This window comes from Semicossyphus pulcher, unplaced genomic scaffold (assembly GCF_022749685.1).
Source record: "Semicossyphus pulcher isolate SPU_LCO1_2020_fin unplaced genomic scaffold, fSemPul1.0.p SCAF_4, whole genome shotgun sequence".
Classification (NCBI taxonomy): domain Eukaryota; kingdom Metazoa; phylum Chordata; class Actinopteri; order Labriformes; family Labridae; genus Semicossyphus; species Semicossyphus pulcher.
The window spans coordinates 31348464-31419326 of NW_027211715.1; the positions used below are offsets into that span (position 1 = coordinate 31348464).

At 41.0% G+C, this 70863-nt stretch overlaps 5 protein-coding genes across 9 annotated transcripts in view; 3 read left to right on the forward strand and 2 right to left on the reverse strand.

Annotated features, from left to right (window-relative positions):
• The window catches only part of LOC138607284 (regulator of G-protein signaling 21), a 3621-nt gene extending 1056 nt beyond the window's left edge, over nt 1-2565 (forward strand). The window contains exon 5 of the mRNA XM_069679863.1: nt 1300-2565. Within this exon, the coding sequence (XP_069535964.1) occupies nt 1300-1485 (186 nt within the window). The 3' untranslated portion in view covers nt 1486-2565. The remainder of the gene's footprint in view (nt 1-1299) is intronic.
• A 5694-nt stretch (nt 2566-8259) lies between these two features.
• On the forward strand, nt 8260-11314 carry LOC138607371 (regulator of G-protein signaling 21-like). 2 transcript variants are annotated; one of them, XM_069679959.1, is made up of 5 exons: nt 8260-8486; nt 8834-8893; nt 9194-9255; nt 9412-9578; nt 9784-11314. In XM_069679959.1, the coding sequence occupies exons 1-5, from the start codon at nt 8407-8409 to the stop codon at nt 9970-9972; spliced, it is 558 nt and encodes a 185-aa protein (XP_069536060.1). In that variant the 5' UTR covers nt 8260-8406; the 3' UTR covers nt 9973-11314. The 2 variants fall into 2 exon arrangements, with proteins under 2 accessions (XP_069536060.1, XP_069536059.1); XM_069679958.1 differs by having other exon boundaries at nt 8262-8486; nt 9191-9255.
• Nucleotides 11315-19439: 8125 nt separating this feature from the next.
• Nucleotides 19440-21655, forward strand: LOC138607110 (regulator of G-protein signaling 21-like). The gene is made up of 5 exons (XM_069679667.1): nt 19440-19540; nt 19653-19742; nt 20170-20231; nt 20442-20608; nt 20760-21655. Exons 1-5 carry the CDS (start codon nt 19443-19445, stop codon nt 20952-20954), a joined length of 612 nt encoding a protein of 203 aa, XP_069535768.1. The 5' UTR covers nt 19440-19442; the 3' UTR covers nt 20955-21655.
• A 7598-nt stretch (nt 21656-29253) lies between these two features.
• On the reverse strand, nt 29254-38539 carry uchl5 (ubiquitin carboxyl-terminal hydrolase L5). The gene is made up of 11 exons (XM_069679744.1): nt 38376-38539; nt 37841-37904; nt 37650-37755; nt 35900-36025; nt 35169-35230; nt 34617-34747; nt 34334-34397; nt 32789-32891; nt 31043-31156; nt 30661-30759; nt 29254-29429 (listed from the first exon to the last, which is right to left on the reverse strand). The coding sequence occupies exons 1-11, from the start codon at nt 38449-38451 to the stop codon at nt 29385-29387; spliced, it is 990 nt and encodes a 329-aa protein (XP_069535845.1). The 5' UTR covers nt 38452-38539; the 3' UTR covers nt 29254-29384.
• A 725-nt stretch (nt 38540-39264) lies between these two features.
• Nucleotides 39265-43442, reverse strand: glrx2 (glutaredoxin 2). 4 transcript variants are annotated; one of them, XM_069680227.1, is made up of 4 exons: nt 43418-43442; nt 42123-42183; nt 41308-41484; nt 39265-40164 (listed from the first exon to the last, which is right to left on the reverse strand). In XM_069680227.1, the coding sequence occupies exons 2-4, from the start codon at nt 42180-42182 to the stop codon at nt 40000-40002; spliced, it is 402 nt and encodes a 133-aa protein (XP_069536328.1). In that variant the 5' UTR covers nt 42183; nt 43418-43442; the 3' UTR covers nt 39265-39999. The 4 variants fall into 4 exon arrangements, with proteins under 4 accessions (XP_069536328.1, XP_069536326.1, XP_069536325.1 ...); XM_069680225.1 differs by having other exon boundaries at nt 43348-43425; XM_069680224.1 differs by lacking the exon at nt 43418-43442 and adding an exon at nt 43199-43380.
• Nucleotides 43443-70863: the final 27421 nt, after the last annotated feature.

Here is a 70863-nt window from a genome sequence, read left to right on the forward strand (position 1 = left end):
AGTCTCACATGGATGAAGAAACTTAAAAACCACATGTCTCAACTTCCACTGCCTTGGGTGGAAATACATCCTGTGGGGTGTGGTTCAACAGCATCAACTCATCTACCCAGAATAATGACCACATTAATGTAACCTAGTTCAAATGTATTTTCTGAACTCAGAGCTTGATCCAAAGAGGAACTGGCTAACGGAAATCAACTGTATGGGCCATATTACAGCAGAAGCACAGTGTTATGCTCAACTGTTATGCTAGTTTCCGACTGACACAGTTGTCATTTTCACGCCTGGAGCCCACGTTGTCTAGCAACCAAATGTGTTTGCGCTAATCTCTGAGCCCATAGTCCTGTTGGTTCTTAGAATGAAGTATTGCAATACCGAGCAATATTGAGCAAGCAGAAAGTAACTGACCAACAAAGAACTGGTCAAAAGTATTTTATTGCCATTTAAAGGGAACATCAAAGATGTAAGCTGTGTCCCAATCCAGGGGCTGCAGCCTTTGAAAGCCATATTTGTGTCACAGCGGCGCGTCAAACGCAGTCCCAATTTAAAGGCTCCTTCAGATTCAGCCGACAAATGCATCCTCCTCCTACCGGGCCACGAAAGATCCATCAGGTGCATCCTTTGCTGCCCAACATATGAGATGGCGGACTCTTACGCGGCCGAAAGAATAAACTTTAAGATGTAAAAGTTTAAACTCAATCGAGTAGCCTTGTTGCACATGTTTACAAAAACGAAAGGGCCCTTAAAACAAATTATCCTTAAAATAAGAAGTTAAGCTACGACGTTACTTATGCTAGCTAGCTCGCTAGCGGTGTTTGGTGACGCTAGGGTTAGCGGCGGGAACAGCTGGTGACGCAAACAGGAAATGCTCCGTAGACCAGACCGTCTCATTTCAGTTCGGCTTTAGCGGTCTACGCAGGGTGTGAATGGAGCATCCTCCAGGGGCCGCCTCCTTCGCAGGCTGCAGCCTGTGGATCGCACAGCTATAGTGAGATACTCTGCTTGCAAACACACAGGAAGCCTCTCCTTTGAGATAGTGTGTGAACGGTCTTTTTACAATTTAAGAAAAGGATTAGCTTTAAAAAGAGTTATCAGATGTTAGAATCCGCTCCTCACAGCCATGAATGTATGAGGGTCATTACTTCTAGTTACATTCATTAATCTCTGAGAGTAGCCGCACTTTCAAGCATCTTATTTTTTGGCACAAAAATAACCAAGCAAACATTGCGATTATTCAAATATTGTATTTGCTGCAAGTGTTACTGAATTTGACATGTTTTCTTTTGGTTTCCTCTCTAGATCAACGTCGACCACCATATTAGAGAGAAGATCAAGCAGTCTTTGGAGAAGCCGAGCCTTTCATGCTTCGATGAGGCCCAGAGACATGTGTATCTGCTGATGGAAAGAGACTCTTGCCCCAGATTCTTGCACTCAGATGCCTACACGAGTCTGAAGCACAAATCAAGGACTCTTTGGTACATTTAACTGAGAAACAAGGCCATCCAAACACTGTATCAGCCTTAGACTGTATATAAGAAGTGGACATTGCCATATTGACATCACCCATTGGTTTGTGGACTACCCTTTTGAAACCCCAAGTTTGCCATTTTGGCCATTACCATCTTGTTTTTTGGAGCCTGAAGGGGCCTTATTTGGACAAAAGAGTGCAGCTGGTGAGAAGCAAAGGGTTAGGAAATTGCTAATATAACTAGCGCTAGCTTGGAAACTAAGGTGGAGTTGTTCACAGTAACTGATATTGATTGGGATGCTAATTTTGGCTAGCAAAAAACGGAAAATGTACTCAGCCAACTCCAGAGTGTAATTAGGTACAACCATATGCTGACCAAGGCATTTTTCTGGGTTCCTTGGTACGCCGTCAATCAAAGGTAGCCATGCATGGTTATTGTCTATTTTTACATTGAATTGAACATCACACTGTATTAAGGAAGACTTGAATACAGCAATTGAGAGATAAACTCAAAAGAAGAATGTTTACTGGGGTAATAAATCATTCAAAAATAGGGTCATTTTCTCATAGAATTCATAGAATCTGGCTTATTTTTGTAACCAGTGGAGTCGCCCCCTGCTGGCCACTTAAAAAACAACCTTGTCAGGCCCCAAGGCTGTGTCCACTTCTAATATACATTCTATGGTATAAAATGGTGCTTTTCCAATCCCCTCTTTTGCTTTTTTTTCTATCTGGCTGAAATGAAAAGTTATTTCACACTCTAAGAGAGGTGAGAGATGGTGTATCTATGAAATGTTGTGGGGAATAATAAAGCAAGTCACACAAGATAAGAGAAAAGTCATGCAAGTGAGAAAAAGGTATTAGTACGTAGAAGAGAAGGAACTGAGATGCTATGGACGAGTGCAGTTGGTGCAGTTGGTGCAGTTGTTTGGAGTTGTTTGAAACACAGTATGTGCTACCTGAAAGTCTTTGTAAGTTAAGGCGGAGTTTACTGGAAGAAAGATGATAAAGAATGATGAATAAATATGTTCTGGCATGTAGAACGAAAGGAGCAACTTTTCACAAATGGCAATAAATTCTGTTTTTCAAAATGATGACTTCTTGTCCAACTTTGGGTACATTTTACACATGGTTGTGTTACTTCCCACTTATCTCTTTTTAACCACTCATCTCACTCTGACTGTTTCCATCTCGTCAGAAGTTTTGAGACAAAGACTTATATTTATCTGACTGACTGTCTGACTGGAGGCGTGAGATGGGCATGAGTCAAAAGAAAAAAGAGAAGAGTTTCCACAGCTCACCCAGCAAGGAGATTCTGTCTCTGGTCACATGTTTGATATATCCTCTAATTAGGTGCAGAGATGACTCCAACCACCAGCAATAGGGTTTACCAAACTGGAAAGAAGTAACCCTGCAGTAACCCTTGATCCCACCCGGCTCTGTAAATGGCCTTATTCTGAAGGATTGTGCCTTAAAAAGGAGTACTGAGGCAGCTAATAATAACTCGGGGGCTTAAACGACAACACTGGAGTCATCAGACAACCTGAGGCGTAACAGATCAGCCTGAATGTGCTGCCTTGTTAGGGGAATAATCTCATCATCTACAGACAATGATGGCAGAGATACACAAATGCTGTACGTGGGGAAATAACCTGGACACAGTGTACACTAGGAAAACATAATGTGATTTATAAAAAGTATTACAAGGGGAGAGTTTGCTAAATATACTATATAACTTTAAGAGTTTTATAATATATAGATATAGCCGTGTCTTGTTGAACCTTTAAAGGCTTATTTTGTTTCTTCCAAGTCAGAAGTCAAAGATAAAAAAAAATCGACATGATGTAAAAAGGAGATATGAAAGTTAACGTCTATTGTAGTCCAGTCTATACATGCTCTTTTGTGCCCACCAAACACTTGAAGCACCACTAGTTTGAGCATAAACACTTCATACTGCTTCTGAAAGGTTTTTTTAATGTGATTTGGTGGAGACACAAAAGCCAATGGTTGTGAAAGCAAGTTTCTGTTACATTTAATGGATAAAAACAGTTACTGCTCTAAAATCAAGCTTTTCTTCATACTCTTTTATCGTTCCTGTTAACCTTAAATTAGAGCCTCAAGCACATGTTACTGTATCTTACATTCATTGAAAACATTATGACCACTGACAGGTGAAGTAAATAACATTGATTATGTCGTTACAATGGCACCTGTCAGTGGGTGGGATATGTTAGGCAGCAAATTAACATTTTGTCCTCGAAGTTGATGTGTTGGAAGCAGGAAAAAATGCAGAAGGATGTGAGCGACTTTGACAAGGACCAAACTGTGATGGCTAGACGACTGGGTCAGAGCATCTCCAAAACTTGTTGGGTGTTCCCGGCCTGCAGCGGTCAGTAGCTACCAAAAGTGGTCCAAAGAAGGAAAATTGTTGAATCGGCGACAGGGTTAAGGCGACCAAGGCTCATTGATGCGTGTGGGGAACGAAGGCAGGCCTGTGTGGTCAGATCCGACAGAAGAGCTACTGAAGCTCAAATTGCTGAAAACGTTAAAGCTGGTTCTGATAGAAAGGTGTGGTATGGGGCTGTGTAGCTGCAAACCGGTCAGGGTGCCCATGCTGACCTTTGTCCCCCACAGAAAGGGCCTCCAATGCCTCCAGGATGCACTATGGGAAGAAGACAAGCCAGCAGAGGCAGTGTGATGCTTTGGGCAATGTTCTGCTGGGAAACCTTGGGTTCTACCATTCATGTGAATGTTACTTTGACACGTACCACCTACCTAAACATTGTTGCAGACCAAGTACACCCCTTCATTTAAAAGGTATTCTCTAATGGCAGTGGTCTCTTTCAGGAGGATAATGCGCCCTGCCACACTGCAGAAATGGTTCAGGAGTGAGGACAAGGAGTTCAAGGTGTCGACTTGGCCTCCAAATTCCCCAGATATCAATCCAATCGAGCATCTGTGGGATGTGGTGGAAAAACAAGTCTGATCCATGGCCCCACCTCGCAACTCACAGGACTTAAAGGATCTGCTGCTAACGTCTTGGTGCCAGAAACCTCAGCACACCCTCAAAAGTCTAGTGGAGTCCAAGCCTCGACAGGTCAGCAAAAGGGGGACCTACACAATATTAGGCGGGTGGTCGTAATGTTATGGCTAATCGGTGTATGTAAATCTAGGGTGGTTAGTGCTGTTGCCTCACAGCTCGAAAGTTGCTGGTTTGAATCCCGGTTCAGACATTGGGAACCTTCCTGTGTGAAGTTTGCATGTTCTCCCTGTGCATGCGTGGGTTCCCTCTGGATTCCTCCCACAGTCCAAAGATATGCTTGTTAGGTTCATTGGTGACTCTAAATTGCCCGTATGTGTGAGTGTAAAAGGTTGTCTGTCTCTATGTGTCAGCTGTATAATTGACGAGCGATCTGTCCAGGGTGTACATCGCCTCTCGCCCGATGACAGCTGGGATAGGCCATCCGCGACCCTGAACAGGAGTTTAATTTAAGAAAGAATATAGTTGTCGTTGCTCTGAGTCTCTTGGGGCTACACGCTCTGAGCTTTTATTAGGCACAGCACTTCAGTTCTTCCAATGTCAAACGTCAGTAACTGTGAGTACACTGTGGTGTCAGGGGTTGTTCCTGATAAATGACAGAGGTCTCACATCTCCTGCATCACATGTCGCGCTATCCTTCACACACAATCTGTCGCTGTTTTCTCACAGCCCCGTACAGTCACCATGGCAGCGAAAAAGGAAGTGAGTACTGTCGATGGCACAGTGTTAGTGAAGACCGACACACTTGGGGAACTTCACAGATCTGGATGCAACAGGCTGATGGTAATGAAAGGGTGCTTTCTATGCCGCTGTGTTCCTCCATAAAGTAACTGTAGAGACACATTAGCATATAAAAGGGACAGCTTTCAGTTCTCAGTGTTTGGTGTCTCTTCGTAACGCCTCAGCACTTATAACCGTGTTTGGGCAAAAGAGGGAGAGCAGCATCAGTGAAGCCAAGCCAAAGGGCAGATAGTAAGAGGAAGGCCCGGGGCATCAGATGTGAGCAGGAAAGACCTGCTCAAGGCTAAAAAAAACTACATTTAATCAGGTTTCTGATAACACAGAAGTCCTCGGAGGTATTTCTAATTACCTTCTAAACCCTTGTTCTTTATGATTCCTTCAGGTTTTCTTCTTCTGTAAACCTAGTATAGGGAAATCACATGTAAAAGAGAACAGGCTGGTAGCATTTATAAAGTCTATTAAAGCAGGTCTTTACGTGTATAAAGGAGGTTTAAATCACTAATTTATTCTTTACTGAACAAGAAGCATTTTTATAAAAAAAAAAATATCTTACTGGATTTCTAGCATTGGTCCACATTGATCTGTGACGCCAACACTTAGCGTTACATTTGAATTACAACCACTCTGACAGCCAGTGTTTAGACTAACCCACAGTAGCAGGAAGCAGGAAAATCTCGTCTTGTTTTTGGCTCTTTGTTATTTCCTTGAAGGCTAAACGTGATGTTGTTGACTTTGATCTGTGGGGGAAAAAATGAATACTTTTTTAAAGCAATCAAGAATAACCAGACTAATGGGAAGTCAGAGGCCGATGGTGTGACCTTTTCCTGTTTACGTGCAAAGTTTAAAGTGCATCCTGGAGAAGTGGCTTCATTTGCAGGTATTAGAAGTCTTTACTTCTAAACCTACCATTGCAGCTTTAAACTTGATTTTTACACCAAGTGACAGTACCTCTATTGGAGTAGTTTGTTGTGGTACTCCTAAGGAGAAGGAAACAAAAAGCCAAATGCATGGCAATGGATTCTCAAGTCAATACAAACCCTCTACTTAATCAGGCCAACCCTGATTAGATCTAAACAAGAATAACAAAAACGGTTGGGTGTTTTGCAACCACGGATTTGGACTTATTTGGACTTAGATGGCCTCTTCATTCGGCACCATTTAAGCTCAGGTTTTTTCAGCGTCATTGTTGCCGTCAGAAGACCCATTGGTTCAAGCTTCAGCCCTGGCCTCTTTCCGTTGTCAGTTGTGTTACTACACTTGTTAGGATCTTCGCCTCCTATACTCAACACCTAACCCTAATCAGCCAGATCATTAGCCCAACCTCATTTAGCACAACAGTTTCGTGGAGGACCGTCCAAAACACAGCGCAAATACAATAATTTTTCAGATGTATTGTATTTCTTGCATAAGGAATTAGTACTTTTTAGATAACTAAACATCTGAAACTTCTCCCCCACAACTTTTAAACCCTTTACAAGAATTCTTTAACTTTCTAAAACTGACAACTTGACGTTCACACCAGTTGAAGCAGTGATTGAGTTGTGAAAGTTGACTAGACTCTCAAGCTTTTCTCAAATTCTTCATATACCATCACCTTATACGTCTGAAACCAAGGGCAACACTGTGAATGTTCTTAAAGGAGAGACTGTCTGAAAGAGTGTGACATCAAAACTTGAACATCCCCTCCTTATAATCTTGGCCAGTAAGAACTGCTATAAATTACTTCGGTCTGAGGCTGCCCCAGCCTTCAAGATAAGACAGAAGTTCAGGATGGGATGTTGAAGCCTTTAAATTCCAACAGCTCGTTCTTGAGCAGCCTCTGCGATGCCAGACAAAATATATCGCAGACCAGCACTGATTTGAAGGACACACACAATGTCAAAGGTCAGTGCTACTAAAGCTAATTTCAGCTGAGGCTAGCCACTCGCCAAGAAACTGTCCAGTTCGCTACAAGTTCTCACACCAAGACTCGAATCCAGGCCAAGTCTGGTTATTTCTCTTCACCCCTGTCTTCTCTCAGAGCCTTACACAACTAACAGCCTCAAACGTAAAAGACTGTGGTGCATCAAATGTGCTGACACTGGCAGTGGGATCCATGTTCTTTATTGTAGCCTCTGACCTTGCTTCCTTTTTGTAAGTTGATGTCACACTTTCTTCAATTGGCCTTACAGAAAATAACCTAAAAGTCAATGTAAGTCTGTATTCATATAATCTAAAGGACATTTTCTAACATAATAACTTCCTAATGTTGCCAATCTTTAAACCTTACCCTTGAAGGATTTGAGGGTTGGCAAAATGTCCTACTTTCTAAAGCCTTTCTACACTTATTTGAAGGCCAAATATACTGAAAACACACACACATGTATTTTATACCACCATATAAGGATTTTAGTCAGCAGTTTGAACACAGAAAAGTTTCGACAATAAAGCAATAACTCTGTGGCTGAAACAAGAGCGGTCATGATGTGACGTTCAGACAATTATTCTGACTTCCTGTCGCTTTGCTGCGTTTCTCTGTTGCAATCAATTTGCTGTTTCCTCTTTCTCAGATATGCCGGTGGCCTCGCGTTGCATGATTTTTACCGCATTTTTGAATTTCCCTTTGTAGGACCAATAAATGTTGAAGTGGATGTTTTCTCTCTAAGACAGATATCCAGGGACTCACAAGACAGAAAAGCATAGTCCTTCCATTTCCAAAACCACACAGCGTTTGAAGGTCACCATTTGCCTATCACAGTCACTGTTACTGTAATTTGCATCTGTTCTGCCAGACTAAAAATAATATGAACACTGCATGCTCAGTGTTTGTCTCATCCAGTTAGGAGGAGGGAAGGATCTGCAGCAGCAGAAGGAGAGGAAAGGACGCAGAAGGACTTAATAGGGAGTAAGGCATCAAGAGGAGGGAGGACTACATGCAGTACAGTGTGCGTATGTGTTGTTTCTGACAGTGAGGTGGGAGGAGAGGAGGAACAGGAGAAGGAGGAGGAAGGGGTGCTTCCTCTTCAGTCTGGGGCTGAGCTGCTGATGTATCTCAGTAGTCCGTAGCAACAGGAAACCTTGGTATAAAAAGCGGCGGCGCAGGGGGAACCCTCCTAAGAGTCTCTCAGCCGCAGCATGACCAGGACCGAGAGCCTGAGAGTGTGGACTTAACAAGACAATGCCCAGCTTAATCGTCGAACCACTCAACACAGAACAGTTCATCATGGACAGAGATGACAGGAAGAGAAACAAGAACATGTGAGTGGAACTTTTGCTTCAGCGCTGAGCTGAGCAGTTTATTTGATTTAGCTGAGGTATCTGTGCAATTTGGAGAGCGGTGTTCTGCTTCTCTCTGTTCTAACGACGGAGCCTTCAGGAGCAGGAGCACCATTAGAGACGTTACGGATGCTTCATGTTGCATCTCCCAGAAATAGTTGAAGTTAATAATGTCATCTAACTTTACTTCACCACATGCTCTCTTTTTCTAATTACTAACATGCCAAACATGCTTTGAAAGATTCACTTGAGGCTAATATAACAACAGTTAATCCTACAGGGATATATATATATATATATGTATTCATGTATTTCTTATCTCTACACAGTGGAAAGAACTTTATGTGCCGACTCCAGTGCATGTTCTCACACTCATCAAGCTCTGAGAGGTAAGCGGACTTATGGAGTGTTTTGCATACATTTCAGTTTTAAAATAGCCAGCCTGCTCCTGTCATTTCCATCTATGGCCTCATGCAAGGATTCAAATGAACTAGAGACACCATGTTTGCTTTGGCAGGGCACACAAGCACGCCAACAGATCCCATGGTTGGACATTTTTGTACGAATTTGAGCACATCTGCTATTCTTTCATGATTAGGCTGCTTCTGTGCCCTTGCAGCTCACCCCAGCTTTATTTTACCCAAATTTGATTCTGGTTGAATCATCTAACTTGCATTCTCTCCCAGCAGGCTAACTTTAGAAGACACCCAACAATGGTCACAGTCACTGGAACGGCTTCTGGAGTCTAAATGTAGGTTGATTTTCCCCTCGAGGACAAGAATGCAGCCAGAACAGTAAATAATGTTTGTGGGGAGGACATTTATAAGAGGATGATTGATCTGGCAGAAATTCTGAGAGGGAATTTTTCAGTTCCTCATGGTTTGTGTGTTTTCTGCGCTTTCCTCAGATGGTCTCGCTACTTTTCGCAACTTTCTCAAATCTGAATACAGCGATGAGAATATTGAGTTCTGGCTCACCTGCGAGGACTACAAGAAGATCAAGTCTTCTTTCAGGATGTCTTCAAGGGCCAAGAAGATTTATGAGCAGTTCATCAAAGCAGAATCTCCCAAAGAGGTAACTAAGAACGCATTCGCATTCACACAGATGCTTTGACTATCTTGCATAAATCTTTAAATCCTGTTACGCCAGATTAACAGAAGTAAGATAACAATGTAGAACTCACAGACTATTAAGGGCAAGTGCCTGCTCAAATGCTGAATCCCTGATCTCTTGCTCTTGGCTCAAATCCCCTCATTCCAATCCATCCGTCTCATTCCAGATCAACATCGACTATCACACCCGAGAGCAGATCAAAAGAAACATCAAGAGTCCCACCGTGCACTGCTTTGACGACGCTCAGAAGATCGTTTACGGGCTGATGGAAAGAGACTCGTACCCGCGGTTCCTCCGCTCGGACATTTATAGAATTCTCCTGGAAAACCTCGCTGCCGACGCTGCAAAGGGTTGAGAAACTCGGTCCTGGTGGGAAAGAGAGAGAACGGACTTAAAACCCATAACTGGAATGTTTGAGCTCCTTCAGGAGGAAGGACTGAACACAAAGAAGGAAGGAAGGTCGAGCTGCACGCCCCATGGACACATACAGAGGCCCCGCAACAAGGGGCGGTCACTAGATCCGGAAGCAAACTGTGGAGGATCCCAACATTGACTTACTTCTTACCCGAGGACTGAGGAACAGGAAGAAGCGTAATAAAAAGACCAGCCTTAACGATGACGGCCCTATAGTGTGTGTTTGCACTGGATAAATCTGTGTGAACAGGCTGTTTGACCACTTTTGACCATGAATAAACCCAGCGGGGTGACTGATGCCCGCTCTGACAGCGGAGCTGCGAAAGCAGACCAGGCAGCGGACCTCCTTTGGCCTTCTTTGCAGAGGTGTTTCCTGTGCAGATAAAGATAGAGGATGTAAGATGCAATGGTCACACTCGATTAGTGTGTGTGTTTGTGTGTGTGTTTGAGAGAGAGAGAGAGAGAAAGTATTTAGTTGTAGCTTTTAAGTGCTACTGACACAGACTAAGCTGCCGCAAAAAGAGTTGGCCTATTATCTAATGACAGCACTTAGAGTGCCAACAAATCCATAACGGACAGAGGACTCAATAGTGATATGTCATCCTTAGTGAAGGGTTGCAGAAGGCCACTTAGTTCTGCAAGAGGCATTCTGGGACTCTTTGAAAGGAGATTTTTCTTTTTTATATAATTGGACTGATGTGGGGTTTTAAGAACTGCTGTTTTTATGTTAGATTTAAGCTGCCTATGAGTGATATTCTTGCCATTGTTTGATCTCTTTAACGTGTAGCACTTCAAACGTAAAGTCAAAGCAGTTTTTATTTAAATAAAAATACAGGATGAATATATTTTTTGTAAGGAAGTGGAACCAAACTGCACTACAGCAACTGAGAAGTTCCCGTTTTATGGCCGCTGACGTCTAATTTAATTCCCCAGCACACTGAAGACTGCTGGCTGTTGTCTTAGTCTAAGCCAAATTCTTACAGCACTGAAGTGTCAAGAGTTGTGATTTTATTTAATAAACTATTTGAGTGGAATTATTATAGAAATAGAATGTTTCACCTTGCATGATAGGCTGTTAAATCCTTATATACCCTGAGAATATGCCTTGTTATTGCTTCCCAAAGCACGTTGTTTGAATGTTGACGTTAATAGTTAAAGTAACTTAAAAGTTAAACAATGTATTATTTATTGTTTATTGTCACCATCTGAGTACAACGTTTGTTGCAGTGTTGAAGTGCTTGTTAAAATGTTAGTGATTTGAAAGACATTAAATTATTTGAAAAGGTGAAGTTTCTGAGCCGCTCTCACACCGACTCTCAGTTTCACTTCTAGTGAAGTAGATGTTAAAACACGGCGTTAGAAAATGAATGCTATGTTTGCATAATGGTTGTCTGTTATATGTTTCAAGTGATACTACACTGTATACGCATGGAAACTTGAAAGCTGTGCCAAGTTCTGTTGGGCCGAAGAATCATTTTCACTGCAGTTCAGCTGCTGGCAAGAGCGAACACTCCATCCAGCTTAGTGTATATACAGTGTATTCATCACAGACAGTGCTCTCATATTCCTACATTTACTGCCCTTATATTTAGAAACCTATGATGCCGTCATCGGGACATTCAGAATTAGAATATTCATCATAAAAACATAACAGAAAACCCAGCATTAGCTTGGTGGCTTTGGATCTCTGTTTTCAAACTTTATGGGATGTAAATGTTAATATTGCAATATTAACGAAGGATATTGGGTGTTTGGAGTTTCCTGTTTCTGTTTCTTATATCACTGAAAAGCATCAGTTGGCTTGAAATGGAGTGTATACGTGATATGCTCTGTTTTAGAAACAGGAAGATCCCAGACTGCTCTCTTATGAAATCAGTCATTGTGAGAAATGAGAAACGAGATTCTGTCTGCAATGTAACCGCTCGGTGTCATGAACAACACTGTAAAGTAACTATAAGATTAACTTTCATTTCATCTGAAGCTCCCTGTGCTTTGATTGCAAAATATTTAGCATGTGTGCAACTGCCCTTGCTACTTATGGAGCTCAATAAGGTGAGTAAGAAAACATCAACCTGCGTTCACCTCCTCAACGTTCTCTGTTGAGATTTAAAAACCTTTTAAGTTTAATATCCGTCACAGTTTCTATATTTTACTTCAAATTACGGCACCAAGTACAAACTATAACTTGTGTGAAGTCAAGTGAACAATTACAGTCTTCTAGTCGGATCACATCAAGTTTCATATCTGTATTGATTCCGTTATAAACTGACAAACAGCTAGCAAGATAACTCCCAATGATAGTAAGGTTGGGTGTTTGTCCAACACAAACAGTAATGCATTGATAAGCCAAAATGCAATATGCTGTAACAACATTAGCATATGTGGCTAACAGCTTTGTACATCATTGGCCAGTTATACGTATATATTTGATGCTAACGCCACAAAATGATGGACACATTTTTATCATCAGCTCAAGAACTCAGCATTTAAAAGACCACCGTCAGACCAGTAGGCGGTGTGCACTGTGGGATGATGAGGTCACCTGGGAGGAGAGGTCCTAACGTTGTGTTATAGTCAGTTGGATGCGAATCGGGTTCAATTGTGTTACTGCTGGCCCCGGGTCTGTTTTTCACTTCACAAATCTTACACAGTTCATGAAAGGTTACTGGTTCCTTCTTTTCTTTCTAAGCACCTTGACAAGTGTTAGAACACTTTGGTACAGCTTATGTGTTCACTTTTATTGCAAACAGTGAGGTCTTAAGGTCGCTCCATGTTTATAAGCTCCCTTTAAGTAGCTAGAGCTCTGCGACGGTTAGCTTAGCCTTGCTTAGCGTGAAGGGAACAGATGAAACAGTTAGCTTGGCTCTGTCCAAAGTTTGAAAAAAGACCCATTTAGCATTAGGGTCGGATTTAAGGTACCCTTTAGGGTCTGTTTTCTTCCTTTCTAACATATGGTTAGGGTTAGGGTTAGTTAAGCTGTTTGGTTATGTTAAAGCTGAAACACTTCTTGGTTAAGTTTAGGAAAAACAACATGGTGTGGGGTAAAATATTAACTTACCATTGACTCTTTGATTCAGAAAAGACTCCAACTCACACACTGTACACCCATACATAAGTAATGGCACACTTGACTTTCCACTGGAAGCTGGACAGAGCAGTTTCTCTGACTGCCAATTTGCCAAGAATGGATCCAAATTGGTTCACAGCTGAATTATACTGCACTACCTTTTGTTGGTATAAGTGCAAACAGTGCAGAACAACCTGGCCTTGTGCTCAACAGACAGATTGACAGCAGAATTAATGTCTTGTTTTACACTCTGGTGAGTGGAATCCCCAAAATGAACGGCTATTCCTTTGACAGCATTACAATTAATTATAAGAATGAAGTTGGCTGCAGAGGACAGTAAGTCTTTTTGCTGACAGGGGTTTTCACCTTGTATCTCATTGGATATTGACTGTTTAGGCCTTGTTTCTGTATTAAAGAGTAGTTGGGTTTTTATATAAATCTGGACTGGCTATGTGCTGACTTTTAGTGTGTTAACTTAGGAAATGTTTCTGTGTTTATTGGTATTTTATTGGTGTCACAGTGAAGTTTTACTGGCTTTGGCTGGCCCCAGAGCTATAAAATATCCTCTTGTATTCGCTTTTCTGTATGTTTTTTATGGCTGTGATCTGGCCTCAATGTTTCGCTGGCCAAACGCTCCCCCGTGGATCAATGAATTTCATGCTTCGCCACTCTTAGCGTCCAACTTTGACTTTTATCAGCGCAAGATGTATGAGGATGAAAAATGACTGATGGAATAAACAAATCAAGAAATCACAATGTGTACAATGGTCATGTATTGTTAGCTAAAGCTGGACAGCTCACCAGTGCAGAGCTTGTTATTGTATAGTACAGGAAAGTGGGTCACAGTGAAGTCGAGAACAACAACCTTTCACCGCTGCTGGTGTCAGTGTACATGTACACAAGAGGAAACCAGAAGGAAATATCACTTCGGTAATCCAGGTATCAACCTACGCATGACCACCCTCACAAACTAGTAAGAAGGTGACAAAGTCCACCAGTGATGCTAATGAGGATGCAGCTGCTGGCAGAATGCTCTTCTGATCCTTTAGTACAGTCTACACTTTTTGCTGTCTTGTCCCAATTACAAAAAAGGTGCTTTACAGAATATTTAAAGTCATTTTCAGTTTACTGCAACTTCAGCTACTGAACAAGAAAGAGTTCATTTTAACATTTTTTGCAAACAGGAAATGGTGCAACACGTGTGCAGACATCGATCTAGCGCTGCCCTTTTGAGCAATGAAGCGTAAAATAGAAACCAACTCCAAAGACAGAACTTTCTTTGTGTTTTGTGGTTTCCTGGAGCTGTCTCTCCAACTATTATAAGTATTTAGTTAAATTTCCCATTGCATTGTGGGACAACAACAAAGTCAATCAAAAGCACACAATGAGAGAAGTATTCTCACATTTGTTGCTTCACACTTAATCCCTGTCTACAACTGGGCTTTAGTGTTGGACTGCGGTTGCAAGAGTATGAGGTTTTTTGTGGTGAATAACCTTCCTGATAAATATGACTTAATTACACAATTACTTTAATTATCTTCATTGCAATGACCCTTATAATTACAGACAATACAGTCCAACTATTTTTTCTTTAACAACAACACTAATATTGTGCACGTCAGTGCCGTAGATAAGCAAATTCACATGGTATGATAACCCTCAATTTTCTTACAAATTTGTTTCGCAAAATGAACCTTGGCTGTCACATGTCTGTCTGAATCCATGTGATTGCAGTATTAGAATAGATCATTAAGGTTTCACAAGGCGTTTGGCAGCTAATCCACTGCTCTGACCTGATTCCACGTGAGAATATGAGGTTAGCGGAAGGCACGTGCAGAGATCAGATACAGCTGTGCTGTCTGGGTTTTTCCCACGATTATAAGTTGGAATTTTATCTTCTACCATTTATCACTAACCATTGCTTTCCTTTGACCCTGTAGAATTTAAAAACGTTGCTGCAGTGCACCAAGAACCCTCACTTAAATGATCTCTTTTCAACTTAATCCAAACAAACAGCTCTTTCTATCAATGTAAATATGGAGCTTTTTACACAGCTTGAGTCAAAATGTTAAAATAAAGACAGAACAAATACAACTTAAACCATTGTAAAAAAGTTTTGTTGTGATGTGGTTTTGAGCAAAATTGTCTCAGAAGATTTTGAATGGTGCATTGCGGGAAGGGATCTCACTCACAACGCAATCTTACAGCTTCCATAAGTAAAGGAAGACGGGAAAGCTTAGCTGGCGAAGCAGAAGAAACCATGTGATATAAAAAACACATTTCTCAATGTACGATGTTTATTTCTGGTACCGTTCATTGATGACGGCTTAAATATAAAGCTAAGACATTATTATCAGTGTTTTGATACACTTTAAAGATGACGAGCACTGTCGTAAAATGTAGAACAGCTGCTCTGGGGTGCTATTATTTTGCGCTGAATGCACGTGCAGCAGCCAAAGTTGTTCCTATGGGTGTTTTTACAGTCTGAATTATTAAAACATAGAAGTGGTGGCCTCCCTTGACGTCTGTTATGTTGTGCACATCTTTCTTTAAACACTCTTCAGGCACGTGATTTTGGTGCTAAGTGACCAACAAAAGGCCACAGACGGGTTTTATTGAATTCCACATGTTCCAAACACAAAGAGGACAAACTCTGCGAGCGGCTGCTGGGAATCACCTCCTGCGTAAGGCCCTCTGTACAGACCTCGTGCCAGTGGAAACTTGGCTCTGCTCTTCATCCACTTCTAAACAGACGGCTGCTTACACACAGTCTGCACTTCATAATAAACACACGAGGTGAACACAGCGTTTTCAAACTGGAGCGAGCTGTGATGATCGCAACACTGCAGGTGACGCAGATGCATTAAAGCACAGATAACCCAGAACAGACTGTGATTATTCTTTACATACAGAATGTGTGTCCTGTTCCTCAGCTGAAATTAGCTTTTTCTGGGATGTGATGTCGAAGTCAAACTGCATTGTTACAGGAAGCTCAGGGAGTTCTCTGCGACTTGTTTCTCAAGCAGAGGCTGATGGGAAATTACTATCAAAACTGTTTTAAAAGGTTTGTAGTTTATACACGACTTGTTTAACTAACCAGAGCATGCATTCATCATGTGCTCAATGTTTTCTCGTATTAAATTAAACATCACACGAGGACTGTATTAATATATTTTGAATCCTTTGGTTTAAACTAAATGTCTGTTGACTTTCCACAGTGTCAGCAGGTAAATTGTGCATGTAATGCAATGACAAACATTTTCACAAACGTCGCTTTGTATGCAAACAGCGACCGAATGGAAACACGGTAGGGTGAAGCTGCTGAGGATTTCATCATCTACTGTGCACCAAAACCTGACCTGCAGGTTCGGCTGAACAACAATTACACGTTTGATCCGCCCAACATCCTGCTGCATTTGTAAATAATGGAAACAAACAGAGTGACTGTGTATTGTACGGACAAGGATGTGCAGGTCTGCACATGACAAGGAGCATGTGAGTTTGCTCAAGAAAAACTGAGAAAGTAAATATATGCTGCGAAGGATTTACCTGTAATAATATAATCTATATATTAAATATGTATCTTGAGTTTAACGGTCACCCTATAGAAAGAAGATATCAATTCCACATGTGCAAAAATACGTGATGACAAGAGAGACAGGTAATCAATTGTGTTTGCAAATAAACATGTACTTTGCACATAGATTGCACAAGATTTTTTGGGTGCGATTACATTTTCTACACGTGCTCCATATTAGCGCTGCATGGTGGTGCAGTGGTTAGCACTGTTCCTTCACAGCTAGAAGGTTCGGACAAAAGTTGGCCTTTCTGCGTGGAGTTTGCATGTTCTCCCCGTGCATACGTGGGTTCATACAGTCCAAAGGCATGCTCGTCAGGTTAATTGGTGACTCTTAATTGCCCGTAGGTGTGAATGAATCATACAATTCTGCAGCTTTCTGAAGCTTGGGCATTTATCTGTGCCATTATCTCTGACCTAGATGTTGATCACTCATCAGTTTTATTTTCAGAAGCACTTGGCAGCTAGTGTTTATAGCAGTTATGAGCTAAAATAAACTCCAAACGCCATGTGCCCGGCACGAGACAAACAACGAAGTTCATGACTGTGGTGATGTGAGGTGAAGGAAGCTGAACAACTTCACATTTACCTCCCAAAAACCCTAAGGAGGGTGAATATTGATTTCACATTTGTCACTCAAAAAAATAAAAAATAAAACTCAAATAAATGCTGGAATCCTAATCAACTTTGCCTCATGTTCGGTCACAAGTCCTTAAAATATAATATATCTAAAGAATGTATTTTCAACTTGTTGTTGAGTTCTTTCTCCTCAAATCACCAAAAAACAACATGTTCTTCCGTCATAAACACGTCACACCTTTCCTGAAGAGAAAACAAACAGCAACTTATTCAAAAGCTTTGTAGTCATGTTTTGTTCTCTTGTGCATTTGTCGTTGATTTTATGTATTTTAAAGGCCCATCTAGGGACGGGCATAACCAAGGCTATGAATGCTGTAGTGTGTGACATCGGTTTACTTGCTTCATACTTGTCCCTACACAAATAAACATTAAATAAATACATAAATAAACGTGAATTATTAAACACAGGCGCTGTTAGCATTCTTGCGCTGCACGGTGGTGCAGTGGTTAGCGCTGTTGCCTCACAGGTAGAAGGTCACTGGTTCAAACCCCAGTTTGGAGAAAGTTGGCCTTTCTGCATGGAGTTTGCATGTTCTCCCCGTGCATACGTGGGTTTCCCCCGGGTAGTCCAGCTTCCTCCTACAGTCCAAAGACATGCTTGTTTGGTTCATTGGTGACTCTAAATTGCCCATAGGTGTGTGTGTGAGTGCGAAAGGTTGCCTGTCTCTGTGTGTCAGCTCTGTGATTGACAGTCCAGGGTGTACCCTGCCTTTCACCCAATGTCAGCTGGGAGAGGCTCCAGCTCCCCCGCGACCCTGAACAGGATAAGCGGTATAGATAATGGATGGATGGATGTTAGCATTCTTGTACTATATATGCCAGCTGCTGTTGAACAGTTGAATTCTACATTTTATAATATGACTTCTGCCTACACGTGCAGGACACAAGCTATGATTTGATCTCATTTATCGTTCATCAGCTGCCAGACAGCGAGACTAGTTTAACATTCATTTATACGCATGCAGGTGTTCAACCTCGATAGCCTCACATTTCTCACCGTCTGATGATACTGATACCCTCATGCCAACACTCTTGCTCCCGCTAACCTTCGCTTATGTTGCTGAAGCTTCTGGTTTTGTTGACTTTAATAAGATCTTCTGTCCGTGCATGTGTTTGTTGACGGGGGCTCAGTTCCCCTGGCAGCAACGGATTCTTTGAGCTCCCTCAAAGTTTTTTTCCACCAAATCTAACTGAAGAAGAATTGCTATAAATGGTCAAACCCTTGACTGAAGTGATGCTCACTGTCTGAAGCACCGTACATCTCGGTGTGAAGCAGGTTCAACCGAGATATTGTTGAGGCGCTGCTGAAAAAAGTTCACCTAGAGGTCACTTTTCATTCAAGTGAATGCATAGACACGTTTTGACCTTAAAAACAACCACTTTTCTGAGCTACCAAAAGTAACACATCGATCCCTTCAGAGTTTTAAACCGAAGTAAATATGACAGGAATGTAAAGCATTGCATTCAGCAGTGCTCGCATCCTTTTTTTAAACCACCGACAGACGTAGACGGATATTGCGTCACCATTTTTGTACCAACCTGTCATATTTCTACATGCCACCATGACAACTGTGACGGTTCACACATCCACACCCTGCATGAGTAACTCTTACAAATATCAACTCTGCAGGTAGTGTCAACATGTCGCAATGAATCAGCTGTAGATCATATTCAACATAGACTTTGATTTCAAGCCGTAAAATGGGTGCAAAGTATTAGTGCCCCTGAATGTCGGGACACATTTCGCACAGCAGCCAGGTTATGCAAAAAGCTCTCAAAATGTAAAAAAAGGAAGAAAAACACACAAGAAGGAAGATGCGTTCCATCACTCCCTGACAGACTGTATTTTAGGAATAAGAGTCTGCCGTGTACGTCAGATCTTGACCTTACGAATGGAAGCCCACAGGATACTCAGGGGGGGAATGTTTATGCAGTGACAGCCTATCATTGCCTCAGGCCCCTGAGAGTCATACCAGGGCAAGTCACTGTTTACACAGCGAGAGCCAATCACATTACCGACCTGTCACTGCAGGCCCCGCCTCCATCCTGTTGCGCTGCAGGTTGTGGCTGGAGAGAAGCTATAAAGTTGCCCGACAAGTCAAGAGGGAGGCAGAGAGGAGTTAGAAACATGAGAGAGATCTTTTCTGGTGTGACATCATCTGAAAACATGGCTTGCACTGACTGTATGAAACCCACTGACCTGTCCGCTGAGAAGAAGGGGATACAGTGAGTTAATGTGGAGTTTAATGGGAATGTTTCTGTTTATGATGACTTTTAAAAAGATTACAGTTACGCTGCCATAAAAGACTGACGAGTGATCTTTTTTTCTTGTTTCCAGGAGGAAAAACTGGAGGAACAGAATAGGATTTCTGTTGAAGACAAACTCTTCCAAGTCCATATTACACCTGGTGAAAAACAGATCTTACAGGTGAGTCCTTTTTACACTGAGCTTTATAGTATAACGGATTACATCTCATCTTATTTTGTGTGCCAACTAGTTACATCTAATTTAGTTTCTTTTACTTAACATACTCATTATCCACACTTTTGAATCAAATTGTTTGCTTGTTTTTCTAGTGTTTATATTTTTGGTATACATGCTATGTAAATATTGATTTATGACTGAGTAAATTACTGAATTACAAAGATCCGATGGCACTAGTGAATTATTTGAGTCCTAATTAAACGCCTGTGACAGAAAAAGCATCTAAAATAATACATAAAAATGTGACATAGATTCAATGGAATAATTTGCATGCACAGCAGTATTGTTTGAGTTCTACTCTTTATAATTGCAGTGCAGCCTCTCCTCTACAGTCATTATCTCTAATAGGATCTCTGTTCTTTTCCTTCAGGCCAACTGCTGATGACGCGAGCCAGTGGGCGCAGTCACTTGACACACTGCTCGGTCATAAATGTAAGTGTCATTCACCGCACTATTGGTTCACGATTACATAAAAGAGCCTCAAAGGTCACACGGTTACCGTGTGCTGAGCGAAGGCAGTTTACTGACCTCAGTTAAACAAAGGCTGTAATTGCTCTGCAGTTACTTTACCTTTCATTAATGGGCAAACAGTTTCCAGCCTCATCTTTTAACACCCTCTCCTTCTCTCTCTCCCTCCCAAAGATGGGAAAGCGGCCTTTTGTATCTTCCTGAAGTCGGAGTTCTGTGAGGAGAACATTGAGTTTTGGACGGCCTGTGAGGATTACAAGACCCAAACGTCCCACAAAGAGCTGGTGTCCAAGGCCAACAGCATTTACGAGGAGTTCATAAAAAGTGAAGCTCCCAAAGAGGTAACAGCCAGCAGATTCTGTTGTAGCATATGCTGCTAACCGAGAAAATGCCCAATCTGATTTGTTTCTTCTAGTTCATCTGTGAATTTGATAAATACACAAGATGTTCTTTATTAAAAATGGCTCATAATGTCTGTTTCCTTTGTCACAGATAAACCTGGATTACCACACCAAGAATGCCATCATCCAGAGCCTCCATGAGCCCACTACAACGAGCTTCCTCGCAGCTCAGAGGAAAGTCTACAGCCTGATGGAGAACAACTCCTACCCCAGGTTTATCCTCTCCGACCTCTACAGAGAACTGTGCGACGCTGCCAGGGGAGAGGGCAAGCTCATTAAGTCCTAGTCAAACGAGACACCCGGTCCTGAAGTCATTTGTTTACCGCTGTGACTGTGTGAAAAAGCCGCTGATGTTCATTCCAGGCACTGCCTCAGGGATAATAAACCCGAATGCAAATCCTGAACATGAACATTACCGGCATGTGCGGAAAATGCAAAACTGAGGCCATTTTTATTCCGTCGTGCTAAGAGCTTTCAACAATGGAGTTTGGATGATTAGACCGGATGCTCTATGCTGCTGCTGCTGCTGCTGCACACTGAGCATCTCCACCAGATGGGATTAAAGTTACATCTTCTTCTCTGAGCCGTTACCTGCACTTTCTTCACTGTTAGAATTGGGTATTGTGAGCAATGATGCGGTTTTAAGAAAAAACGCAGTTGTAGTGCAACCGCATTAAAAGCTGAGAGGACGCTTTACCATATCTCTAACTGACCAGGCTTTTAGAATGTATATCTATCTGTGTACCCCTGTGTTTGACACTCCCATGTGACCCTGGCTCTGTGGCTCTGATGGTTTAACATGTGTTTACGCACAAAGTGCAATTTTTATTTATACAACAATATTCACAATTTTCTGCCAAAGACGGCATTTGGCCTTAAGTTACTGTGAAAATGTAATGTATTGTAAATATTGTGACATTGCACATGTTGAATGTAAAATTAAGTTTTGGGCAGCTGGACTGCTCGAGAAATAAAATGTATTCTTCAAACGTGAACTTTCTCTGATGTGTTTATTTCTGAATTAATGCAAAAAATTAAAGCATAGAAGAAGTAATAATCTAAGATCAGAGGTCTTAAAGGTCTAGTTTACTCCCAATCTCAGAACACGCCAGCTATCGTGTGACTACAATGTAGCCTATGGGGGTGAAGGCCAATATTTTAGGGCCTCTCGTGTAGCAAAAATACATCAGGTCCAAGACTTCCTCTTCCTCACACTGCTTCTTGTTTACAACCAGATATCTGCTGAAAGCTACTGTGAGACACTTTTATTTAGTCTTGAACTTGCCGACGCCTGTGGAAAAAGCGGAACATCTTGTCTCTTTGCTGATCTTGTCCTGAACATGCATATGTAGTTCTCGCTAATTACATAAAATCCTCCGACTGTCAAACGTGTCAGTCATTGTGAATCTTTTCCCTCACTTCATCAGCAAACCAGTTACAGCTGTAACGAATATTAAAACTAACTACATATAAATAGTCAGTCTTATAACAATAACGATAACTTTATTGATCCCCAAAGGGAACTTCACTTGTCTGGCATCTCATCGACCATTTACTGAAGAATTAAAAAGCCTGATGGCCATGGGTACAAAAGATCTTCTGTATCTCTCCGCCCTGCAGCAAAGAGAGAGGAGCTGATGCTCTAGTTTGCTCATGCAGGCCATATAGAGACAAAAGTAGTCTTTTCAGTGTCTTTTATATCCTGTTAACTCCTCGCAGTAGTTTTCAGAATGCAGATACATTTAAAATAAGGTAATAAAGAGCTAACTCTTTGTCCAGTGACTCTTTGCCCTCCAAACTGACTCCAACAAAACAAAGCTCACTTAGACATGACTGATCAACACTACTCGGGCTAAAAAGGGATTAGATACCTTTTTATAGACATTAGTTTATTAATATTTCTCTGTTTAAATGTACATGAGTGCTTGAGTGAAATCTGAACTAGCCATTTTCTTACATCTGCCTAACTGATGTATTGCGCACCTGCCAGCTAAAACTAGCTCTACACAACACGGACATATTATTATCCTTACATTTGATATGGCTAACATGTTAGCAAAAAATATCTTACTTAAACATGTAGCAGAAACAGAGCAACAGCATCATTTAAGTTGAGTTGCCACCAGGTGAAGGTAAGTCCGGTATTAACTCTGTTGGACTCCAAGAAATCTTGAGAGAAATGTCTGGTTCTCTAGCTGCTAAAGGGCTATATGCTAGCTGCTAATGTCAGTTGGTGCAGAGGGGTATCAGAGCACGTTATTAACAACAGCTGCTTGTTACAGCTGGATGAGAAAGGTGAAGTAAAACTAAGTAGTAAAGTTGAAGGCGGAAAAGCTAGGAGCTTTGAAGTAATGCATATGCTTCTATTTCCTTGATAACGTGTTCAGAGCTCACATGCTATGAGCTAATTTTAGGCGCATGCAGTTCTAGAAAATCCTGTTCATTGTTAAAGCGATGGGAAATATTTTGCATCTCAGAAGTTGTTATTCCACTTTCTGTTAGACACTATTTATCTTTCATATCACAATAGTTGACTGTAGATGTCCTTCACATAGGGTGTTTGATTTACCAAAAATGTCAGACACATCCACATACAGTATGTGAGCACGTCTGAGATACTTGTTTACAGACAATGTTCTGGATGTTCTGCAAAACAAAAACAGCATTCCTCTTTTTAGAACACTTCATTCCGCCTTGTGCAGCTGATGGGGGGCCACGTCACCGAGCTGAGCTCCCGCACTGTAACAATGTTTAAAGTTGTAAGAGCAAGAAGAGAGAGAACACCCTGACTGACAGCAGAGAGTCCTCCTCCGTCTGCTGTGTGTCTGCTCTCTGATACCGAGGCTGTTTCCAGCCGTGAACTCATAGTAGAGGCTGACAGTGTCCAGACCCCCGGACGCGGCTCCTGACAGGCTGACAGCTCCTGCTCCGTCCTCAGACCTGTGGCCTGCTGTCTCAGTGTAATGAGATCATCTTTTACACCAGCAGTCTGCAGAACCATATGCTCTGCTGTCCCAGAGGTTAGAGGAGCAGATCTGTGAGTGGACTGTTAATGGTTTGAGCCCAGACTGGCTGGTAAAGTAAATGTGTTTCACTGTATAAATAAAGGATTCTGTTTTAAGTACAGGAATCATTATAATAATCCCATTTAATCTCTAGTGATGACATTGACAGATTGTCAGTACACTTTCTTACTTAAGTTACAGTCGGATGGACTGCATGACATTTTGTACAGACTCTGGTGATCCCCTGACCTTTCTTCTAGCACCACCATGACGGTGACATTTGTGTTTTTTTACACTGGCGCTGTGTTCGAAATGCCATACTATATACTGTATCCTACATACTGCATACTGCGTTCGATTCCGGTTTCGGAAAGTGGAAGCAAACGACAGCCCGCCAATAGCAAAAAGCTGCTTCTTTAGCTAAAGCGCCCCCTTCTGCTGCTGTCCGCCATTTCAACTGCCACTGTGACGTTCCAGCGCTTTGCATTGTGGGATACAGCAGGCGAGGCAGACTGGACTGATGCATACTGGAGATTTTTTCCGAATCAGTACGACATCCAGGTATTTTTGGCATACTGCACATTGTGCTTGTGTTTGCATACTACATACTACATTTTGACCAAATCATTACGTACTGCTAGTATAGTACGGCATTTCAAACACAGCCAATGTCTCGGCAGCTATTGCATGTATTGGTATTAAATCAGCTACACACATACATGTTCCCTTCAGGAGAACAGCAATAACTTTCTTGACCCAATAACTTTTCAAAAAGTGCCATATTCACATCAGAGGTTCATTTTGTCCAGTGCTTTGTTTATGAACCAACACCTGCAGAACTAATGACATCAGCCTTGGCAGTACTTTGTGTGCCAGTCATTAAATGTCCAATCATTGTCCTTTATGCATTCAGAAAAGTGTACCTAGCAGGAACGCTGCCAAACTCAAACACACCTCCACTTGTTCACCTAAATGCTCCGGATTACAGTAACAATTATCTGCTCCATTCACACATCAGCTCAGTCGGACACTACACAGACTTTGTCCCAGGGGAGCTGGCAGGGTAAAGTCTGTTTTATGTCAAGTTCAACTAATACAAGTTTTGTTCTTACTTACAGCTCTTCTAGGGAATGATGAGATAAGCAAACATAAAGTGCTTTTCAACAGCAGGAACTTTCCCCAGGAACTGGGAACCTTTTGAGGAACTATGTGCGTTTCGACAGCAGGAACCAGGGTCTAACTTTAGTTCCAGGGTAGTTGACTTACCCCCTGAAATATGATACATTTAAATATACAGGAAAATTATACCAGATTAATGCAGAGTGTTTTCATGTCAATATAAATGACTAACAATCATATTTCTTATTATTTCAGACTTTTAAGTCTTATTTCTTTAACTTGACAACCCCCCAGACACCCTTATGAAAAGAGTAGTATAGTTCAGGTGGAGCGACACGTTTCCTCATAAAATAAATACAAAATAAACCTGTGTTATTTATGAAAAGATAACTCACAAACAACCTCACAGCACCGGGACGAGGTGCCGCTGTTACAGGAAACATAAACAGACGGTTCATGGAGCAGACTTGCCGCGGAGTGTTTACTTTAGCGGTTATACCCGCAGCACACACACAGCTTAAGGTTGTGTGTGCCTACAGGAAGTAAGAGACGAGAGCTTTCGTGCTCAATCCATTTGCGATGCAATAAAGCGGGATGAAAAACAGTACAAGTTGAATCTCCTCTATGCTAACAGGCTAACTGTAGTGTCGCACAAATGATACCTTATTCTTCGAGCTTTAATGGCGGTTGCTAAACCTGCTTAACGATACATAACCGCCACCTACTGGACTGGCGGTGTAGTGCTTACTTTTACTGCTTCTCCATACATCATAATCTTTCTCGACTTTGGGCCGCTGTGGAAACGCTGACTACAGTGGGCCACAGGAACCATTTAGTTCCTTGTAGAGAACTTCCTGGAACTTTTGGTCGAAAAGCACCTAATGTACCTTCTTAACATGGGCACGCATAGCAGGATACTCACAGCTTGTCAGCACATTGGCTTTTGACGATTGCAACCTCACAGGGCGGCCAGCATGGCAGTGACGTCTTGGTTTTGGTAACACATAGTTTTCATTTTTGTTTTATGTCACGCCTACTGCAGGTCTGCCAGTCACCGGAGGAGCCATTTGTCTTTAAACTGCCTCGCAAGTTTGACTCCATTTTTGTTCAGTAAATTGTAAATATGAAAACTTATTTATCATTCTCATGAAAAAACATTTGCTTGCCCCAGTCTCGTTACTGCTCGTCTGTCATTGTATAAAAAAACTCCTGGGGGGGTTTGGACTTTTGGCCAATAAGAAAACAATCATATTAACTTTCTTGGGTTATTTTTCAGTTTGATTTTAACAGACTTGATTTATCAGGAAAATAATCAACAGCAGAAACAATTATTACTGCAGCCTTTCTACTTGTTCAAGGACTTTTCCCTTGTCTGGGTATGAAGCTGCTGCTTTCACGGGCCTCTAAAGCCCTTTGAGAGACTGCATGTGATAATGAGCTGTACAAATAAACTCGCCTTGACCTTCAAATCGGGCCTACGCAGCACACATTCCGTTAGGCAGCAGTCTTCGGCTATTTTTAAGACTGAATGCTTTTTGTAGTGCCTGCATCAGTCCATGCACCACATCATGCATCGTGCATTCTGTTGTGTGACCACAGCCAGATAAAAAAAGACACAACAGAGATGAAAAGTGATTATATGCTTGAGAACAAAAGCACGCCTAGTGCGATAATGGAGGTATTCAAGAGCATCCTGCCCGACTGGATCGCTCTCGCAGAGCATACTTTTTGTTTGCTCATTCATGTGGCCTCAGCTCAGATAGGATACTAAAGCAGACTCTCTCTCTCTCTCTCTCTCTGAGCTGGTAGTAAAACCTGTGTTGCCATGACAGATCTTGGCAACAGACTGCTGGGCTCACATCCAACGAGTACTTAAGGTGTGTATGTAAACACAGGAGCCAAAAATAGGAGAGGGCCACGTTCTGCTTTGGTCGGCAGATACGTCAGACTACGCAGGACTGGAGACGAACGCCGTGTTCAAGCACGGCCAGCGAGTCAGCTTAATGTGGGTTCTGTGCTTTGTAACGTAGGAGTTAATTTACAGGACCCTACAGACACCAAGTTCTAAACATCGACATACTGATACGGGAAGCTGTCCAAGAGAACAAACGGGTCACTTACCTTGTACTTAATAATGAACTTGTAAGGAGTTTGCAGCTTCTCAGTGAGCTCTGATCAACTTAAACACTTGAACGCACAAAACACCGGTCTTGAGGGAGTCAGGAGCTGCATGTAATTAAACTAATCGTATTTATTTACCTTTTTAGTCTGGCTTTTAATTATTATTTATTAATCAGTCCATATATGAATGTATTGAATTATTTCTCACTCATGACATTTGTGAGACTTTCCTTAGTTGCTGCTTTATTAATTAGAAAGCATCAATGAATCATTTATTCATGAATTGCTTTGTGTGTGTACAAATAAAGTCTGATTGAGCGATTGACGGTTTTATAGCTAGTCCATTCATATCTTCATAGTGACTCAAGTACTTAAATTACTTTTTTTTTTGCCATATGTGTCGAGTTAACATCTGAAATTATAAACAATTTTGGGCCATGAAAGGAATTACTTTATATACTATTATACCATTACTTCTCCACCATGATTAAAAAGACCATTTTCATTCCCAATGCTTCGTCGTGGCCCTCCACGTCTCACACAGGCGCACAAATTCCCCTGACTGTAAGTCACACCCTTCCACTGCAGTATGTGATGCTAAAGGAAACTGTTGCTGGTGACGCAAGATAAGACCTTTAAGGGTTTGAAGGCGCTATGGAAAACAAAAATACAAGTTGAGGTATTATTTTAACCTATCCCAAGATTTATTTCTCAACCGTGACAATGTAGTTTTCTTGGTGTTGACCTAAACAAAGAGGCCGTTTGATGTTAACCACGTTAGGAAGAAAACAGCAAAACCATGTGTATCTGGAAGACATGCAGCTAGTGTTGTGACGTTCGCAAACGATCTGCTGTTTGATGTGAAAGACGGGAACAGAGTCGTAGGTGAGAGCCGTTCTTTTTATAGTTGTGCCCAAACTTCACTGCCCGCCTGAGATCCACTCTCCTTCATGCCAAATTACCACAGGCAGCTTTTTTCAACTGCAAGTTTGTTTGTTTTTTGTTGACATCTCTGCAATCATACAGAGTTGTATCAAAAATTATTGGCAAATCAGTGACGTAGATTCTCCTACATTATTCTGCTGTTTCCTTTTAAATTTTAAAAGCGAGAGTCTCGACACGGGAGAATATAGTGCAGGCACGTTTGTGCGTCTGACTGCTCTCTCACCTCCGATCTTATGCCTACGTTCATTTCCGAGAGCCGGAGTCATAAGATCCGTTTTAAGACATTTAACTACATGCAACAGCTACCATGTGCATCTGTAAGAGATGCAAGAAAGCTGCCATGTATTCTGTATGAGTCACAAAGAGTGACCAGAGCCGTCAAATTAAACCCCTTTACAGCCCTGATCTTTTGCTTTCATTCTGAGCTATATGAAGGCATGCCTGGACTGTTGTTGTTTATTGCAAATGATTAACAAATTGTTGCATGCAAGTTTTCTGTCAGACTGAGGTGTCCCGCTTGGTTCAATACCCCCGTCAGTTTCTGAAAGAAGGTATCTGAGTGACCGATATTTCATACAAACCAAAGCTATTAATAGAGTACTGTAGTTGTTTTTGGTTGATGTTTGACCTGTGAAGACTGGCCGCTTTACGCAAAAAAATATATCTTTTTTGCTGGCATGCAACTTTTTTGTATGTTGTTTTGTTAAAGTTTCATTTCACATGTATTTTAATGATTTGATGATTTCTACAAAGCAGTGAGAAGTACTTTTTGTAGGTGGCTTTATTTAACAAAGCTATAGTTGGCTGTTAAAAGGTTTGATATTCCTCTTAATAAAAAGGTTTGTACTTAACACATACTGTGGCTTCACTGATTTATATACAATGGACAAAAGATATATATAGTTTAGATGTTTTTTTAGTGATACACTGAGAATGTGTTTCCTCCAATTTCCCAGTAGGTGGTGGCAAAGATCTACCACTAAGCCTGGTCAGTGTATTTATCCCAGTGAGGAGCATTTAGATCATGTTTGCAGAAATGTAACATATAATACCGAAAATGGGTTGGATAAATCTGTCCATGAAAACACCAATTCACAAACATCTAGACATTTTATTATGAAAATAAGACAGAACATAATTTTAGCACGAGTTTCCTTCTATCATGCATTAGAGCAGATGGACACACAATAAAGAGCGTTTTGTCGGACAGTCTCTCTGCTACACCTGCAGTGCAGTTCTTAATGTGTGGATGGTTCACAGGATGCCACAGTGGGGAAGTGCTGCAGACCATCCATGGTCATTAATATGGAAATGACAGATGATGTATCTGTTTGTGGCTCAGTGATGAAAGAGGGACTGTACGGTTCTGGATGTGTGTGAATGTATGCGTGTGTGTGTGTGTGTGTGTGTGTGTGTGTGTGTGTGTGTGTGTGTGTGTGTGTGTGTGTGTGTGTGTGTGTGTGTATGCGTGTGTGTGTATGCGTGTGTGTGTGATTAGAGGCTTCTCTGATAGAGTGAGTTGTTCTTCACTTGGCTTCCTGGGCTTTTTTGGCACTCTGTTTCTCCTTCGCCTGGTGAAGAAAAAAAAAAGAATTCATTAGCTTCCATCTCTTCGATTTTATTCATAACTCTAATCACCAAATCTGGGCATGCGCTCATGTAATTACTGTAATTGATTTAAATTGTTTAACAACATTTAATCCACAGTCTGATTCATGAACATGAAAGAATGGGGCATCATTTGTGCCCTCTAGTGGACAGAATCTCACTGACGTGTTGGAATTATCCTGATAAGGTCGGATGCCAAAAGAAGCAGATGGTTTGAGGTAAACTTTAGTTTATAGTTTATGTACACGCGCAAAAATGTCTGACACATTTTAAGGCTGTATTTTTTAAGTAATGATCAGTAAAAGGGAACACACACTGAATAAAGCACTTTCATGTTTAAGGGGACATATTTTAGCTCTGCAATCAATTTTCTATTATTCTAATGTGTTTTTGAATCTCGTTGGTAAAGTTTGTTTCGTTTTAAAAATTGCATATTTTAATTTAATTATTTTTCGGAGCCTCTCCTTCCTCCTGAAACAAACAAGCCGTTTTGCCATTCAAATGTTAGACCTCAGCCACGATTGGCTGACAGGATTTGGAGTGACCGAGTAGCCCCTTCCCCATGTGTGTGAGCGGCCGCCTCCAAAGTTGTAGAAAACATGGCTGCTCTAGGATCGGTTATTCGGCCTTACATGTACGAGCCAGAATCACCAGGAGGTATCGGAATGGTAAATTGAAATCTTGACAACGACTACAAGCTCGTGCAAGAAGGCAGCCTGAGGTGAATGACGATAAAAGGTGATTTCAGCGAACGCAAGGTTCTACAGAAGTCTGCAACTGTTCTGAACGGCCCGTTTCAGAGGCGACCTTTTTAAAAATGTCATTCTAAAAAAACACAGAATTGAGCAGTTTTCACTTTTACACTGTGAACAAGAAACAAAAATGTGAAACCCATGAAAATATGAGAATATCCATTCAAAAGATTTGTCTCTCCTTGTCTCGGGAGTTGCCACTAACAGTAGCTCAGCTTTTTTTAAGGTCAGGATTAATTAAGTGTTGATCGTTCACAAGTGTTAGAAACAAATGCAGACTAACTGGCTGTTGTCACAATTTCTGCAGTTTGAATCTCTCTGTAACATGTGAAAATGTCCACAGTTAATCATCGTGATGGATCATCCAGCCCTACTTTCAAACACACATGCACTTTAACGTAAAAAGTGTTGTGAAAAGCCTGAGAATAAAAAAGTGAAATACCTTCTCCACCAAAGGTATTAACTGCTGGTACTCTGCCAGCGTCTTCAGCAGCTCCATAATGAAAGGAAGGTAGTTGTGCTTTCGTCGAATGTTTTCAATCTGTGAGAAAACAAAGAAATCCAACAGGTGAGGGAAAGTGGATATGACTGATGTGTGCGAATGAAATGAAAAAGATCTCTGTTGCTAAATTACATTCAGAGGAAGCTGGAAACACTGCAGTAAACAAAGCCTCTACCTGTATGAAGTGCTCATTGGCTTTTTAAATGGAATTCATCACAGGAATAAGAACAAGCACGGTGTCATTACTGACTATTTCCCTGTATATATATCACAGTGAATGTCAAATGAAACAGCATGAGAATTTAAGGAGCGAAAACCCCACCTTATATCTTTTAAGTTTCTGATTTTCCTCTTCAATAAGGAGCTGGTACTTGGCAATTTCTGACTGGATGGAGCTGAGGAAGGTGCTGCTCTGGTCTGTGTCCATTGGTTCATCCTGGTAGAAGATGAGAAAAGAGAAGGGTTTCTTTTATAAGCAGACATAGGAGGATACGCAGTGACTTAGCGCCGCACTGTATATCGTTTAACAATCACAATTGTGATGTGTGAATGTGCAGTAGTCACATTGCAGGATGTGCAATAGTGAAGCAAATTAAGTGAAACATGTCAAGCTGTTACTTTATTGTTGCGCGGTGCGAAACAAAAACTCTCCAGTTTCTCCTTTTCCATCACTGATCCACAGGTAAAGTCCGTCTATTATAACATTGGTGCAGCTCTTCACCAGAGCACAGAGTGAGCATGCAGCTGTGCAGCAGAGTCTGCGTGTCACCTGCCTGTAAACTTTAATCAAGCATCTGACGCTGCTGCCGTCACAGATCAATGTAGGCAGTATGATCGAGGCAGACGCTACGTTACGCAAGGTGGCTTATAAGTGAGACTGTTCTTGTTATCAGCTGCACCTCGTCTCGTTGCTGGGTAACGCTGTGGCTACATAAAATGGACCGTTCATGAAGTGGACATGCTGTGAAGTGTTTACTTATTGCGTCTACAACTGAAGCGCACACACAGCATAAGGTTGTGAAAAAATACTGCAGAACAAAAAGTTATCGCGCTGTCAGTTTTTTCCAATAACATTGCAGCCCTACTGTGACGGGGCTGCAAAGAAATAACAAATCGATTTTGTTTTTTTCTAGCAAAAATATCACATTTGTTGTTCCAGCTTTACTTACTCAAGGATTTGCTTCTTTTTGTCATTTTGTTAAAGTTTTGGGGTTTGTTTAAACAAAAGAAGAAATTTAAAGACGTAACTTTAAGCTCTGGGAAATTGTAACACTGTATATACTAGCTGCAGCCCTGCACGTAGCTGTTGGGAAATGATGAGGATTTTTGTTTATTAAATTCTAGGGAGTCACATTATTCCAATGGGGATTTAATTGGTGGGAATAAGGTCAACATGTTTGCACTGGGGTTTATTGAGAGAAAGAACCACAAAGCTTGTTTGATGCTGACCTCCAGTGGTTGAATGTTTTACTTTGCAGCAGTCATGCGGATGTGTACTCAGGGTGTGATCCAGATACCTTGGCATAACTTTTAGGTGTGGTTTGTTATGGGTGCATCTGAGCACATTTTCAACAAGACCCAACAATGAGGCTTTGTGTGGTATCACATGCAACAGACTTAACCTTTCATACAGGGAGAGGTCAGTGAAACATGGATGCTTAGCTTGAGGTAACGTTACCATTTGACCCCTTTGGAAATAAAGGTCTCCATGATTGAAAGTAGGTCTATATTTAACTCATCTCCTACTGCTCACATTTGGGACGGTGTGTTTTTCTAAATGTTGGGAACTTAGTGGCAGATTGCATATTTGCATTTGGTTTAATCAAATGGGGTGTGGCTGTATGGAATCATGTGTGGTGTATACACATGTCAACACATTAGTGGTTAGGTACTCCAAACAGAACACCCTGTTTTTCTCTCCTATCCGGGCACAAGCACAGTTAAGACCTCTAACTCTTGAAAGCTGACAGCTGATGAATTTCACATGTAGCCTTGCAGGGAGAAAGTGAAAGAATACATTATTCTTTTTCATGTCTGCTCTGGATTCAGCTCTTTTGCTGCCACTCACCTCAGTGAGCTGGGTCTGAAGCTCTGCAATTTTTCTCTCGTATATCATCTTTCTGTCTGACACGATGGCCATTAGGTTGAATCGGATCTCTCCTTCACTGTACCTGAAGAGGGAAACAATACAATTTATTACCTACAGAATGATACACTGTCAAAAAAATCAAGGTCAGACAGTATTTGGTGGAAAAGGCCAGTATGAACAGAGAGAATACTATTTTTGCAGTGTTACATAAGAGTGTGAAAATTTTAAATGAATCAAATGAGACAGATGACAGAGCTCTTCTGAAAAATCATCATTATTGCACAGTTACTGAACATTGTATCTCTTTCTGTGACTATGTAACTACTCAGTGTTACAAAAGGAAAAATGCAGCATTAAAAGGTCCCATATAAGGCTGATGTTCATGTCCATAATATGATGCCGGTCTAGGGGCTTTATAAATACTGTCAGAGTTTCAAAAAGCTCATTCCATGGAGAAATACACGCAGCCCATTGTTCTAAAACCGTTTTAAATGAGCCGTCAACCCTTCTTTAAAAGGGCCAGTTCGCTGATTTTCAACCTCATCGTATCATGCTATTATGGGGAGCTAATGCCATTATGGTAAAAAAAAAAAACTCTCTCTGTGCCTTTGGAGGACGCTATCCGCTTCTCCAATGGGCCCTGGAAAACCTCCAGACTAAGTACACCCAGTCATCTGGCGGAGGTCAGGGAGCTCGGTAAACTACACTTCCTCAATCTAAGACGCCCGCCTCCGATGTCATGTCACGTTCAAAATCGTCAGGTTTGAAATGTAGACTGCAGACCCGAAGATTAACTTTAGACTATCCACCGGTATATTCTCGTCATATTTCAGATTCTGTCCCGCTCTGAGCCATTGCCTGCAGTGAAAACGGTAGTATTTCCCTCCAGCGTCTCTTGCTGGGCCGTTCCTTTCAGAGGGAGCGGCGCAATGCATGCTGGGTGTTGTAGGAAAGTCGAATAGGCGAAACCACAAGCTGTTTGTACAACTTTCTCCACAGCTATGGCGCCAATTTCAAATATTATTGCTTCTATCGATTACAGAGAACACCAGCTTTGACTGACAGTCGCTTTTTCCAGGAGAGAACTGCTCCTTTAAAGTTGTGCCTAGGCCCCAGCATGGTGTACAGCCTGCTTGGCCCACTGTCAAACCCCTTTATGTCGTTTTACTTTATGAACAAAACATCAAACTTTCATTTTGTTGCTAAGCTACCATACAACAAGGCAGATGATTTGTGGGCTTTCATGAAGTTTAGTTTATTTTTCTGAAATACCAGAACATTTCAGTCCGTATTTGACAATTAGTTCAGCTCAGTTGCTAATTGCTTCCTCAGGAACGATTCAAAGCAGGTTTCTCACAAAACATAGTAATCAATCAAAATGAACTGTTGTTTGAGCTCAAGAGAGAAGATGATACATATACTCTAATGGATATCAAACCAAAAAATAAAATAAGGGACCTTTAAAACAAACTCTTGGTGGGTTAAACAAAAACATATTTAACAAACATATGCTAAGATACTCACTTCTGTATTCTTTTCTCGATCACTGGGCGAACTGCGCTGATCCAGTCGTCCTGGTTGCACGCACCTGTATGAAAACACAGGCGGGCATAAACAATAGTGCAGGTGTCCGTACATACGGCAACTGAAACACACTATACATCCGCACAAAGCAGAGACAGTTTAAGGAGGAAATGGTCCATGGCCAACAAGACGAAATTCAGTGCTGCACAGCAGGACCTCACACACAAGAGGGACTTCAAACATGAAGCAATAAAAGAAAAACAGAAAACAGTTTTCCACTTACCCAGGTCAATTGGCCCCTCTCTGAGTCCATCCAGCTCGTATAGTCTGCCGTTAACCGGAACATAGCTCACAAAGTGAAAGGCGTCCTCGTCCTTTGCTGATGATTTTGCATCAAATTCAAACATTTGCTGTCTGCAAAGACAAAAAAAACACACAATAAAACCCAATTTAATGATGATTAGCATGCTTCACACAGAAAAATATAGATGCGAGTGTTTCATCTGATAAAAGCCCATTAACAGGGAAGTATTGATACACTGCTCAAGAAAATAATGACATGTAAATGAATAAAAAGAAACTATTTCTATCAACAATTAAAATGAAGATTTTGTCACATTTCAGTCAGCTATACACAAACAACAGAATCTGAACTAATACAACTTTTGGAGTGACCAACAAATGAACCCGCCTCACATTTGTCAGCTGCACAAAAGCAGACCGGTGCATTGTAGGTCAAACACCTCTCGCCAGAGGTTGAATGAGGAGCTAAAAATAACATGAAGCCAATCAAACAGAGCCTCTCCAGCTGGATGTGATATGAGCAGGAGCTTACCTGGCAAAGCTGTTGTGCACTTGTCGGATCACTTCGGAGTTGCTGAGAGCCAAACCTTTCATCTGAGGAGGGAGGGGAGATTAGGATTATAATGCTGACTGTGTTACTCTGGCTTTAAAGATGCAGCAGGGTTATGAAGGGCTGTATGAGACAAAATATACATTCCCTTTTCGAGTAACAAGTCATGAATTGACAATAAGTGCTTCAATTACACTAATAGGCCTTTAAATACACAGATTCTTCTTGCAGTGAGAAACCAGGCATGTGATTCCCTCATACTTTCTTGTAGCCATTTCTAAAATAAATACATTTTAAAAGGAGCACAAAGTAGCTTTGTCTGAGCAGAAAAAGTGTCTAAAACAAAGAAGGAGTTGAGAACCGTGAAATCAGTTCAGCCTGGTTCTTCTAAATATTTGTGGGACATCACAAAGGTAAGAGGATGAAACTGTCAGTGTTAGATATGGAAGGTGGAAATTACTAGAGCGAAAGGTGTAATAAATTATAGCTCGCAGAGGGGGAGCAGTTCTGACACTATTTTTAGAGAGAGTAATGAATAATTTATAACTCATTTGAGTTAGAGGAAAAAAGCCGGTAGCTTTTGAATCAAATAGGGAACTTCTATACTCTTGATTTGATAAGAAACAAAAAAGGACAGACTAGTACTTTTCTGAACCAATGCAGACAACAAAAAACAGCCTGTTGTTTTGGATTCAAGAGAAAAAAAAACTTACAGCAGCGTCAAAACTGTGTGAGAACTCTCTGAACTCTGTCAGCGTGTCTCCCAGCAACATGTCAGAATGGGAGCAGTTGAGCAGAACGCTGACTATTGCCTGAGTGGCACAGGCGTTATTAATGACCTGAAAACACACAGAGAAAACAAACAATGGTTATCAGGACAGATAATACAACTCATTTATTGATGCAACATTTAGTAAATTAAATGATCAGGCATTGGACGTTGCAACAGATACAACAGCTAGGCGATGAAACTGTAAATAAATGGATTGCACTAAAATGCACTTTGATAACGATGTCAACATTTTTGACATTTTTACTTAATATGGATAAATCAACAAGCCTATCATACAGCAAAAGTAGCATCAACCAGTTAGTCTGCTTTTTTTGCTTGCATGTGAATACACACTAGAGTACACACAGAAGCACATCGCCACTTCCCATTGCAGAGCATTGTTTGTCTGAGAAGAAAATGAATGTCTTCTAGAAGAGAAAAAGACAGCAGAACTGAGGAGCATGAAAGCAACGGTGAAAGCGCACTACCATCATCCTCTAAAGATAAGGAAAAATTTGACAAGAACTTCAACCAAGTCCAGTTGCCTTTTGGATTAAGCTTTGAATTACCATGACCTGGATGACAGAGAACCTTCACAGACTTGACAAAAAATGGTTACGTGTCAATTGTATTGATGTTACAGTTAGTTTGGCTAGCAGTACCTGACATTGTCTGACATCAACACCCATAAGCATCGTGTGCCTAAGAGACACTGATTAATAACATGAAACTGCTTTATTTTTTCCCCCTGTTTTTTACTGCTGAGTCAATTTGTTTTGAAGAGGACACCTCTGCAGATCATTTGACTACTGTTAAAAACCTATTGAATGATGAAGACTGAATTAATCATAACGTAAACAAGCCGAGATCCTAGAAACATGCTGTGTTCAGCAAAGAGCATCAGAAAGTGACTTAGTTGTAATGTGAAACTGCTTAGCTTAACATACAAGAAGAGAAGACATCCTTAGATATGTTTTGTTTTTTTAACATGCACTAACATTGTGTAGTAAAACTTATAAAACATCTGGTTTCTTCAAACCGTTGTGCCAAAAAAGTAATCTTAAAAAAGAAATCTAATAAAAGGGAATAACAATCCCATTGTCTGAGTGAGGAGAAGCACTTTGCACTTTGTTGTGGGCTGTGTGATTAATGTAATGGGGCTGGACAATTAAAAGGCAAAGCTATTCAATATCTAATTCATTATCCAATTTGGCTGACCAACTCTGCACTAGATAATAATGCTTTGCAATTACGCTTGTGCTTCCCTTGTGTTCTGGTCAGTGCAGTTAGCATCTGAGAACCCATAGCAGGCCAACAATAAAGAGGTTTTACTCTCTATCGTGAGCTTTCCTTGAGCATCATTACAGTGTAACAACCTGATAATCATAGAGACATTTTTGGGCTTTTTAATGTTTGATAAGCAAACAAAAGCAGTCCAAAAAGCAAACATCTGTTGGATGCACAAGTTTTATGTGTAAATATTTTTAATACCCATACCTTCCTCACACTACATACAACCCCAATACATTTTTTATTGGATTGTAACATGACAACATATGGAAAAGTGCATGGGGGATTAGGCTTCCATTTGTTTTAGCTATGGAACTAGACATTATTTATGCTCATGTTGCAAAATTGTCTTCTTGCAATTAAAAAGAAGAGTATTTTTGGTTTTAAGTGGCAAATCATACCTGTTTTGCAAAGAAGATGCTGTCCAGCCTTGAATCCTGAACGATTGATCCTGCTGGCTCTTCACCTGGCTGCCACTTGAAGAGGAAAATCAACCCATGAACTGGCCTGGAACAGAACAGGTAAATTAAAATGTCTGTCTTTATGTATATGGAGTATGTATGTTGTATAATGAAGCTGCAAGTTTACATACTTCAAGTTGTCAAAGTTCTCTGGCTCCATACTCCATATCTCCTCAACCTGGGCGCCTTTGCAACCTGAAAAGAATATATCAAGCATTATACATTTATTCATAAACGTTACGTTAGTAATATATGCTTAAGTGAGATTTACCGGACGGTTCGGTATGTAAACAGACAACGCGGCATGTCTCGGTGGCGGGTTAGTTGTAGAGGAAACCACAACAACTGTCATCATTCATGAATGAGGATTTGTTTTCACGCGCCGTTGTTTTGAACGCTGAGTAATGCTAGCCAGTTAGCTTGCCTAATTAAGTTAGCTAAGGCTGCCCAATTAACACATGCACCTTCTGGAGAACGCAGCGTTAAGGTGGCTGTTTGGAATGAAAGGCCTAAAAATCATTCTGGTTTTTATCCTCACATCATTTCTTTTGCATAGGTTTACTGATAAGATAGATATTAGTGTTAGCTTTAGAGTAGCTAGCTAGTGCATTCACGTAGCCACGTTACACTAAATTAGCAGCAAGACGTAAGCTAACAGTTACTCACCAAAACCTTTAATCAGTTCTGTAAACACGCCTGGGTCACTCTCCATCAAACACCACTCTCCTGCGCTTCCAGCCATTCTTCACAATGTTGTTTAATTAACCTGCTGTGCACATAAACAAGATGCTAATATCCTAGCTTAGCCGTACACCCGCTACTCAAGCTAATTTCACTGAAGCACTGGAGTGACCTCACAGTCCATCAATTCACGTGATGTGGGGATAATCGGAAAAATGAGACTCCGACTGGGAGAAGTCACGTGAGGGCTCACTCACATCGGAACAACAACTGGAAAAAGTAAGAGGAATGTTTTTACGCAAGAAAACGTCCTAATACACAAAAACGTATGCTTAATTAATTGTTTTAGCTTATACGTATTGACTTGTGTAATTTCTAATACAGTATCAGGCTCTAACTATTAGTTGCTGTCTACGTAGAGTGACCTGAATTAGTTATGAGTAATCTGAAGTAACAAGTCTTCTTTTATAGCATTCATGTTGTCTCTATATTAAGATTTAAAGATCGGAAACCAACCAAAGTCGGACGAACAATTTCAAAAACTGGGAACTCCGAGCATCCGAGGAACACGTCAATGCACTAAGTGATGCAGAGCATTGTCGGCAGTCTGGGTTTGCACGTTTTGGGTCAAGGCGTACACCGTCGGAGCGCGACACATATTTGACAAAATAAGTACAACAGAATATTTACTTTAATTATCTTTTATGAAATATAAATGCTTACACATTTACAATTACAAAACTGATAATGATAATCCTAAAACTCTAAAGTTGCTCTCATAAACCACAATTGATACCCGCCTTTCTTAGAGGAGGGGATTTATAAATGAGGCACACTAAGCTAAAAACGCGAGGCAAGATGTTGGAGACTGATAGCGGACTTTCATTCATATTTATTACTCATTATAAATACACATTCAAGGCATAAAACGTCTGAGAGTGCGTTTGGCTTTGAATATGCACCAGTTAAAATAAATAGTCATTACATTGACCAGCATCATGATACATAAGGCTATCCTTACACTTGAACTACCTACCTAACATAAAAAATTAGAGACAAACTAATGCTAAAATCTCAGTTACATTCTCCTATAGCTTTGAAAAGCAAATAAAAATGAATTCAAAAATGACAAATTTTATACATGCAATTATTAACATTTCCTGATATGATAGAATACTTGCATACTGAGCACTATAAAATTTGCTAATCATAACAACAAATGTGTAACCCTTTCATTCTTCCAATACATAAAGACTTCTGGTAAAATCCATTCAAAATACTTAACAAACCAATGCTGTTCACAGTTTGAAGATGTCTTATGCTCAAAGAGATCATGCTATTTTATGACTCTAATACTGTTCAACAAGCCAACAATGCACAAGAAGTATGACGAGCAGTTTCACTATTCACATGTTTGTTTAAAAGACGGCAGCTTTAATAACAATTCTGTACATCCCTGTATAAAAACGTGTACATCCTAACATCATGTATCCAATGCACTTTGACAAATAAATAAAATAGTTGAGCTCAAGCAATGTAAGACTTGTAGCACAAGATCAAACAAACATTTGATAAATACAGGATTGAAAAAAATGACAAGAACGGTTAGTCATTTAGTGGACTCAAACTGTCCGCTGCCCGAGCCGTCAGAGCCGCTCGCAGCACAGCAGGGGGCACACTGTTCAATCAGGGGCAGCAACTTTCCCTGCTGATGGAGCTGTTTGGTATCAGAGCCGCCCCCGATGCAGTTTCCGTTAATGAAGACCCTCGGCACCTGAACAAAGGAGTCATATCACAACATTAGCATTGTGTTAATGAGCAGCTACTAAAACTGGCTTTAAAGCAGAGTTATATCCAGTGCAAACACTGTGTATAAAATAAGCAGATGTGACCACAGTGGTGTCACCTATGGGTTTGTGAACCCCCTTTAGAAGCCTGATTTTGGGTGTCTATCTCGTTTATTTTCAGTCAGAAGTGAGCATATATGGACGACAGGGTCGCTCATTGTTCTATCTATATCTAGGTTTAAAGATCTTGACTTGTCAATCACAGGTAGACAAACCCTAAAGCTGAGTGGTTTCAAGACTAGAAAAGCTCTATATTAGTACAGTCCATTTACCATTCATTGTAGCTTTTACTCCTAATGGATCTATGAGTTAATAAATCTATCAAAAAAGACTTGAAACTAATGATTGAAAATATAGACTTATTAAGACATTTTTTACAAAGGTAATAAATTAAGGCATAGTAAGGTCATTTTCCCATCTAACAATGGAGTCTCCCCCTGCTGGCAATTACATACAAAGCAGGTTTACGGCACTTCTGCGGTGGCTTCACTTTTGAAACAAAGAGGTTAAATGGACTTCTTATATACAGTCTGTGATCAGCATCAGGGCCAGAAATACTTCCCGAGTTTGAAATGTTGGGCTATAAGTGTTTCACTATCCTGTTTGTTAAAACCTTTATGATTTTTAAATGTCACTGTGAAAAAAAAGAATGTTTGCATCTTGTACATTTTAAACCGCTAACAGTCTTAAGTGTTATTAGACAGTGTTTATGTACAAGTGACCTTTGTCAAACATGAATTATACCCAAAGGTTTAAACCTATTTTATACTTGTAAATTTGTTTTATACAAAATTATCTGCACTATTAAATTGTAACATCAATTAAATGTATGTATTTGCTGTGATCAAAGTCTGGAAAGGTAAACATTGACTCAGATGCAGTTATTCTGTATGAAGACAAATTCCTGATTCTAGCCTTTAGCCAATGCAATGCTTAGCAAGGCCGCCACAAAAAAAATGACAATCTGTCAAATGAGCAGGTTTTGATTCTTTTTTTAAATAGCTGCTGAAAGAAAGGTCTGTTAAGTTACTTTAGACTCTGAATCCCAAAATATAGCATGAGGATCTTACTGTTTTGGCACCAGTCATCTGAGCTAAGGCCTCTTGCAGTCTCCTCCCGTCATTGTGCTCGTCCAGCTCAACCACTTTGTAGGACGCACCAATTTCATTGAACACATTCTTGGCCATTTTGCAATAAGGACAGGTGGTCTTGGAAAATATCACAACACAGTTCTGAGACACCATCTCCTGAAAGATCAAGCAAAATATGTGATTTATTTCAGTATCAAAAGAACACTTTAAATGGACTGCACATACCAGCGCTTCAGTGTGTGGCTGGGCAAAGGCAAGAGAAACCTTGACTTTTCCCTTTTACTGCATTTTTTATTTTAATTTTAAGTCCAATAGTAAAGTGTGGAACTCGGTGCATTCATCGTGTATGAGATAACTACTTTCTAAATTACACTCTTTTATAATAGTTGTAATTCAAATGTACCCATCACCTCATCAATGGGAAATGTATGCCTGCCAAAGGATCAGCAGAAGCCTTGGAAACAATATCACTTTGCACTACATTTGAGATATTTCAGAGGCCTTGTCTACCAGGGCCTTTGGATATTATGTTTTTACAGATGGAGTTACAGATGCAACTTTGGGTGCAATCAATAACAGAATAGTTGACTCAAAGGTACACAGAAACATTAAAACATGATGCAATATCCTGAAACAAACTGACAAAAGATACCATCAGTGACAACTTCTCAACTTTCTGCTTTTGATACCACATATATCAGACATGGAAAATGAAAGTAGCATAGAGAGAGATTAACATCAAATTCCTGTACCAAAAGGTTTACAAGGTAAAAGATATGTAAGCATCTACTAACCTGAACATACCGTACACAGGCTGTGCTGGACACAGCGGAGGAGGACGTAAAGTTCCCCATCCTGAAAAATACAAATAACATTATTGGAGCATGTAGTACTTTCACTTTTTTGGTTTGCGGTTGTACATTAGAGTTTAACAGACACACACTACAAAGATAAACACAACTAAATGTGGCCATGATCAAGCAATAACCTGAGAAACGGGAAGATACTTCTGGAAGAGACGAATTTATAGCAAATAATTAGCAAAATAATATCTAACTGGAGGATAACGACAGGTCTAAAAATACCGATGCGCATTGTTACAGATATAGCTTCGGCTTTTTTGCCACGTCTACAATACTGTTTAATTCTGTAAACGCCTGATCTACAACAGCAAAAAGCTACATGTGCTAAGTAATCCAGGATTAGGAGTAGAAATTCCCTTCACTGGCACTGGTAATTAGCTAAGGGTTGGTGTGGGTGGGCGATGTGCCAGACTCAAATTTAAAATCTTACTGTATCAAGACTGCACGCTACCATGAAAATAAAAAACATTTCATAACACGTGACTGTAATTGTTTAACTTAAGGCGAGTACCTTACTGTAAATTCAGTTAATACTCGATACGCCTCCCAGTACTTGTTTCAGTTAAATCTTCCTCATAGCTTCACTAACCCTCTCTGGCGAAAGATTACATCAACGCTGACAACAGGCTTGCCAATGATAAAGGTTGACATTTTAGAGAAACCATAGGTTATTGACCGATCACGTGTATGCCGAATTTGACCAATGGGCCTTATGAATCGCCATGATAACCATCAACGTGTTTGTCGATAAGCAAAGCGCTTTAAACGACATTTTTGTGAAGTTTCTATATATGTCCGTGAGGCATGGTAAGACACGTTGAGCATGCGGCAGTGACTGGCTTAAGTTTGCAAGCCCTTTAAACGTATGTGTAACCAAATATTGCCATGCGGGATTTTACTATTTATTAACGCTAACAGCACTTCCAATATTGTTTTATAATGATTTGTGATTGATTGATCAAACAAGCTAGCTTAGCTTTAGTTTTAGTCAAGCTAGCGGGAATGACCTTCGGCAGCCGGTCCATGCCACCCAGGAAAGACATCCAGCTCGAGCAAACATGGAGAAAAAATAACAAACGATCACAAAATAATGGAGGTGTGAGCCGAGATAAATCATGCGGTTAGTGTACAAACAGAACTTAAGTCATACACCGACCCTGGCTGGCTGACTGTAACTTTACGCTAGCTTCCCCCCCCTTTTTGCACTGTTTATATCTGAAGCATACCTTTCCGTGAGCACCGGAAGTTGTTTCTGAGGCAAGCGGACGCAAGACGCAATTTGAGCGTAACGCCCTGACGTCAAAACACAAACGTAGAGGATTCTCACACATTAGACTTTACAGGTATGGGAAGGTATTTTTAACGTTCTAAGATGCAATGTTGGTTGTAAATGACCAGCCCCTCTTAATGTTAAAATGTTTACCTAATCAGAGAGCTCCAGGCTTCAATTTTACATTTTATTAAAGACCTTTCTCTTCTCCCTATGCTAACACAGACATGCTTCAGTGTTTGGGTGGTGCATTGATGGAGGCTGTTTGGCTTCCAAAATGGAGGGAAAGAGTACACCAAAGAAATAACTTGTGGATATATTCAGTCTTGATTAGTACCATAGTCTGACATGATTGACAAATAGGTAATATTAATATTGATTATGTGAGCGAGGGCTACCTCACCTGTGCTGAGGTGAAAAAGAATTCCTGCAGAGAGTAGAGATAACATTCTTCTGTCATCACACTCCATCTGACAGCACAGGCATCAAAGCTGGTACAAATGCAGATTATTCCTCCTTTATCCTCAAAGGTTTTCGTTTCCCCTCCCTCTTCAAATGCATGAGGAAATGCATTAGTTCAGAAGTTACTATTTCCCATTTACCACGTTACCAGAATAGGCCCACAGGCTTGGGAATCAATCGCAAATCTAAGGATATCTGATGAGGCAGCACAGAAGTGCTTCACTTCAAATACCTATTTTTTCAAAGCCAAGCAAGAAATGCATCATTTCAGAATGAATTCACATCATCAAAGAGATCTGCCGCTCTGCCCTGGAGTGGCATCCCGGCACAAATCCAGAAATGTTATGAAGGATAGTTGAGGACAGTGTGAGGCTTCACAGCATCGATACACATGATAGAAGACCATTTTGGCTGCATGGAGCTTGCACATCCACCTGCCTGGCTAGATTTTGGTGAAAATTTAAAAGATAATGCACTCCAAGTCAGTTACAAGTTGAGAAGCATAGCAAATTAGTGTTCTGCAATAATGTTAATATCTGTGCTAAGGTTAAAAAGATCATACTTCCAAGAGGATTGACTAGAAACGTGTTTAGTTTACATGGTTAACTTTGTTCTTTAATGTGTTTTTAGCAGTAATAGAGGTAATCTGTGATCTGCAAAGTGGTCTTAATCTGATAGCTTGTGATTGATTGCTACTGTCTCTGCCCACGTACCTGGGGAAATCGCAGTATTTTCTTCTGTGACTACAGAAGCTACTGAGGAAACATCCACCCATCGCTCTTGTGCATGACTGTGTGTTCAGATGTTGTTGTTGATGATGTTAAATCTTTATAGAATTAATAACATAACCCTGTTTGTGGTTGTTATACCTTCACCACAGGCTGGTCATCGGGCAAGGCAAAACTGATCCCCACCGGCTGGCCGAAGGTTTGCCACTGCAATGGACATCACCCATCACAAACAGGCAGGTAACATCTGAATGGACTCATGCTCATATTTAGAAAAAGGACGAATCCTCTAGCACTGGTCAATTGTAGAACTTAAACTCATTCTGGTTTAGACAAAGCTGTCCTGCAGCAGCAGAGAGACAGACATTGAATAGTCCTGAACAGAAAGAAAAGACGACAATAAGCTTAAAAGTGACAAGAATTCAACAAAGTGCATTTCTTGTACCATTTCAGGCACAGTGGGGAAAATGTGTGCACCTTCCTTCATGAAAAACAGGTCGGTAATGAGGCGTGGAAAATACATTTCAAGCTGCAATGAAATTCTGACACGTGGAACTGGTATCTGTTGACAAATTGTTGGTGGACGTATTCACACTGCTGAGTGCCATATCTGATGTATGATAGATGTAATAGAAATACCACTATGGCATCTATACAGTCTGCTAATGTATGCACCCATGTGTAAAAAATGGCCAATTAATATGCCTGCATATACCAGTAAGACATGTTGTTTTATGTGATAAACAGCACAAACCAATTTGCTGTAACAGACAGTCACACTTATTAATAATTAATGACAATAAGTTATAAACGTAAAGGAAATAAAATAGAAGGCTGGGTCCCTTTTAAGATAATCTTTACGATAATGATGACGACTGTTGTAGCGCTGTTTGAGCTTCCAAAGGATGCTTTACACGTGGTTAAACTTAAGATAGACTCAGTGTCGTTTGCTGTGGATCGTTTGTCTTTAGCAAAGAATGAGCAGCTATTAGTGTGATCTATATCACACATCGCCTTGGCATTAAGCCACTGATGCCTCACTTTGACAAATTAGAGCCATGCAGCTCGGGGTGAGTTGTTGGCATTGCCTCATCTTGTTTAACATTTCTTTGTGATACAAATCACAATGTCTGCACAGACTTGATTTGTTTACCTATTTTCCCCTGATCATGCACAATCATGCATATATTGTGGTGAAGATAGACATATTTGAAAATCACTTCATGGAGTGAAAACCTGTCGATTACAGTGACCATAAAAAGAGCTAAAGAGGATTTTAGCAAGTTTTAAAACAAGGGACCTGTTTTTACATGTTTTGGGGTGGCTTCTAGGTTCAGCCAGTAGTTTGTCAAAGCCAGCATCTGTATGTCCATTAAAGGAGCCATATCTTTTAAATGGACATTCTCATATTTTGCATGCGTTTCACATTTTTGGGTGTTTACTGTTCACAGTGGAAAAGTGAAAACTGCTTAATTCTGTGTTTTCTCCAAATTACATTTTTAAAAAGGTGGCCTCTGAAATGAGCCATTCAGAACAGATGCAGGTTTCTACATAGAACCTTGCTTTCGCTGAAATAAACCAGTCGTCATTCACCGTCATTCACCTCAGGCTGCCTTCTTGTCAAGATTTCAACTCACCATTCTGATACCTCCTGGCGATTCTGGCTCGTACATTTAAGGACGAATAACCGATCCTTGAGCAGCCATGTTTTCTACAAATTTGGAGTGACGGTGCAGTGTGGCTGCTCCTCCATGTGGAATCGCACAAATGGGGGAGGGGCTACGCGGTCACTCCAAACACTGTCATGTGACAACAGGATTCAAAAAGACATTAGAATAATAGAACATTGATTGCATAGCTAAACATGTCCCCTTTAAATGCGTTTCTGACATTCTCAGACTGTAATTCTAAGTGTTTGAAAAGGGAAACGATCCATACAGAGAAAAACTTTTCGATTAAAGAAAAGGATGCTTTTTTGAAACGATAAACAGTCGTGACTTAGCTCGCTTAAAAGCCACTAGACGTCACAGAACATGGGAGTTGCTCGTCTACCACCGCCTCAATCAGTTCGTTTTTTGTGTTATTGTGTGTTGCACAACTATTGTGTTTGATCCAAACTAACCGTGTCATTTACTAATAACACAAATAAACTAAAGGATTGAAGCAGCTGTACAGCAACAATTGTGGTGTCCTGCGGGGTTTAATTACTGCTTTTGTCAATGTAGTCTGGTGGCTTTAAAGGGAGCAATGTGATGTTTCTTGGTAAAAATAAGTGATCTTACCTTAACAAAAAGAACAAAACGCTTTCAGACAGTCTCACAGCTGGCCATGAATGTCAGTTTACAAAAAGGATGGCGCAAAGCCCATCAAATCCAGCGATGGAGGAGGTAATGTCTAAACCATGTGACTCTAAGGAATATGCAAAGTGTGATTTTATGTGTTGGATATGAGAGTGATGAGTCAGGTTTTCCTTCATCTTCCTTTCTGTGGGGAGTAATGCACAGCAGTGAAAATTCACAGGCATCATGACTAATGTTAATGACACATATTTGGTTGTGATTCACTCTAAACACTGGAGGGTCTTACAAGCATTCACAGATTAGCTTCTTTGATTGACTAGCAAATAAGGATTTACTTTTCAGGAAATTTGATATCACTAAGGCCACTTTGTATTATAAGGATGTGGAGCATTTGGATTTATAAAGGAACAGACAATACTGAAACAAAGCCATGTTTTCAGGTTTTTTTTGCTTGCTTTGAAAGATGCTGTGGAACAAAATATCCCCCAGCTGTTTTATTTTTAACGCGAATCGCTTTATTTCTGTCGTCTCGACTTTTGCGGAGAGAAAGTGGTGAGTGTGCTCCCTCCTCTCCTCGGCACTTGATTGTATTTTCTCTACAGTTAGCCGCAGCTTCAGGCCACGCTGCCTGATAGTAAAGAAAAATCTCAATTGTAGTCTCCATTGATCAAAGCGTTGCTCTTGGCCATAGATTGATTGAGTGCTGCTGAGTTTCTGCTTAACAGGCAATTGGCAAAGTGCATAATAACTCATTTTTAGTCAGTTCATCAATAAGCTAACACTAAAATCTATAACACTTATCATGCGGATAAGTAAAGCGTGTGTCACTGTGATTTTTCCCTCCATGTGAGTTTCAGTCAGGAACAGAGCTGAGCTCAGCCAGACTCTGGATTTTTATGGGTTGACAAAATCTGCCGAGTCAGGACTCGCTGCAGTCAGGGGGGCCAGGGTTTATCCAAGTCTGCCTGAGACCAGGCCCAAAGAGGTCAAAGCTAAGCCAGGACCTATTAAAGGCTAAGATCGGCACTAAAGCTGTACTATTAGGTTTGTCCAAATCTAAAGATACAGTTTGACTCTGCCTTAAAATATATTTGTGACAGAGACCTTCAATTTAATAACTCTACAGAGCATTTCCTTCATGCTTCGGGTATTTTTCGCAAATACGCTTCAATAAATCCTGTACTGTACAAATACCTGCCCTCTGAGAAAGATGACAAAGTTAGTAAGATACTGCAGGTAAAGAGACAAATATTTGTATTTTATATATCAGACTTTACTGGAGACGTTTAGTGAAAGCCAACATTGCTTTATGTCCTCCAGATAAAGAAGAAATCGATGTTAATGCTGCCAAATAGCATCCAAATGCAGCCAATTCATTCAATTTTAAGATATGTTTTGGCAGACCTTCGAAGACCTTGCTTTAAATGGTTTCTAGTCATGAAAGAAGAAGCCCTTAAGCCCTACAATAAACCGCTCCTTAAACTACTCCTGACGGGGGGTAAGTTACAAAGTTTTTCAAAGATCTTATTTGTCTATTAATTTGGAAAGGCAGAGACCAAAAACATTAAAACATCTTCGTTCAAAAGGCCCTTTATCAACAAATTAATTAGATTTTTAAGCGAGTAAAGGACCTGCCAGAGTAAAGGGCGGCGTATACATTCTATGTTGGTAATCCGTCATCCTTCTCCAAGATCAGGCCAAGAAAACTATATATTTGAGAAAAAGTTGAACAATGATTCAGACTGCTCAAGTTAGGACCAAATAAAAACAAGTGCATGACAAATTAACAATGTCATAGAAAAGTCTAGGGACCAGGCTCAAGCACAGCTAAAGCCCTTCAGTCAGCAGAAAACACAGAGCACTTTGTTTAGATGACAGCGAGCATGCTGTAAGTGTGAACCTGTAAGATTTCTCTCTGATTCATTTGGTCTCTTTAAGTGTAATTTAACATCACATGGCTTTAAAGACCACATGCATGGCTAATGACAGTCAGGCTCGTTGCATGGAGCTGGGCTCTGCTGTAGGTGAGTGCTTCATTCTGGATATGGACTCAGTTGTTGACTGCTTATCCAGCCACTGCCCTCAAAGGCAGAGTGGCCTTCCAGTGCGAAACAACAGATACTATGGCAGCAATATATTTCTTAGACAGAACAATTTATGGGGCCATCACTATTAATCATTGCTGTGGAAAGGAAGATTGCCTAACTCATCCAGAGCCCCCATAGAAATGTAATTCTCCCACTGCCTAAAGTGCTTATAGGGGCGAGCTGCAGATGCATTTGGCCCACGCTCGGGCTCCGGCCTACACTGGCATAGCAATAAGCTGTGTTGATTTAATATCCGTTTGCCGCATGCATTTTCTCGGACGTGCAATCAGTCCACAAGGTTCTGCGGAGAGGCTGTCATGAATCTCATCGGCTGTACTGTTACCCCCCAACCCCCCAACCCCCTCGTCCTCCAGTGGACAATCACCGGCTCGCCAGCAGGACATGGCAGATCCAGCAGCCAGTCCTGATTACACTCATGACTCAGGCTGCCGATTGGCTGTCAGGGTGCAATCACGCATACAGTTTGTTTTCTTTGTTTTCTTTTCTTTGCTTTTCACGGCTTTCTTTAATCATTGTCTTTGGAAGTTTTGTCAAAATGATTGAGAGGGATGTTTTGAAATGCAAATACATGTTTCTGTGCACAAAACGGGGGAGAAAAATACTTAATTTATTCTCCTCTAAGAAGAAAAGTATTTAGAAGGAGGAGAAACCAGTGGAGCTGATGGGCATCAATTTTAAGCCTGAAATAGCAAAGATGTTGCATTACGCATTACAAGGGAAAGTATGTGTATTAACCCTTACATGCCTAGTAACTTCCCTGTTTGCGCTGAGTCCAGGGTCACAGAAACTAACATTGCCTATCGTCCAAAGAAAAAAGTCAAGTTAATGGTTTTAAAAACTAGATGACAAAAATACTTAAGGTGTTGAAATACTGGCATTGCAACTTAAAGTTGTCCTTCTTACGCTCTCTGGTGCTATCTCAGGATTAAATCGCCTGTAAAGTAAGCTCACATCAATCACACAGTTGATTATAATGAAGCAGATGAATTTTAGAAATTCAGGACCATGGACAGTGCTTGTGGACTTATAGCTCCATTTCTCTGGGGGGGGTTGCTTCAGTGTGGTGAGGCCTGTAGATTAACGGGTACCTTAGCTCACTACACTAGCACTAACACTGGCTTTCACTTATTGCAGATGACGGTAAAGATAACGTTAGCATTAGCTACAATCATAACCTGCGCCAACCGGCAAGGAGGCTAATGTAACAATAGGAATAATTTGTCCAACTTTAACAGATGGGAGAAAAATCTAACAGGACAGTGAGTGAGGTGTCTGCACACGCACACTATGTCCTGGAAAGAGGTCCAACCAGGCTCTGTGAGTAAAATCACCTGTGTAGGTAGACAAAAGGTGTGTACAGGCTTTTGAGATTACTGCTGTATGTTCACATACATTGTTTTATTCCCTTAAGCTACTTACATAAGCAGCATAAAACCTGCTGACAGTGTGCAGGATGTGAACTTCTTGTACGATTAGGTTATAAGGATCTTGCTGTAGTCACTTTCAGAGGAGATATTGTTAAGCTGAGCTCTTGTAAATTTGAATAGCCCTTCATAACCTAAAATTTTTGTCCAAATATTTGCACCATGAAAGTCCTTCTTTATGAGTCGTATCCGTGTGTTTAGTTTGTGTATGTTTTGGGAGTGCAATCATGCAACACTGAGCCAGAGTTTGAGGCAGCACTTGATGGCAGAATAGTTTTCTTTATTTATAAGGAGCATCTTTTGAAGCTGGGCCGAGACCAGCCAAAACCCCGGATCCTCATTTTTAACAATTACAGAATAAAATGTCAGCACAGGGATAAGAAAATCATCCTGACAACTTGTCTAAGATAAAGTCTCAAAGTCCAGTCCTTTACAGGAACAGCAAGTTGTCATCTTGATGAAGGATTACAGAGCAGAAAATCAGAAACATGCCTCTTCAATTGTATTTCTAGGGTTTAAATGAAAACTGCACTCGCCTCCTGCTCCTATGTCATCTTTAGTTCTTAAATGTCTCTGCTGAAAGATTGGACATGGCTTGTGTCAGCTGAGACGGGCCGTGCGATTGACGGCGGCATTTGTTTTAGGGGAGGTTACGACGATGTGTCAAGTAAGTATTCTCCTGACTGCTGTCAACACGAATTGCTGTTTTTGTTGTTGCAGTCGAGGGGACGGGTGGAGGGACCCGCTGCTGACGCAAATTGGATTGGTGGCATGTCAGGTTAGTGTTTGGAAGTCTAAAAAGGACAGGTCCCAATTCTTTTGACTTTCAGTGTGTGTGTGTGTGTGTGTGTGTGTGTGTGTGAGAGAGAGAGGGGCAGAAAGAGTGAGAGCGAGAGGGGGTAGGTAGTCTCCTTGTTATTCAGGATGGACGCCAGCCAGTGTGTGTTTCTGTGATAGGAGAGGCGGACACCAGTTGTTTCAGTGGCTCGAGGTGTCGGAAGAGATTTCACAGCTCCTTGAGCACAGTAATCCTGGAGCTCTTGATACAAGATGGCAAATAAAACGGCCCCCTGGACGAGGCTGAAACACTTACTGAACCCTACTTCCACTGATCTGTATCGCTCCACAATGTGAAGTGCTCTTGTCCCGCCACAAATAAGGTCAACAACACCTTGCTATACGGTGTTATTTTCTCTGAATTCATTAAATACTTCCTTTTTTTAGTCGCCCACATTAAGATGCTAATGTGTAAATAAAGTAATTAAATGGTAAGTGGTGCTTGACATGCAAAAATCCCCACTTTATTGCATTTATTTCATTGATATTTAAATCAATTTCAGTGCTGGGTATCCGACACGCAACATTCATTGTCTGGAGGCTGAGATACATAACGGTTAAAATGAGTCAAGCCATTAAAATGGATCAAAGCATTTCATTTATTTCTTTTCCAGCCCTTGATTGATATTTTAACGGCACAATGTCCTGGAAAAGGAATGAACAAATTATTAAAATGCATCGGTATGAATAAATGTTTGACAGATTAATTAATTCCTTTGAAATATCACATGCACTTTAATCGCTTCTCCACCTGTGCTGTCAAATCGGAGTCAAAGACAAACAAGGTGTGTTTGGTGTAATTTCAGTGTTGTCCTGTAGAGGGCAGATTTGCTTTGTTTCATTGTTCCACATCCAAAATGCAGGAACAAAGTCTGACACTGGACATTCAAGAAAGGATCTCATCAATTGAAAAGTGGGAACAGCTTCTGACAGTTTATGTATTCTGTTCATACTTACAGTCAACAATAGTTTGCTTTGATTTATCATCATCTGTCACATGCATTTTCAAATTTAAAGCCAGATTTGTACAAATTGTGCATAAATAGGACAATTACTTCAACGGTTATGTAGTGCACAGTGGCTCCACACATCAGGGGGAAATGCAGCATTTATCTGTAATAATCCTCGACCCCTGAGGCTCACTGGGCCAAGGTAGATAAGTAAACGGCCTGTCGCTGCCGCTGTTCCTGCGTGGGTGGCCTGCAGCAATCACAGATGACGTCCTGTTGGCTGTGGAAGCCGGCGATCCATCTTCCCCCAACTCTCCCCTCTTCGTCTTCTTCCTCTTCTTTTCCTCATTCTCTTATCTTTTCTAAGAATCCTTTCCCCCACCAGTGCAGTTTTATCAGCTGGCGTCAGAGCCCCAAAGCAGAGAGCTCCAGGTCTCTATTCGTTGCTTTATCTGTAGGAGGAATTACGTTGACCTTGCGGCAACTTAAACACTTTATCAGAGGCACAATAATCTTCTTTCCGGGAAAGCATCAGCGGAAAAGGCGAAATAAACGAGTTGCGGAATAGCAGGTCTGCAGGTCCGCACTGTGGGGTTACAGTGCTGCTGGCCTCAAGTCAAAGACAGAAAGGTTTCAGCATGCTGAGCCACATTGTCCTCGAAGAACGAGGCAAAAACTCTGTGTAGCCGCCATTTTCTGCTTACAGGGGAAGAACACATTAATAATGAATGTGTTCCATATGTAAGAAATAAGGTACTGGATGTGTTCTGACATCATTATGCATATTACTTATTCCTTTTCAAGCAAGCAGTCCTTTCATGGTGCCGCAGATTTACGCCCGTGTTATTTTTACACGTGGTGTTGAGACAGACTCGACAACAGGATTACCACTGTTTGATCAGATCGGTCTGCAGTGCCTGTTCCTATATAGACCCATGATTGACAGACTATTTTCACAGCTACAGTTTCCAACCAAACATTTTGCATGTTGTTAGAACCCCTCTCTGATAATAAGCCGCTCTCTGATGCATCTCCGAGATGATTCTGCTCATAGGAGTGACAATCCGCTCATGGCTTTCCTCTCCCTGGCTGATACTTCCCTTATCCTCAGGCTCTGTTTCTTAATGTTCTATCCCACCATTTCAGAATGTATTCACACTGCATGTGAAAGTGTACAGCACTGTTTTTTTTTTCACCCAGGTGGCACACATCGGATGTGGCAGGCCTATGAGGAGACAGAATGTGCTGCAGAAAAGCAAAAGAAAAGAAGACAGTATCTGCACGGGAGACACAAGCCAACACTGACAAGCCATGCTGATATGACACTGGAGACTGTTGCTGAATCACACAGTCAATCAATTGATTAGCCTAACAGGAAAATAATCAATTCTTAAAATTAAGCAATATGTTCTTTTTAAAATGACTCCTCTCCTACCCGCCCAGAGCATGTGTGGGTGTGAAGTAAGCCAGGAGCGCTGCTGTTATCAATCTCTTCATTGTTTCTCCTTCAGAAAAATAATCAATATGAAGTTCACACTAATTGTTCACATGATTCAAAGAATGAAACGATGAAACAAGGGCAGCACAGACGCTCTGTATCCATTTCCAGTTTCCTCCCACAGTTTATGAACGAGCATCTTAAACACCCCCTCCAGTGAAAATCAAGTGTTTAACCTTGTAAACATCTCCATGTGGTGTTCTTCATGTGCTACAAGACATATCGGGGACAACATCAGCAGTCATCTCCATGGCTGGGCCTGTCTGCTTTTAAGCTGCAGTGTACCAAGGACAGGCTGAACAACACGCTTTCAGACTGTCAGGTTTGAGATGTCACAAACCTAAGGAGCCAATCCCATTAATGGACGGGGTGACGCTATGCATATCATTATGTGTAACCAATGGCAACCACTTCGACGATGTGCGAGCCAGCTGTAACTGTCATCGTAATTTTTGCAAACTCACTACTGACTGCTAACGTTAACGTTACTACTAATAATTACTACATTTCAAGCTAGCTAAGTTTCAACAAGTTGCCCCTAAACGATGGCAGAGACATGTTTTGTTTTCATGACAGAGGCAGCGGTTTTAAATTTGAATAGTGGGCGGGGCCGATGCAGATTCAGGAATTTTTAATGAGGGAGAAGGAGGAGATGCCTTGGGAGGATTTTTACAAGGTAATTAAACAGATTTTGCAGAAGAAACATATCAGACACAATTGATTATTTCAAGCAGAGCATTTTATATGTCCTAAAACATGACTGGCCTTTAAGTTTACTGGTGAGTTTGTTTGTTCTTTGTTTCTGGTTTTTAGAGTTTTCAAGTATCTGTAACTACCTTTGGGTACTTGGGTCTCCTTACAAATGATTTCTTTGACCCCTATGTTTTAACACATCTGTACTATCTTCTTCTTACATTCCCAAAAAGTAGGGATGCATCGATGCCAATACTAGTATCGGAGCTTAAGTAGTCGCTCTTGTAAAACTACAACAAGTACCGCACCCAAATACCCCTTAATGGCTTGATGTTAGCCTTCCTTAGTTAAGCAGGTAGGCGGAGAAACAAAGTTCAGTGTTAGAATGTCAGCAACAGTTGCATCATTCTGTCTATTTACTTTGTTACAGTCAGAAAGTGAGGAGCATCTGATGCTTGAAAGGTAAGCTAGATCCTGATTGGAGATTGACACTTTGCACAGCAGCCTCTGCCATGAGTGTATGGTTGGTGTGTGGAAGGGTGAATGTGACATGTGGTGTTAAATCGCTTTGAGTGGTCTGAAGACTACAGAAGCGCTATATAAGCTCAGTGTATTTACATGCAAAAGCAGAATCCTTGCCGTTTTCAATCAGAGGGAATTTCAACCATAGGAAGAGACCGACAAGACACATGGATGAAAGTGGCTAGACTAGATTCCCCATCTAACTGGTTTGCACATTGGAGCAAATAAATGTTATTATTGTTGTTATTATTATAATTTTCCATATCTTGTTTTTTTATTTGAAATCAGAGACATCAAAGTTTGATGGTCTCTGAGAAAAATGTGCTCCAGAGGGCCACTTTATACTTTTATACTGTTTGTACATTTCAGAGCTGGTACTTACGCATGTGTACTTTTACCTGAGTGAAGAATGTGTGTATTTTTGCCCTCTCTGCTGGTTTTCTTCCTGTTCCTCCCACTGTCCAGAAACCTGCCCAGTGTGTTCCCAGACTCTAGCCCAGTTTGAGCTGGGACAGGCTCCAGTCCGTGTGACCCTGCTCCGGATAAACAGGTAATCTGTAGATAATGAACGGTTATAATTTGTGAACATTTGCAAAAACTTCTTAGTTTTGTGTAAACTTAAAAAATGTGTTTAACAGCTGCAGGTAAGATGAATTAGTCGAGGCTCGTGTATGGGCAGCAGACACCTCATTACTGTTAAGACCACAGATTGTGCTGCAAAGTTTATGGAGGGAAAAAGTATTCCTAAACAAAAATGAATGCATGCGTCTACTGTTTAATGGGACCGCATGATCTTGTTATGGTTTAAGGCGTTCTAATCAATATTACAAACCACTGTGCCTTAATAAAATAGTAAGAGAAATAGTAATGATTCCTGCCCAAACAGCCTCCTTCATGTTGGTGCAATAACCTTCATTACTGTAATGACCGTCTGTGGCTGGAGGGGAACACGGTTGATTTTATGCCACCTTGGTTTCTTAAACTGAAATTATTTTCTTTAAAAAATTAAGGTGCTCTTGAAACGGGCCTGGATTCAGGTGTGAATAAGAAGCAATATTTTTTAATGAAACAGCTCCAGTGCATACAGACTCGGGCACTTCAGCAATTTAGTTTGAAACTTCCACAAAGTTCGGGGACCGGGGAATGAATTCATAAAATGAATCAAAAGAGGTACAGCAGAGGGCGAGACATCCTGAACTGAAGTCTCGAGTATGAGTCAAGCCCAAAAACGTGGATCCTACCCCTCCTTTTAGGCACGTAACACCGTCTCTACTTTGCCTGCTTGGTAGGCACCTCTGACATTTAAAAAAAGGACCTCTGCACTTTTTTACCTTTTCTTTAGCATTTTAGAAATAATCACATATTCTTTGGCCCATATTATAATGATACATTTTCCCAACTACTCAAACTATTTGTGCATGTGAAAGTACAGCTCATCCAAAATCACCACCTTTGACGTAACAGGCAGGGCTCTGAGGTCAATTGCATTGGTGACCTTCCAAAGTCAGGTAGCTGCCACTGCCCCTTTAGTGCTAACTGTAACTCCATACCATGCTTCGATCACTTTACAGCCGTTAGCTTTCACAAAACATCCGACAAAGGTTAAAAAAACAGACGCTAGATTTTGAAAGTATCAAAGGCCACTCCCCCCAAAAATACATGAACGTTCACCACCTCACTTATGATGCTGGACGAGTCCACAAGAGAGCGTTTCAGAAGGGACTGAGAGCATCGCTGTCATGGCTAACAGTTTCCAGCTACCATTTAGCTACTAGCTTGTGCAAAACTGTGCTCATGCTAATGAGTGCTACAACCGGAGCCAACCGTGGACGTCACACATGCAACACTGTCTGGATATCTGGAAAGTGTGCTCCCACAATTATTTTCGAGATTACAACTTCAACTCAACCGCTATAAACAGAGGAGGCGATGACCGCTATGTAAGAGAGTCTCTCGTTGTAGAAGTGCTAGGCAAACTACAGGAAAAGTACCCACACAGTAGCCCCTTTTACTCTGCCAGTTCAAGACATAAGTAGTACTCCTCTGTTACTTATCGTCTTTAATGTAAATGTCATGGAGGCAGAATGTTGGGGCAAAGTAACTCCACCTCTGAGCCAGCATTGGAGGTAGTAACAGAGGCGAAGCGGCGTCAGTGTAAACAAAGGGGTCGGGTTGAAACAGCGCTGTACGCTTACATGCACCTTTTGCTTCCACAACCCCAGAACACAATGGAACGCAAAACTCACACTGGGGCGTCTTTATGTAAAATCAAATGTAAAATAGCAAAGGAGGCGTAATGGAGGAACTTTGTTTCAGCGCTGCGATGTAAAAAGGGCTAGTGTCTCTTCCAGAGGAGCTAAATTGTGCTTCTAGTGACTGTAAAGACTCCCTGTTGTTTCTGCAGAGACACGGAGAGCCCAAAAGTAGCAATCAGTTGGTTAATGTAAGACTTGTCAGAGATCCTCCAAAATGTGTGCCATTATAGTTTTTAAGAACTTAGCACTTTTATTGTAAAATCTGTGGAGTGCCTCTTTTAAAATGAAACCAGATAAAAAAATATGGTTTAACCTAAATTACATTTAAGGTTGTGGATTTTTTTTTAGGACATCACAAGCCTGTGTGGTTTAAACTCACAGTTCTTACCACAGGAACAGCCGTCCACACAATCAGCAGAGAGCAGCAGTTTAAAATCGAGCATGACAGCCCGCTGTGTGACAGTGTCGCCTCGCAGACATGGCCGAACACAAATCATCCTACATGCTGTTTTCTTTGATCCCTCCCTCAGCACATTACTGTGAGCCTCTGTGTGGATATTAGCTGCTTTCTCACCCACCATGCCGTCACTTTCCATCCTCCGACGCTGGCTTCTCCTCCGTCGTTAATATTCTCTCTCTCGCTGCATAACTCAGGAGATCAATCACCGGTTGCCATGGCAATGAAACCACCACCCATGCAGGTGTGTGTGTTAGTGTGACTCTTCCGGTGTGTGTATGTTTGTGTGTTGGCTGTAAGCTGGGCCGTACCTGCTTTTCAGCACCAGTCAGAGCGGTGAGGCCTCCGCTGGTGACGCCGCTCTCCTGCACGGCCCCTGCATGCGGAGTGGCTTTGACAGCTGTCTGCTCGAGACGCTCTCACCTGCCACACTCGGCTTCCTCTCGGCTCTGTGCAGAATAATGACCGAATTCAAAGGAGGGGAAATACACACACTGTGCCGTCATGCTTGTTTTGTTCCTTCCTTGGTTCCTTCTTGTGAAGGCTGTTTATTAAAATCTCTCTAAAATGTTGGCAGGGTTTGACCAAAAGAAGCTCTAGAGTGGAGGAATCATCATAAAACAACATTTTCCCTCTGACTGGGTTTCTTTCAGGGTGATAAGTTAACACATAGAGTAAAAGAAGTGGACCTAGCCTCTTGGTTTCCAAGGTGAAGCCACTGCAGAAGGGCCTTAAACTTGAATTTCAAAGAAGCAGCACGGGCCGACCAGTTGTATAGAATCAGATGAGAAAATGAGCCTACTTGTCCTTTAATTTATTACCCCTCTAAACATTTCTGTTACACATTTATGGTCACTAGCTTTAACTCTTCGTTACAGCCTGGTGTTCATTTAGTAAATGATGGTCCCTCTGGTGTAAAATCAACCGTAAAGCAGGGTAAGCTTTGTCATCGTCATGGCAGCCTGTAAACCAGGACAGAGAAGTAACAATGTGCGTTCACCCAATCGTCCAAATATGGTCACTTCTGGTGCCAAAACAAACACGATGCCGACAGCCAAAGTGCTGGTGGTTACATCCTCTCATTTCAGTATTTAACCCATACAGACTTTTTCATAAATTCTTATGACATAATGTTGCCTACTGTAGCCTTAAGTCCCAAGTCACACAAATGTTGTATGCTTGATGCTGCCTGTCAATCGCTCTTTTCACACGGATAAGCCTTTTTAAACTTTTTTAACTGAGCCCAACAGCGATGTCATATTGCTGTCCTCATGTTTGTTTTTACACAGTGTTGTGGCGTTGCGGGAACAAAAGAGGCGTGATGTGTGAACAAACAGCGCGACATTCACACACACGCGCAGTGCTGTTCGGCCCTGCCAGCTCTGCCATTTACACAGACGCAGGAACGCCTCTGTTACTGCCGCCTCTGCCAGGTTGATGGCAGAAAGACTTCACCATTCCGTTCCACTCCGCGTCGACGTGGACTTTTGGTTTCACAGGGAACATGTGGCCCCCTCCATGTAAAAATGCTTTGTTACTGGGCAGTCCCCAGAAAGCAGCTTGAAGGTGAACAAATGTCTCCCAGAGGCTCGGAGCCAAAATCATACAACTCCTGTGTGTCCAGGTTTGTGTTGAGAGAAATCTATTTTTCAGCAGAACAGATGCAGTTCAGGAGAATTTTGATCCTCAAAGTATTCAGCGTTTTCCTCATCCTTCCTGTCTCTTTCATCCCTTCTCTCAGCTTGCCCTCCTCCCCCTGTCATGTCTTCCTCCAGATTTCACACCTTTACTTATCTCTCCTCTCCCACATGCTTTTTTTCCCATCTTGCTTTGTCACTTACTGCAACCCCCACCCCCCCTCCACGTCTTTTTCTGTCTTTCCCAGCTCCTTGATTTCTCTGCTTTTCTGTTCTCAACTTTCCCAGAGATGACAGATCCGGGGTATTTATAGGAAGACAGACTTGATAATTAAAACAAATGTAGAATGATGGTGCTCTCTCTTTTGTTGACTTTTTTTTAGATTGGCCTCTAAAGTCGACGATTCAAACCATCAGTCGAGATGAACCTGAGTTGACTTCAGCTGAATGATCATGTTTACATCAATCTAGATAAAACCTTTAATGAAGGGCCTCTGTCCACTAACGCCTTTATGTGCGCTGGCGGCGCCTATGTTCTGCACAAAACCAATGCAGTTCAGCATTTTCAGCGCTCAGCGTCCTAGGTGCAAAATCATCTTCAACTTCAGTTGAATATAGCTCCGTAACTTGGTGACGCTCTGAAATTGACTTCCCAGTAGAAACCTCGGAGCATTCCAGGTGCATGACGCCAAACGTAAATAAAAAACATGGCCGACCGCAACAAAGTGATGTTTCTTTCTTCCATCAATTATTTACAGTAACCAGCTACTCCATCACATAAAACATTTTCATGCAGAACATGTGTTACTGTATGATAGTAGTTATTTCAATTAAATGCATCCAAATATATATTACGTTGCTTTTCAGTTGATAGTTTACCGTTAACGATGTGCCTCTCCATCGTCGTGTCGTCAGAAATCTGCTTCTCGCGAAGTCGGGGTAGATGAATCTGCGTTCACAAGTAGGAACTCCGACTTTGAATGGCGTTCCAGAGCACTTCTTTTAGTCGGAGGTGGGAAAAACTCGACTTCCGAGTTGTCTGGAACGCAGCACAAGGCTTTGGCCTTTGGGGGGATCAGGTTCAACAGTTGTTGATGATGTCACCACATTACGTTACATGGAGTGTAAAAGGGGGTGAACATGTGCAGGAGACGGGGGTCCCAATGTGGCTGCAAGAGATTGTTTGCATGATTTACTTTAAAATAGTTGAAAATATAAACATTAATGTAGCTAGAGCATCAACTAGAAAATGTACAAAACCCTGAGTTTGTACATATGCTAGGAATATGATGCATTTGATGAAATTAACATCACAATAAAGAAGAACAATGTAGACACAGTATATCTATTACATTTGAATGTAACAACACCTTTGTACTCTGCTCATATAACTGAGCTTGTGTTAAAAAAATAAGTTGTTTAAATAAGTTGCAGAGTGTGAGAAAAAAAAAAGTTTTTGGATCGATATGTTTGGTCAGATTTTTGAATTTTTTTCCCATTTAAATTTTTACTTAAATCATATTTAGCTTGAGTTGTATTTATTATAAAGGTATGAAGCATTTGTAGATACAGGTAGCTGAGTGTTGCACTTACCTGTAAAAAGGAACATATAGACAAAGCATTGTTTTTAACAGGGAAGTACGATTTGACGAAAAACAGAGCATACAGCCTTGGACTTTGTTGGCCCTCCAGAGTGAGAAAGGTTGTACTGTAGTTTTACTGTTGACCGTGAAGAGCACACGTTGACCTTGCGACTGAAAGGTTGCTGTGCATTGTAATGAGTGTGCAGACTGAGAGAGAAAGGGGCCTGGCACAGACAGACTGCATCATATTCCTCCGGCCTCAGGATGCAAAACACCAACTGTGTTCCAAGTAAATTAATCATGTTTTGTAATTGCAGCGAGTGCCAGAGGAAGCTGGTCACCAAGCGGTCAGAGGAGGAAGAGTAGTGTGAGAAATTTGAGCCGGACACAAAGCAGCAGCAGGAAGTGATGCGACTGAAAACAAAGTGAGGGAAATGGAACGGCACGACCCGATTTAATCTGTCTCAATCTTTGGGTCAATGAACTTAATTTGAGAGAATGAGCCAAGTGAAGCATCTTGTCGGTAGATAAGCCAGAGATTAAAATCACATTTATTCTCGCTTTGAAGCCCGTGGTTCTGCGATCATTTATTCATCGTTTGCTGAAATAATGCACTTCTTAGAGTTTGTGTCCAACAGAGGATTGAAAAAAGAGGCATGAACCTCCCACAGCCTTCCCAAAAATATGAAAACATGACAAAAACAAGCCTTCCTTCAAAGGGAAGGATGTGCTTTTTGTCTGAAGATAGTTTCCATCTTGTTTTTGATGTTTTTTGATGTGATCTAGGAACTTTGTAGAACCCTGTAGAGTTCTTAATCAAAGCCAGAAGAAGAGGTTTGGGGAAAGACAGGAAAAAAAAGAGAGGAATATAAATAGAAAAATAAACAAAAAACTCCCCGGCTGCTCACACAGGCTTTTGTTCCTCCAGACAAGAGCGATTGATGCCCCCTCCCTTCAGAGGGTAATATCGCCCAGACCAGGAACCAGCCAACCTTGAATTCCAGCATCACTTCTGAAAGTTGTGCCTTTGGTGTAGCAGCGGCAGCAGCTGCAGTTGCACTTCATAAAATGTTACAGTGGATGGATATAGCCAGTGAAGGATGTACTGAATAAAGAGTCTTTAGAGGGGGAACAGGCTGTTCTGCTGCACATCAAAATCCTTCACAACTCACAGCCAACGGAGAGCAATGGCTGAGTCTGTTTATCCGAACGCTTCTATTATTCCAGCAAATCTTAACATGTCAGAGCTTCTCCACATGTCCCTCATGGTGACAGAAACACATTAGAAAACAGGGCTGACTTGCGAAACACATTCAGGGCTTGAATTCAGTTTTTCTTTTACTTACATCTGCCAATGAAGACAGATAATTTCTCGTTCTCAAACCCTTTTTGACCCGTTTAGATCGCCTCCTTGAAGTGCCGTCTCTCTCTCCAGTGTTATTAAGATAACAGGAGGACTTCATCAAGTCAGTTCTTGAGATTAAAAAAAAAATGGCCGATACAGATCAGAAGAAGAAATATTCTTTTAGGTCCAACTCTGTGGTTGGTTCAGATTACTTTTATTCACTGATTCTCAACAAAGCTGTAGCTACAGACTTAGCAGAAGGTCTGGGTTGTGCTAAACTAATCACTGAGAATGCTAAATGATAGACATTAGACAAATTAGACATTAAGGAGCAGCTCCATGCTCTGCTTGAAATAATACATTCTGTCTGATGTGTTTTTTTTCTGCAAAATATGTTTAATTACCTTGTAAAAATCCTCCCAAGGCATCTCCTCCTTCTCCGTCAGTCTGCATAGGCCCCGCCCACTATGCAAATTTTCAACCGGCCCCTCCTTCACGAAAACAAAACACGTCTCATCAATCGTTTAGTGGCAACTTGTTGAAACTTAGCTAGCTTGAAATGTAGTGATTAGTAGTAGTTATGTTAACGTTGGTAGTCAGTAGTGAGTTTGCAAAAATGACGATGACGGTTACAGCTGGCTCGCGCATCGGCAAAGTGGTTGCCATTGGTTGCACATAATGATATGCATAGCGTCACCCCGTTCATTAACGGGATTGGTTCCTTAGGTTTTGTGACGTCACAAACCTGCCAATCTGAAAACATGTCGTTCAGCCTGTCCTTGGTACACTGCAGTTTAAAAGCAGACAGGCCCAGCCATGGAGATGACTGCTGATGTTGTCCCTGATATGTCTTGTAGCACAAACACTGGATTTTCACTGGAGGGGGGGCTTTAAATAAAACTTATTTATCACAATTTGATTAATGAAGAATTTGAAACTTAATTCTGTTTCCAAACAGTATATAAAGGGCTTATATGGACCCAAGTAAACATTATAAAAAGTAGTGCTGTGTAGTGTAGAAAGTATTGCCAATTCTGTCTATGGGAAACAAATATGGGACAAATTAAACGTAACTTTTCATCTTCCAGAGTTTTCAACCGACTGGAATGGTCTTCATTTGGAAATGCTGTTGTAAAGGCGAGAAGTATAACCCCTGTTTTGGTTTAAAGGGGCCATATCTTTTTATGCACTATGTTGCATGGGTTTCACATTTTTGGACTGTTTATTCTCAGTGAAAAAGTGAAAACCGCATAATTCTGTGTTTTTCCAGGTTTCTACGTAGAACCTTGCTTTCGCTGAAATCGGCCAATCGTCATTCACCGTCAGTCACCTCAGGCTGCCTTCTTTGCACTAGCTTGTAGTCAAGTCGAGTTCAACTTACCATTCCGATACCTCCTGGTGATTCTGGCTCGTACATATAAGGCCGAATAATCGATCCTAGAGCAGCCATGTTTTCTACTCCTTTGGTGTGACAGTGCCGAGCAGCGTGAGATGCGGTGTCCAGATCCAGATCCCTGTATTTTCCCCATATTTTCTTCCTAAATGAGGTGACAACATGACATCCGTGACAACAGTCTGCTGTTACCGTTGCTGGTGTTCTCTGCCAGCCTCATCTTATTTCACAGTCCCACTCTAATCCACTAAATAGGCATCTGGTTTGCTGTCTGTCTGACTCCATTTGAATGCACCTTGCCTCCTCTTCAGTAATAAGAAGAGGCCAAATGGAATCATACCTGGATGTATCTCCACTTCTATAATGATGAGGTAGCTCATCATTGCTCTTAAATAACAAAGATAATGATAACCTGCTGATGAAAAATCTGAGATGCTATTAATCCTTTCCGTCTAATATAAACCAAGTTTAACACCGAAAAAACTGTTCAGCCGGAGGAATATTTAGCAGTTTTTCATGAATTTAAAGCTCCCAGTCGCACCAGACAATTTGCAATGCAAAGTAGTATCAAGAGGAAGCTGAGGCAGAGGAAGAGGACATTTTCATCCTCCTATCTCAGAGGGACGTGACGTGAAGTCAGTAAACTGCACACAGCACACAGCTAATTACCAACGCAGCTGGTTTGTGATGCTTGAAGATAAAGGATAAGCATGATTATGGAAATATCGTTTCAGACTCGCACTTTCTTGAAGAGGAGCAGCTCTGCTGAAGAGACAGTTTGGTTTCATTTCATCATTTACTGTCAGAGGAGGCGTTCTTCTTCGTGACTGTGCTAAGAAACAGCTAATGTACATTCCTAAATCAGTAAACATGGAACAGTTGGAACTGTGTCTTCACTGTATTCCTATCATTGAAAAGAGGCAGTGACTTTGCATTGCTGCCTGCAGCATGAAGGTCATTCGTCCATTGGGGGGGGACAGGTACAAAAGATTTGGAGCCGGGGTTGAGTGATGTCCAGGCCACCATGGGGAAGAGAGAGAGCTGCCAGTTATAACAGAGGGAAGAGGGTTGGTGTGTAAAGCTTGACTGAAACCTGGACAATACAAGGTTACACTTCCATTAGCACCAGGGTTTTGGATTTAATATGAGCAGCCACAGGGAAATGGCAGAGAGAGTGCGGAGGAAGGTATAATGCAGTACAGGGAAAACCGAGGCCTGACTTACAGAAGCCATTTAAACAGCCACAATGAGAAACTCAAAACTCAGTAATAATATAACTTATAGAATTTATACGTACATATAAGTTCATGTACTCCTGCTTAAAAGGATAGTACGGGTTTTTGAAGTGGGGTTGTATGAGGTCAATAGTAAGTGTACGACGTACAGTAGATAACAGTCAGCACGGCCCGTTAGGAGAAGCTGACCGGAGTTTCTACACGGAAGCTAAGCTAAGCAGCGCTGCAGACAGGGTCAGGAGTACCACGTACTTTAGCCACTTACAAGAGTCCTACATGTAAACAAACGTTATAGTTTAAGTGTACGCTGTATTTTAGTTTTTTGTCATCGCTTCACATCGACGTCAGACAGTGCCTTCCCTCGGCACTATGTCTCACTCTGCACAACGGCCCTGTATACCTACGCATGAAGCACACAGTATCGGATCAGCTGTTTGGGTCAGTGGTTTGTAGAAGAGACAACAAACCAAAGAAAATGCAACATTATGGAAACGACACAGTGCCGGATATTGATTTCCTTCACATGCCGTGAAGTGTATTCTGCTGTATGTCAGCTGTTTGTGTCAGAAAGTGCTGCGGCGAGCATCAAACGTGACTTTTCTGAAGATATCACCGCTGGTGCTTGTTCTTTTTTCTTACTGTTCAAACAAAGAGTGTCCTGGTTACCCTATAAGCCCCTTATACACAGCCAGTTTAAAGCGGGATTATTACGCCTCTGTTACATTTTGTTTTTTATGTAAAACGCAGGAAAAGGCAGAATTGTGTGGCGAAGACGTTCCACCTGTGAGCCGGCATCGGAGGTAGTAACAGAGAAGAAACGGCGTCAGTGTAAACAGCGTAGCCGGTAGGGCGTAACACCATGATGCTGTGTTTGTTTACACCTCACGCACGTTTTGCTTCCACAACACCAGAGCGCTTTGTAAAAACACACACTGGGGTGGCTTCGCGGCGGCATCGCTTGGTCCAGTGTAAAATGGCAAAGGCTGCATGATGGCGGAGCTTCGTTACAGCGCTGAGGCCGAACTGTAAGGTATAAAAAGGGCTATAGATTACATCAGGTTCTGTTGAGTGATAATGGCCTCAGATAGCGGTGGCTAGCTGCGCTGAATGTAGCACATAATTGAACTACAATATAGTTTAATATTTCAAAAAACTACCGTCATTATCTGTAGAAATGAGGTGAGAAACATTGCACATTGTTGGGAAAGTGTACAATATGTTTTCAGTTGATGAAACTTGTTTTTCATGACTGATGTTTACCTTTGATAACACTGGCATCTGATAAATAAGAGATGTTATTAAAATTGTTCCAAATGAGCAAAGTCTGTGACTCCAGCTGTTATGAGAATTTGACTGAAACCACTTTACTGTTTGACTCAGTGAGTAAGTATCCTTGAGGTTTTTGAAAGAGCGTTGCATTATTTTAAAACACAAGCTTCCTTAATGGGTCCTTGAAAAAGTATTACTTTTTCCTTCTTCTTGTGTGTGTTTTTTTTTCCCAGTAATTTTACCACTGACAAATGTTCTGTAGTTGTGATTGTTGTGGAATCAATAAACACAATTTTCTCAGCAATTTATTGTCATAGATACCTTTTTAATATAGAAAAATACACAAGTCAATTGCTTAGTTGGATTCATGGAAAAGTGAGACGAATTGAACTAAAGTGCTAATTATCTCATCAACAACAATATTTTTAAATTCAAATTACCGGAGTTCTTTAACATAAACCAGCACTGTCCTTTGTTCTTGAGATTTATAAACTATATAAATCCAACAGTATTTCAGATTATATTTTCCAGCACTCACTCATCTGTGATCTCCATCTCTCTGTATCGAACAAGTCTTAGCTCTGTAGATGTTTGCCCGTGAGCTGAGCTGGAGTATCCCCGTGGCGTTCGTATTGTCTCCTTACCTTTCATAGTAATCAGCTCAGATGAACTCCGTTCGTGATCACATGTGTGAGTTTAACAGAGAAAGGTCAGTTTATAGTTTGTATATTAGTTTATGAGCACCTATATATAAAGTCTGCGGTTGGGTTTATTTGGGAACAACATGTTTATCACAAAATAAACCGACCTTTACAGGCCTGCCTTCTCTCAGAGCAGCCCGGTTTGGCTCCGGGCAACATGTGCGCACAGTGGTCCTCCTGTGAGTGTTTCCTGCTTCAGGTGTAAATTTGGGGAATGTTGAAGAGTAAAAAGTCTGTAAAATAAAAAAAGTCTATAAGAATAAAAATAAATGTGGATATATAAAGATTAATAATGAAATAAATAATAATAAGAGACATAACAATTAGAGACATGTACATTTATTTGTTCATTTAGTCTGTATATGTCACTTTTTTAATGTGCACTTATAATAGTTTTTAATTAGCGTTATTTATTTACATAATGTCATGATTGTTTTTATCCCTATATTTTGGGCAGGATTACAAAGGAAAGCATAAAAAAGGATACAAATAAATAAATAAAAGTTATAAATAAATAAAAATGATTATAATTTTATTTTTCATAATTTGAAAATAATTTTCCTATTATGACTCCATAAAAATACCTCCCAGTCGAATTTTCGGAAAAGGCAACAACAGCAGCAAGTCAATAAAATTTAAAATTAACTAATAAACAAGTCTAATCATATTTTACTGTTGAGAGTTGGTGGAAATTAGACTGAGCTGCCTTTAACTAAAGATTGTTTTTTAGCTTTCTGTTGACTTCAGCTGTGTTTTTTCTCTTCAGCTCTCTGTGGTGTAATCAGTGTTCGCCATCTATTTGAACCTTTTAAAACTAGAAGAACCACGTCCTCGTCCCCAACAGGTCCCATGAGGTCGACTAATCCAACAGCTTATCCCGAACATTTGTTTATTTACTCAATAAAAGACACTCCGGAGGCTTCGTCAGGTTTCACATTTGTTTATATGCTTCACTCCCCAGAACATTTTTAAAAGTTTAGTTTGTGTGTTTTGACCTCAATCTGCCAGAAATTCAGCGGATAATCAAACTCGACTATCTCCTGAGAATTTCTCCTTATTCTGCTTTTGACTCGGTCAGATGTAAATAGACCTTTCTCACGGCACAGTTGGATTTGTTGGTCAAGTCAAGTCAAATTGATATGTAAAGCACATTTAAAACAACGTGAGGTGACCGAAGTGCTTTACATACAGTGGCAGATAAAACGGTGTAGACGGACATAACTAGTCGGGCAGATGACACACATGAATTTAGGTCATTTCAAAGGCCACGGAAAAAGAGGTGGGTTTTGAGCTGTGCTTTGAATGATTAAATCGAGTTTGTACTTCTGTACAGGGGCAATGTGTTCCACAAATGGGGTCCCACAACTGAAAAGGCACGGTCACCCCGCAGTTCTGCTTAGCCCAAGGGACAACCAGCAGGGACTGCTCCGAGGACCTGAGTGCTCGTGGTGGGGTATAAGGGATTAAAAGATCAGATGGTTTTGGCAAGTAATACAATTTTAAAATTAACTCTAAAACTAACAGGGAGGCGAGTAAGAGAGAGATAGGCTCATGCTTTCGTGTACCTGTAAAAATCTAGCAGCAGCGTTTCACACATACTGCAGACGTGAGAGGGTGGACACACTGACCCCCACGTACAAGGAGTTGTTGTAGTCTAAGCGAGAAATGATCAAAGCATGAATGATGTTTTCAGTATCCTTGAATGTTAGGAACGACTTGAGCTCTCAGTTGGAGGAAGCAGGCTCTCACCACAGAGTTTATTTGTTTGTCAAACTTAAACGATGAATCAAAAATCCCTCCAAGGTTTTTGGCAGAGGATTTTACACAAGTTGTAAGTGGACCAAGACAGACTTAGCTGGTGGAGTCAGAAGGGCCAAACAGAACTACCTCAGTTTTTTGATCATTAAGTTTCGGAAAGTTTTGGGCCATCTGGTCTTTCATGTCTTGGAGACAGTTGAGCAGTGGTTGTAGAGACTGAGGGCTGTGGCATTTTAGCGGGAGGTATATTTGGATATCGCCCGTAAAACAGTGGAATGAAATGCCGTGCTTCTTCATGAGGGGACCCAGTGAGCATGTATAGAAAGAAGAGGAGGGGAGCCAAAACTGAGCCCTGAGGAACCCCACAGGCAAAGGGGGCCGATGAGGAAGAAGCATTCCTCAAGCTCACATTGAAGGTGCTGTTTTTCAGGTAAGACTTGAACAGATTTAAGGCTTGTCCCTCGATCCCAACCCAGTCTTCAAGCCTGGCGATAAACAGGTTGTGATCTATCGTGTCAAACGCGGCGCTGAGGTCTAAAGTATTAAAATCGCACAGTCCCCATTGTCTGCTGCTAAAAACAAGTCGAGAACTTTTTTAAGTTAGTTTATAAGTTTATAAGTTAGACTCAGTGCTATGGTGCTCCCTAAAACCAGATTGAAAAGCTTCAAATATGTTGTTTTTGTTTAAAAACAGGTAGATCTGTTGGTAAACAACATTTTCCAGATGTTAGATAAAAACGGAAGCTTGGATATTGGTCTGTTAAACACAGGTGTGGCTGATAACATTAAATATGGTGTGGTTCCTGTGAGTAAGTACGGAAGCCCTAAGCGGACATGCATCCATACATTTTATTAAAACCGTTTTCCTGTGATAACGAGTAATTTCCAGTTGTTTTCTCGAGATCTCGACATATCTTGATCATGTGCTGTGACATAAATGTGGGGCGAATTTTGAATTAATTTGCAAGAAAATCTGCTAAAGAAAATGCTAATTAACGCACAGTTCCCTGCACTATTTCTATGCAAATGTTGGGAGGTTGGAAGAACAGTTCGTGGTGCTAACTCTAAAGTCAGGTGCCATTAAAACATTGCAGAAGAACCAGGTGCAAAATTATTTATCTGTCATGTTAAGCAACCAGCCAATGTTCTTACGCTGATTTGCCTTCAATTTCACACACGTAAAGTACTGAATAAATGTGAATGTGCTTTTAAGGTATGAACAGTCCGTGCTTTTTTGCCCCCTAAAAACAATCACTTTACTTCATTATTACTCCATCTGTAATTGGTTATTGCCTTTTTTGCTCCGACTTTTAACAACAAACAATGGGAGATAATCTGAACATAACATGCATGATACTCCGTGGCACATCGTGGGACATTTCTAATAAACTCTTCTTGCCTTTGCAAATATTGCTTGTCCCCATTCGTCCCTGATGTATAATAAAAAAGCAAACACAGCTTCAGTTAATAAAATGACATTTTGATTTAACAGAACCAGTGAGTCAATATTACACTCATCAGCATTGTTCAAGGCCTGTCAAGGTACACATGTGCAGGGTTATGCAGTCTGTTCTTTGTTTCCAACCTGGAGCCAGTTTCTTTGCACAGATAGGCGTCACTATGGCTAAGATCAAATGCTTAGTCATACTTGAGATACGCATCTAAATTAATTGGTGCACAAAACTTCTTGTCTATCTTATCTCTTAATCTGCCATTAATTCTCAGTTAATTAAAAACAACACTATTTTACTAACCTCTACAATTTAGTGGCGGTATTAAAAATAGGATACCACGTTCAAAGATGGTAGCCCACTTCCTGTGAAAGTAGCTCACTGAAGACTTGTCGGCCGACTTCCTTGTCATTTAGGTTTTGGGCCCAAAGAGCACGTGCACTCGAGCCCTTCTCTGGTTGACATAATTTTGAGCACCCACATTTGTGCAGGTCAAAATGTCTGACTTTCTGTTCATGCTCCGCAAAAATAACAGATGAATGTTGTCATCCAGCACTTCTAGACTCAACAAACAAGTGGATTCAATTCTGATGATAAAAACAATTATCTTTAATTGGGTTTTTTTGGAGCCCAAAGTGTTTATAGAATATATCACATAAGCTTCTTTCCAATAATTTTGTATGGAAAATGCTTTTCAGTGCAGTGTTTGTCACAGGATGGACGATGAAAAATCCTTGTACTATTCCTTGGTTCTTGGTTAAATCACCTATTTATCCAATCTTATCAGTTACAGGAA

What these genes read in the sequence shown, in the direction of transcription:
- LOC138607371 (XM_069679958.1), top strand. Translation starts at nt 8,407, where the DNA reads ATGCCCAGCTTAATCGTCGAACCACTCAACACAGAACAGTTCATCATG. An exon ending in AGGAAGAGAAACAAGAACAT is followed by an intron (nt 8,487 to 8,833) that starts GTGAGTGGAACT and finishes ATCTCTACACAG; the next exon opens with TGGAAAGAACTTTATGTGCC. An exon ending in CACTCATCAAGCTCTGAGAG is followed by an intron (nt 8,894 to 9,190) that starts GTAAGCGGACTT and finishes ATTCTCTCCCAG; the next exon opens with CAGGCTAACTTTAGAAGACA.
- LOC138607110 (XM_069679667.1), top strand. Translation starts at nt 19,443, where the DNA reads ATGAGAGAGATCTTTTCTGGTGTGACATCATCTGAAAACATGGCTTGC. An exon ending in GCTGAGAAGAAGGGGATACA is followed by an intron (nt 19,541 to 19,652) that starts GTGAGTTAATGT and finishes TCTTGTTTCCAG; the next exon opens with GAGGAAAAACTGGAGGAACA. An exon ending in AAAGTGAAGCTCCCAAAGAG is followed by an intron (nt 20,609 to 20,759) that starts GTAACAGCCAGC and finishes CCTTTGTCACAG; the next exon opens with ATAAACCTGGATTACCACAC.
- uchl5 (XM_069679744.1), bottom strand. Translation starts at nt 38,451, where the DNA reads ATGGCTGGAAGCGCAGGAGAGTGGTGTTTGATGGAGAGTGACCCAGGC. An exon ending in ATCGAGAAAAGAATACAGAA is followed by an intron (nt 32,892 to 34,333) that starts GTGAGTATCTTA and finishes TTCCCTCTTCAG; the next exon opens with GTACAGTGAAGGAGAGATCC. An exon ending in TAATACCTTTGGTGGAGAAG is followed by an intron (nt 29,430 to 30,660) that starts GTATTTCACTTT and finishes TTTCTTCACCAG; the next exon opens with GCGAAGGAGAAACAGAGTGC.
- glrx2 (XM_069680224.1), bottom strand. Translation starts at nt 43,308, where the DNA reads ATGATTTATCTCGGCTCACACCTCCATTATTTTGTGATCGTTTGTTAT. An exon ending in GCATGGACCGGCTGCCGAAG is followed by an intron (nt 42,184 to 43,198) that starts GTCATTCCCGCT and finishes TGTATTTTTCAG; the next exon opens with GATGGGGAACTTTACGTCCT. An exon ending in CCTGTGTACGGTATGTTCAG is followed by an intron (nt 41,485 to 42,122) that starts GTTAGTAGATGC and finishes TTGATCTTTCAG; the next exon opens with GAGATGGTGTCTCAGAACTG.